The sequence below is a fragment of the Camellia sinensis genome, chromosome 13, assembly GCF_055761805.1.
Source record: "Camellia sinensis isolate YWXY chromosome 13, ASM5576180v1, whole genome shotgun sequence".
Classification (NCBI taxonomy): domain Eukaryota; kingdom Viridiplantae; phylum Streptophyta; class Magnoliopsida; order Ericales; family Theaceae; genus Camellia; species Camellia sinensis.
The window spans coordinates 60,676,001-60,748,089 of NC_138973.1; the positions used below are offsets into that span (position 1 = coordinate 60,676,001).

Sequence of the window (72,089 nt, forward strand, 5' to 3'; positions counted from 1 at the left end):
TCTCTCTCTCTCTCTCTCCTCCACTGTGTTCGCGTTGCTCACTCTTTTGCTTCCGTCTTCTCTATTTACTGAGCTCCCTCTCGATTTATCTATTCACTACAAGAAAATACACTTTTAGCGACCACTTTGTCTCTGTCTCGCTCATCACTCTGTCTCTGTCTCTCTCTCTCTGTCTCTCTTCTCTATCTATCTCTCACTCATCTCTCTCTCTCTCTCTCTCTCACCATCCATCTCCTTTACTACATTCACCACCACTGCAAACGCCATTCCACTACCACCATTACTACCACTGTCGCCACTTCACCTCTACGACTACCATTACTACTACCATTGCCACCACTCCACTACCACCACTACCACTACTGCCACTATTACTACCATTACCTCTCATTCACCCTTGCCACTCCATCTACTCTACCACTATCACAACTTCACCACTAATCTCCATCGCCATCACCACCACCACCACCATCATCTCTTATCCACCACCTTCACCACTACTGTCGCTCCCTCTCCTCTACCACAAAAAATTAGTTCGTGATTTTTAATAACCAAAAAAAATGGACAGTAAAAAAATATTTTTCATTGACCAGAGAAAATTAATTTTTATTTTAGTGGAAAATATTTTTCATTAAAATATTACCCCTACTTCTACCAAATAAAAAATAATAATATTTTTTTCATTAAAATAAAAATGAAAAAAATAAATTCTCAATCTTAGTAACTAAAAAAAAGAAGAATTTTTTTTAAAAAAATTCATTAACTACAAAAAAATATATATTTTAACAAAAAATAAATTTTTTTGACGATGGCAACCCCGTCGCAAAAAAAAAAAAAAAAATTAAACGGCGTTATTTTGTTATTTAAATTTCATTTCTGACCAAAAAAAAAAAATTATTGTTATTTTTTATTGCTGCCCCATTTTTTTCCAATCCCCTCCCTCCCCAAAACAAAAAATCCCCAATCTCAAACATAAAAATCCCTAATCTCTTCTTACCCCCGTCTCTCTCTTTCTCGATCGACGACGAGCGACGGAGGAGCAGCGTCGTCGTTGTCGTCGTCGGAGCAGCGTCGTTGTCTACACAACAGTCTCACACTAATCATGTCACCTCAAGCACAATAATTTATGTTCTCTCTCTCTCTCACTTCTTGTCGCTTTCTCTTTCCATGCCCATTCTCTTCGACCAACCTCTGTAAATTTCGCTCAGAGAATCGAAACCAGAGCTTCTCTGAATAACCAAATCTCTTTCCTTCATATATATATACTTTATCATCAGCTCTCTCTCTGTAGAAATTGCATTTGGGTCTCACACAAAACCTCCATTGATGGAATCCTCATCACCAATCTCAATCCAACAGACTCTCCACCAAGACCCAAATCCCGAATCCTCCCCAAAACCACTTCCCTACAAGAAAAGCTTCGTAACTTCTCTAATGGAGGCCGCTACACTCCGAACCCACTCGTTCCGTAAAGACTCTTATTTTGTTTCCCACCTCAAATCCTCCGAACGCAAAGCTTTCCAAGAGCTTAAAGACAAGGTCATGGCTTCTCATGGTCCAGACTCTGTTTCTGGGTTTTTTGTTGTGGGTGTGGATTACCATTAAATGTTCGCTCGTAAGGTAAAAATCTCAATTTGAAAACTATTTTCTGTGTTTTTGAAACTGGGTTTTGGATTTTGATGTTTTTGATTTCTGGGTTTGTACAGATATTCATCAATGTACCATGGTACTTCAGTGTGTTGTATTCAATGTTCAGTCCGTTCCAGACTCAACGAACTAAGAGCAAGTTCGTGATCTCTAAGGAAGGGAATGTTGCAGAGACATTATACAAGTTAGTATAGCTCTGTTCTCCTTAAATTGATTCTGATTTGGGTTTTTAATTTGATCTGTTAAATCATAAATGCTCGTATTTTGTTTCATTGTTTGCCTGTTATCTTCTATTTATAGTATCAAGTTATGAATGCTTCAATTGCTTCATTACAGAGTTGTTTGTTTGTTACTACTCTTTAGAGATCTGGTCTGTTGACTATTTCTCTTTATGGTCTCTTTGGTTGTGTTTTTGTTTTCTGTTTTGATTTTTGAAAACACGTTTTTCCGTTTTTATTTATTTATTTATTTATTTTTGTGGGAGCCGAATAATCGCAAAATCAGAAGGTGCGTACCTTAGAAGACTGATATTAATCGGCTGTATCCTGCGAGAATGAGAAGCCGAATATAATACATGTGCCGAATAAGTGTAGATCCTAAGAGTCGAATAAGAGAAAGGACAATGATTAAAAAGTAGGCCCTGGCCTCGAGGATCAAAAGGAACAGGTATAAATACAGGAATAGTGGATTAAGAAAGGTATGTAAAAATCACTTCACTTAACTTAGAAAAGAAGCTATCCTGAGTGTCTGAACTGACTTGTCCGTCGGAGTGCTAATTCTGGCACCCCCGATCGGAGTGTTTGTCTCTTTTCAGGTGACTAGCTGAGGATCACTAGCGTCTCCCAGGATCTGAAGAGTATTTCCAAACCACTTCTCCACAATTGGCGCCGTCTGTGGGAATACTCAAATACATCCATGGCAGGCGTGACTGAAGATCCTCCAATAGCCACTGACGAGACCATATAGAGAGATGACCTCACTCCAGCAAATATGCTCGAAGAGGAAACCATCGCTGCAAGACGCGCCTTGAACTTTGACTCACCAACGACTTCAATGCAAGAGACAATGCAAGCAATCATGGAACGAGCAAAGCAGAATGAACAAAGGCTGGAGAATATGATCGCTAAAAATGAACGTCTCCGTCAAGATTTGGCCCTGGAAGTAGCAAAATCCAGAGAAGCCGTACGCCAAGATCCCGAACGACCTCCGAGGGCAGGTGGACAACGACCTCGAGCCCGACCAAAGGATACCGATAGCGACTTCAACTCATTACCCACGGAGCTCAACAAGAAGGGACGATCCGACACTTCCAGCTCCTCCGAAAAGAGTCTATATACAAGAAACAAGCGCAGAAGAAGTAGTTCAGACGAAGAGGACCGGCACGATCCTTTTGTCCGACAGATTGCAAGGGCGGCCCTGCCCAAGAAGTTCAAAGCTTCATCATTCACTCTTTACGACGGAAAATCAGACCCCACTGATCATATCTGTCGCTACAAGCAGGCCATGACATTGCATGCGGACAATGAAGCCCTCATGTGCCGAATATTCCCCAGCAGCCTGGGGCCATTAGCTGTCAGGTGGTATTACAAGCTGGAGTCGGCCTCGATCAAAAGCTTCCATCAACTATAGAAATCCTTCAGGGCCAGGTTCATCACCAACGAGGTGCAGCCGAAACAGGCTGACTCTCTCTGGGCTATGCAGATCCAGTCAGGAGAAACGCTCAGAGCGTACTCGGCGCGCTATTGGGAGTGCTTCAATCTCATTGATGACGCTTGCAACGACTCCACGACCATCACTGCCTTCAAGATGGGACTACACCCTGACAGCGCTTTTCGCAGTTCCCTGACCGGAAAACCCCCCAAAATAGTCTGGGTGTTGATGAAGAAAGTTGAGGAATATTGCAAAGTCGAAGACGATGCCTTGAGAATTAAAGCCGAACAAACATCCAACAAAACAGCAGTCCCTGAAATTGCTCAGCCAATAAGTTCTGTGCCACCTCTGAGCCCCGAACCACGGCAACGTGCTAAAAGAGACAAAAGGCGGGACTCTCACCGATCAAGCGATCAATGCTCCCACCGGACGAATGAACAACTGCAAGTCGACAGCAAGCGCTCGAGGCGTGCCGACAAAAAGTACACAGAATTGTCCGAACCAAGCACTGCGATAATGACCAAGGTCTAACACTTTCCATTCTTCAAATGGCTGTCGAAGATGGTAGGACCTCCTAACACGCGAAGAAGGGATAGGTGGTGCGAGTATCACAAAGATCACGGCCACGAGATTGAGAATTGTTATGCATTAAAGGATCACCTGGAAGAACTGGTGCAAGACGGCCGACTACAGCAGTACGTGCGAAACGGCAAGCCAATCAACGCTCTAGCCTTGAGGCAGGACTCACCCCCACTTGGCGTGATCCATATAATCTACAGCCTGCAGCGCCCCCAACCGTGCACGTAATCCAATCGTATCCAATCCCCCAAAAGCAACATATTCCGACCGAATGGCCTAGAGAAGCTCCGACAATCATTTTCAATGACTCCGATCTTAGCGGCGCAATAGCCTCCCACGTTGATCCGTTGGTCATCAGATTACGCGTAAATCGGTTCACCGTTGAACGCATTCTTATAGACCCAGGGAGTACTTCAGAGGTTATGTATCACAAGACTTTCATCAAACTTGGCTTTAACACGTCAGATCTGTCTCTGGCTCCTCACCCATTGTTCGATTTTAACACGAACCCTGAATACCCGTTAGGAAAGATCACACTACCTGTTCGAGCAGGCTCCAGAACGGTCGAAGTAGAATTCCTGGTCGTAAAGCTCCCTTCTCCGTATAACGTCATCACTGGTCGAACCTGGTTACATATCATGAAGGCCGTTCCAAGCACTTATCATCATCTTGTACGCTTTCCGATAGCCCACGGCATTGAAGAAATTCGTGGCTTCCCGCAATCGGCATAAGTAGAGATTTTATGAAAACCATATCACTGACCCGACCTATGGGCTTTGATACTTGTATACATTTACCTTCTGCAATGCAAACCACTTTTTCCTCGCTCAAATTCATTCCCCAACTCCCATTGTAGCGCTCGTCATATCGCCCATTTAAAGCCCCCTTTTGGTGTATGACACCTTAGGGCCGATTAAAGTCTTCGGATTCGGAGCCCCCTTTTGGTGCATGACACCTTAGGGCTGATTAAAGTCTCCGGATTTGGAGCCCCCTTCGGTGCATGACACCTTAGGGCCGACTAAGACTCCGAATTCGGAGCGCCCTTCGTGGATATCATGATTGGCCAAACAAAGTCTCCGGATTCGGAGCCCCCTTCGGTGCATGACACCTTAGGGCCGACTAAGACTCCGGATTCGGAGCGCCCTTCGTGGATATCACGATTGGCCAAACTAAGTCTTCGGATTCGGAGCCTCCTTCGGTGCATGACACCTTAGGGCCGACTAAGACTTCGGACTCGGAGCGCCCTTCGTGGATATCACGATTGGCCAAACTAAGTCTCCGGATTCGGAGCCCCTTTCGGTGTATGACACATTAGGGCCAACTAAGACTTCGGATTCGGAGCGCCCTTCGTGGATATCACGATTGGCCAAACTAAGTCTCCGGATTCGGAGCCCCCTTTGGTGCATGACACCTTAGGGCTGACTAAGACTCCAGATTCGGAGCGCCCTTTGTGGATATCACGATTGGCCAAACTAAGTCTCCGGATTCGGAGCCCCCTTTGGTGCATGACACCTTAGGGCCGACTAAGACTCCGGATTCGGAGCGCCCTTTGTGGATATCACGATTGGCCAAACTAAGTCTACGGATTTGGAGCCCTCTTTGGTGCATGACACCTCAGGGCTGACTAAGACTCCAAATTCGGAGCCCCCTTTGGTGCATGACACCTTAGGGCCGACTAAGACTCCGGATTCGGAGCATCCTTTGTGGATATCACGATTTGCCAAACTAAGTTTCCGGATTCGGAGCCCCCCTTTGGTGTATGACACCTTAGGGCCGACTAAGACTCCGGATTCGGAGCGCCCTTTGTGGATATCACGATTGGCCAAATTAAGTCTCTGGATTCGGAGCCCCCTTTGGTGCATGACACCTAAGGGCTGACTAAGACTCCGGATTCGGAGCGCCCTTCGTGGATATCACGATTGGCCAAACTAAGTCTCCAGATTCGGAGCCCCCTTCGGTGCATGACACCTTAGGGCCGACTAAGACTCCGGATCTGGAGTGCCCTTCGTGGATATCACGATTGGCCAAACAAAGTCTCCGGATTCGGAGCCCCCTTCGGTGCATGACACCTTAGGGCCGACTAAGACTTCGGATTCGGAGTGCCCTTCGTGGATATCACGATTGGCCAAACTAAGTCTCAGGATTTAGAGCCCCCTTTGGTGCATGACACCTTAGGGCCGACTAAGACTCCGAATTCGGAGCGCCCTTCGTGGATATCACGATTGGACAAACTAAGTCTCCGAATTTGGAGCCCCCTTTGGTGCATGACACCTTAGGGCTGACTAAGACTCCGGATTCGGAGTGCCCTTCGTGGATATCACGATTGGCCAAACTAAGTCTCTGGATTCGGAGCCCCTTTTGGTGCATGACACCTTAGAGCCGACTAAGACTCCGGATCCGAAGCGCCCTTCGTGGATATCACGATTGGCCAAACTAAGTCTCCGGATTCGGAGCCCCCTTTGGTGCATGACACCTTAGGGCCGACTAAGACTCTGGATTCGGAGCCCCCTTCGGTGCATGACACCTTAGGGCCGACTAAGACTCCGGATTTGGAGCACCCTTCGTGGATATCACGGTTGGGCAAATTAAGTCTCCGAATTCGGAGCCCCCTTTGGTGCATAACACCTTAGGGCCGACTAAGACTCTGGATTCGGAGCCCCCTTCGGTGCATGACACCTTAGGGCCGACTAAGACTTCGGATTCGGAGCACCCTTTGTGGATATCACGATTGGCCAAACTAAGTCTCCGGATTCGGAGCCCCTTTGGTGCATGATACTTTAGGGCCGATTAAAGTCTCCGCATCGAAACCCCGGTTATGGAGCCCCATCGGCGCAAGATGTCTTTGGGCCGATTAAGACTCCGAATTCGCAGCGTCTCTGGCGCGTAACACCCAAGAGCAGATCATACCTCCAAATTCGGAGCACCCTTCAGTACGAACAAAACGAAGCAAAACATGCCAACATTCGAAATAAGGCGCTTAGCTAAGCATATAAAAATCCAGAGTAAGACGCAAATGTTTGAAATAAAAATTTTTATTTGATCAAACAGTTGTTACATAGATGCAATCCGCGTTCGAACATTACAATATCTATCTTTAACTTCTAAGGCGAAAAGGGGAATTAATCACGTTGATACAGCGGAGGCCCCGAATCAATGCACGTCGTTTGGGAAGCCTCCGCGACTTAAAATGCCTTGATCCAACCGTGCCCAAATTAGCGTATCTCTGGACCTCCCTCCGACACCATCGACAATGTCAAGGCCAAGATCCAAGACAAGGAAGGTTAAGGGCAACGGTCATTGTGTCTCCTTTCGGGGCAATCTGCTTCGACGACTTGGAGGCTGACGTGCCTCCCTTTCCTTTTTTAACGACCTACCTCCCACACCGGAGAATTCTCCGCTGCGATCCATTGCGGCATCAAGCTCGGCCAAAGTTCGAGTTTGGCTGATTAAAGAAACTCTGTTTTACATCCACAATATTATATAACCCCACGCAACAAATGGCGTTATATTAATGAGGTCACTGGCACGAAGAGTCCATTTAATTTATTTTTAAATGCTGGCAATGACCCCGAGGCATTTTCATTAACGCCAAAACCCCAAGAGACGAACGTCGATTGACATTCACCACGACCTAGGTACCCAAACGGCTTTTTGGTACACGCACTGAATGGGACAGGGGCAGCGTTATCAATCCAACCGGCCAAGCATTTAGACCCCGCGCCGACTGGAATTTGCCATAGCCTTGCCACAACCACTCCATGTACTGGCTTTTGGCCTCTTGAAATTATAGTGGCCACAATTCAAGAATAAACGGCCATCACGATTGAGCCGACCCCGCTTATAAGCCGGCGTATCACTATACGATCAATGTCTGTACATTCATTCAAACATCCATGTAATAAAACGAAACACGTATATGCTGAATACGAACTACGATGAAATATCTATAATAGAATGTTTTTATTCAATTCGACAATAAATTACATAGTTTTTATTGCGTTTCAACCTTACAATGCATATTCTTATACGGCATCACCCTCATCCTCACTTTTCGTGACCTCAAAAGCAGAAAACGGAAAATGTTTGCTGTGGTAGAGTGGCGATGCCGAATCAATGCCCGACGCTCGAAGAGCTTCCGCGGCTTGAGATGCCTTGATCCAACCGTGCCTAAATCCACGATTCTCACATCGGCAAACCTCTTCGGCAGGCTTCTCCTTGGTCTTTTCGATTCCAACTTTTCGGCCTTCATGAAAACCTTTTTCATAGGCCCTCCCCTTCGCAGACTCCATTGCAAACATACTCGCCGTCTCACAATCAGCGAGCGCGGTATTGATGAGCCGACTAGTAACCCTTTCTTTCATAATTGGGTTTCCCTGCCCAACAGGTTGTGCCTGAGCCGCCCTAGTCTTCCTTAACTCACGCTTAGCCGCCTTCGCACGAGTTTCCAAACTTCAAATGCGTTCCTTCTTCTTCTCCAATTCTTGACGGGCAGTGCGTAGCCACATGCCAACTTCATAGGCAGTGTAAAGCCCCTTCACCGCCCCATGAACGCCTTCGCGAAATCGTCATAGTCCTGTCGACCTACCATTGACTGTTGAACCTCAGGAGGAAAAATTTGTCGAGCAAACTCGACCGCTACATTTGGGTCTCGAACGATCAAGTCCGCCCCTGTCATGGGTCTATTCCCCACAAACACCGCAAAGATTAATGGGCACGGTTTCGCGTCCGATCCCCTCTCGACTCGGGGTTGCGAAGATCTGCCCTGCGACTGCTTGTCTCGCCTGGGTGACCTGCTTCGACGTCGAGGAGACTGACGCCTCTCTCGATCCCTAGAACTCCTACTTCCTGTGTGCAAAGGTTCACCACCTCGATTTATGTCTCCGCCCAGCTCAGCTAGCGTCCTCGCTTCTCCTCTGCTGTTAAAAAAGAGTCTGTTCGACATTCACACGATAAATCTTCTCCCAAGAGCTCGAGTCAGCTGTTTACTAAGCTCATAAAGGCTGTACCTTTGTTCATTTATCCTTTACAGAGGCAGCGCCCTCGAGGCAATCTCATTAATTGAGAAAACCTCAATCACCCGGCGCCCGAATGATGATGAACCGCTTGGGGCAAGGGCAGATTCATCGATCTATTTGGCTCAAGTGCCCCAGATGGCTCACGAATCAATCCATCAAACTTCTCAAGGTCGTCTTATCCGGCATCCGAATGATCATGAACCAACTGGGGCAAGGGCAGATTCATCGATCTATTCGGCTCAAGTGCCCCAGACGGCTCGCGAATCGGTCCTTCAAACTTCTTAAGGTCGTCTCATCCGGCGCCCGAATGATCATGAACCAAGTGGGGCATGGGCAGATTCATCAATCTATTCGGCTCAAGTGCCCCAGATGGCTCCTGAATCGATTCTTCAAAACTTCTCAAGGTCGTCTCTGTAGACGCGCCCTCATGGGCCTCACGCTACAGTTCGGACTCGAATTGTCACGGTTCTAAATCTGAACCAAAGAGTCCAAATCCGGCAAATCGTTTTGAGAAAATCGATTTTTTTTAAAGAAGTACCAAACATGGATTGCTTTGCCAGATACAGAGTCGCTACCTAAATATTTTATTTTGGGAGAATTTAGGAAACCCTGACTTGTTGCCTAAGGCCACGTGTCCGTCATCACCAAAGTTGCCTCAGCTCAGGAACTTGGGTACGATTGGGGAAGGTCAGCTATGAGCAACCCCTGCTCGCCCGATCCGAAGATTGGCCTCTATTAACCATGATATCTAGTTTTGAAAACGTTATGTGTTCTTATTTCGGTTATTAGCCTAATCTTACTATGTGATGCGCACAACACAGAAGTCTAGACTAGGTCGCCTAATTAGGAATAAAGCATCGCATATCCGTTTGTTTGGAAATCGGTTTGAAATTTGCTACTCGCAAATAGGCTAAAACATGGATTTCGACGAGTTGTTCCAACTTAAACAATCCAACCTTCACCCACAGGCAGTCAGACAGTTATAACACATAAGCACATAGCCGCATGGTAAGCATGTTGTCATGTTAACATTCACACTCATGCGAGATGCTAAAGCATAAAACACTTACAGTGTACTCCAAGCCAAAACAATGAACGTGTTAGCAATCGAATGTATGATCCAAGTCCATGTTATATGGCTAATGCATCACATACGAAATGCAATTTAGGATAGGCTCGGCTAATCTAAGAGTGGCATGTGGAATGCAACAAGTAACACGTATTCAAGTTAGATTTGAAATACTATGCAGTTAGCATGATGCGCCGAGCCTGGTGCATGTAATACTAATGAATGATGCACGCATGCATAGCATAAGGTATGCTAAATTGAATATGCCCTAATCCTAACCATCAAAAGCATGTAAGTAAAAGGGAGAAAGAAATGGGGGTTGGAAGACATGCACACACGCACCCACATTTATTACACATTCGCCCTCGCTCGGAGGGACCAAAAGAATAATACAATTTAATTAACTAATCAAGCTAATTAAATAATTACAAACCAATTAACTAGTTAAGCAAATTAACTAAGCTAATAAAGTGATAAACAGCCTCGGGAAGAGGGCCCAATGCACGCATGCTCGACTTCGCTCGGGAATCCAATGCCATGCACAAGTTGCCTCTGTTTGTACTGTTTTTCTCCTCTGAAGATGGCACAATTCCCAAGGAACACTATCTGAACACTGTGGAACACCACCGACCAAAGGGAAACATCACCGGCCATGGTGGGATGGTCATCGACCAAATATTAAGCTCTCGGCCATCCATAATTGGTCGATCGGCACTTGATGCAGTCGACCGGCCATCTTTGTTTGCAGAATCTTGTTTTGACAGCAGCAGAGGGCAAACATGGCATGGCAATGCATTTCAAGCAAATGTGTGCACCACTAACCTCCTTATCATGTTTATGACTCAAATGAGGATGGTCCTTGATTCTCGGACCACCAATCGCGCATTTCAATGCGTGATGGCCCAAGAAGCCAAGTTGTGCATTTTAATGTCAAATGTAATGCACACAAACAAACAAACAAATGGCCCAACCTCTATCATTTGATCAAGAGACAAGGCATGCATGCTCAATGTAATGCAACCTAGGCATTTGAGCTAAGTATGCATCATGAAATTTAAGTAACAAAACCATGTGCAATAGGCACATGAGCTAAACAAGTAAGCATGCAAGGCATATAACAACAATGCTAATGGCAAGCATGCAACAACATGTGAGGGAATTAGCATGGAGACATGCAAAGCATCTTAGCAAAGGAAATGCATGCTAAATGCAAAGTGACTCAAGCATGCAACACATGCGATAGACCAAGTACGTGACAACACACAAGGCGAGCATGCAACAACATGCAAACAATGGACTTATACCAATTTGGGCAGCTCTCAAATAAGCCCAAAACAGTGGCCAAATGCCAAGGAAATGAGAGCCGAAACACATACAAACATGCATGCATACATGATCCAATTCCTAAGCATCAAAAGGCAACTCTTAAGCACACTTAAAGGGAGATAATCACGAACTAATGGCATGCATACTAAGCTCTGAAATCATGTTATAAAAGGTGCTAAACCAAGTAAACAAGACAAACTAAGCATGCAACGATGTCCGAAACTCAAGGTAAGCCAAGGGGCTTAAACCATGGCCATGCCAACCAAACCTCACAAGGCTAAGAGGACTTAAAATAGTCCCAAGGCAGACACAAACAAAGCTAAGGACACGCCTAGATAGCATCTAAGTGGCCTACGCATGGAAGCATACAAAAGAGGCCAAACATGGAGCACAAAACTACAACCTTTTAAAGCATTAAGGGAGCATCAAATGCAAGCATACAAGCATACCATGGGGACTGAAATGATGCTATAAGTGGTGCCAAACCACTGAAACAAGCTAAGCAATGCATGCTAGACACTCACACACCCGAGGCTAGCAAGCCACAATGCAAGGTGGCTATACAAAGCATGTCAAGCATGGCCAAAGCAATTAAAAACAGAGCTAAAGTGTACTAAATCATGCATAAAAGCTTCACAAAGCTTGGCCAAAATCATGCTATAACAAGGCTCAAAGCACAAAGCATGTTAAGGCAAATTCATGGCATTATAAGACAAGTATGCTAAGCATGCATGGTGTGTCTAAACCAACTAAAAATAGTGCTATATCATAACAAAATAAGCACAAATAACACTTAAGACATGGCCAACATGAACTTAAAAATGATGCTCACACATGAGGCTAAAATGGCACTTTTTGAAGGCAACAAGGAGAGAGGATGGCCCTCTCTTTCTTAGGACCTTAAAGCACCATCCCCACCACTGAAATCCCTCAAGATTTCAGTGATGAGGAGGCCCAAACAAGGTGGTCCTGGAGCTCACCAAAATAGCACAAAATGGGGGCCAAACAAGGCCTAAGAGGGGTCAAACAACCCCAAAGCTCAAAGCAACCTTCAAAAACTATTTTAAGCATGTAAAAACAAGACTTTTATATGTTATACACTAAGCTCAAAAATAGATGCAAGGTAGGCAAAAAGACTATGCAAAAATGGGGTATTTAAAGGTAAAGTTCTTACCCTTGTAGACCCCTTCAAGAACAGCACTCCGGCTGCTTTCCTTAGCTCAAAACTAGCTCAAAACTTCAAGAACAACCTAATGGCTCCTCAGCAACCAAGATAAGGTGTAAAACTAGGTGTTTGTGCACAAAAGTAAGGACAAACACACACTTATACACAAAGAGAGGGAGATATAGAGATAGAATAGATACACTATGGCTAACCCTAATCCAGACCTCTGGAATGCAACCCTCTAACCCTTGAGGAGGGAGGAGAAGCCCTCCTCATATAGAGGATCACTCTTGCAAAGCTTACAAAACAAGCTAAGCAAGAGTGAAATCCCTCCATACGTGTATGGAGGGGGGGCAAGGTGTATGCCAGCTAGCACAGCTGGCATAAAAATATCTGCAAAAGCAGATGCACAGTGGTCGGCCAGCCAAAAATGACAAAATGGAAAAATACATGGTCGACCGACCACAAAGAGTGCCGACCGACCAAACATTTGGCCGATGGCAACAAAACAATGGCCCGTGGCCTCAAGCCATGGCCGGTGAGGTGTGGGGGTGGCCCACAAGCCACTCCCTGCCCCTCAAAAGCAAAACACAAGTGTTTGGTGCAAAACCAAACACAAAATAGCCGAGTCGAGAGATCCTGAGGCAAGGCGCGTGGCCGAGACCTCCGGGAACTCAAGACGAACACAAACATGGATGATCACCGAGTGTTCAAATGGTGACGTCCAAGTCTTGAGGACGGTCAAAAATGGAGTGTCTACAGTCTCATTCGGCATCCGAATGATCATGAACCAACTGGGGCAAGGGCAGATTCATCCATTTATTCGGCTCAAGTGCCCCAGATGGCTCGCGAATCAATCCTTCAAACTTCTTAAAGTCGTCTCATCGGGTGCCCGAATGATCATGAACCAACTGGGGCATGAGCAAATTCATCAATATATTCGGCTCAAGTACCCCAGATGGCTCGCGAATCGATCCTTCAAACTTTTTAAGGTAGTCTCATCCAGCACCCGAATGATCATGAACCAACTGGGGCATGGGCAGATTCATCAATATATTTGACTTAAGTGCCCCAAACGGCTCCCGAATCGATTCTTCAAACTTCTTAAGGTCGTCTCATCCGGCGCCCGAATGATCATGAACCGCCTAAGGCAAGGGCAGATTCATCGATCTATTGGGCTCAAGTGCCCCAGACGGCTCCCGAATCGATTCTTTAAACTTCTCAAGGTTGTCTCATCCGACATCCGAATGATCATGAACCAACTGGGGCAAGGACAGATTCATCAATCTATTCGGCTCATGTGCCCCAGACGACTCATGAATCGATTCAAAATTTTTAAGATTTATCAATATATTCGGTTCAAGTGCCCCAGACAGCTCATGAATTGATTCAAAATTCTTAAGGTCGTCTCACCCGACATCCAAACGATCATGAACCACCTGGGTCCAGGGCAATTTCACCAACATATTCGGCTTGGATGCCCACAATACTCGGCTTATGAATGATAAATCAATATTAACATAAGATATTCAATCTCTGAAAGCCCAAAAACTGTAATGATTTTATCCAAAGTAGTGAAAGGCAAAACATTCTTCATTAACATAACTTCACAAACTGTGTACAAGTGCTGGTGAAATAACAAGGAAATTTTCATTAATAAATTGAGCGCAAATAGTAACCAATTTATACATGAAAACTACCCTGAACCAACAAAAGTCTACCGAACAAAAACTTACATCGGAATTAAAAATACTTAATAAAATTGAAATGACTTCCAGATCAATCCTCAGGGTCAGATTCAAGTGGCTCAACGTCCACCTGCTCATAGGGAATTGGCATGGCCAATGTAACTCCAGCGGCAGCAATGGCTTTGAGCCACCCATGTTTGAACCCCCGATTCTCGAATTTGGGGACTTCATCTACATATTCCGTGTGGGCGGTGCTTTTCCTGCCTCAAATGCTGCAGAAGCCTCAGAGTCGACTTTTTCCTTGGCTGCCTTGAGCTCCCCTAACTGAACCTCTACCTCGGCAAGCACCTCCTTAGCTAACTTGAGCGATTCTTCGCTCGTATTTGCTCTACTCTCAGCGTTAGAGCGGAGCTGTTCAGTTGTGCGGGCCCTCTCCTTCTTTGCTTCAACTCGCGCACTCTCCATTGCGGCTCTCATCACTTCAAACTCGGCCCTACTCTTTTGACCTTCCGCCTTCGTTTGCAAACGATCAATCCTGCCAAGGGCATCATGCAGGCGGCGGCCTAGGTCCGTGATCCTGCCAACCATCTGCAAAACAAGTTGGGATCATCAGATACCTTAATGAAAACAAATTCAAGAGAATTTGAGATGGTCACTTACTAGGAGCGCCGATTGCGCAGATAGGGCTACGGCCATAACATCCGGCACGGCGCGAAAGGCTGCGTTGTCAGTCGGCAAGGAAATTGAAGCCACTAGGCTCAACGCCATGGCTGGATCCTCAATGGCTAAAGCGTCAGAAAAGATCGGTGTGTCTCTGACCTTTGGCCGAACAATAAAAGGAGCAACCACGTCTGACTCTTCTAAACGAGGCCGTTTGGAAACAGGGCTAATCTCCGACCCAGCCTCTCCCTCGGCATTACGCTTTTTGCCTTGCTCCTCCGGAATTAGTCGTTCGTCAATGACCTATTGTCCAACTTCTTTCCCCACTTCGGTCGCAGCAACCTGAGCCGTCTCTTCAATAACGGGTACGGAAGTTTTAATCAAGGTGGGCTCAGGATAGGCGGCCTCAGCCTTCTTTCGAGCAGCCATTCGCTTGGCATTTTTCTTTCACGCCATCTGCGTAAGGCTTTCCCCGGCCATACCTTCGAGAAAATCGCCGGGTAAGTCTCCCAAATTCACAAAAATATCTTCAGAAGAAAACTCTGCCCGACCCAAAGTGGACGATGAAGGTTGGTTAAGTCCGGCAGCCTCGAACGCCGAGCATATCGCCTCGTCGACCTCTTCGGCCTCCTCAGCGACCTCTCTGGTTGGTTCGGCAACCACCTCTACCCCCGAATCCGAATCTTTGAGGCGAATTTGCCTAAGGCTGTTGAAGTTGGAAAAGAGAAGAGCTGAAAGGTGTTAATCGCTGGATGGAATTGGAATGCCGTCGGCGGCTGAGAATGTAGTGTAAGTAGGTTCGTATCGAAGGAGTATATGAGCAGCTCTCCCTTACTTTTGTACGTTTGGACGACCGAAGTATCTGAGTGCAGACTTAATTTCCTCAAGGACTGCGTCGTCGGTTGAGGGAAGAATATTCTTCAATCTGTTACCTGCAAAGAACAAGGGGTGATTAAAGGAAAAAAGCCAAATAAAAGGAAAATCAACAAACACGAGGTGTTACATGGCAACCTGGAACACTCTTCCATCTGGAAATAGGGTCTAGGCGGTCTTCACCTTCACCGAACTCTGAATTACCTCGGACATTGACCATTACGTTGTCAACTCTCTTACCAGAACTGGCAAGCATGGTTATCAAGTGATGGTTGGTGTCCTTGGCCCTGAGAAAGTATCGCCCTAGCCGACCGGAAGATTTGGCCAAAGCGTAGCAGTGCCGAATCATGGGAATGCCAAGGTTAATCCTAAGGCATCGGTTCAACTCTATCACTCCCATGATAATTCGAAAGAAATTTACGTTGGGTTGAGAAGGGATCAGACTCCAGTAGCGAAGGACGGCCCTAAGCAATGGATGTAGGGGAAAACGGACTCCGCCTTCCACTATGGATAAGAGAGGGAAGACGATCATATTTTGATCCTCTCTCTCCATATCAAGAATACTGTCCGTCACAAGGGATAAGTGGACATCGTCGGGAATGGAAAAGTGTCGCCGGAATCCGGAAATATGACCCTCAGAAAGGAGATCTTTCAAGTGTCTAGCCATTTTCACGGGGATTCAAGGTTCCACCAAAATCAAAATGACAAACAGAAAATAGGATTGCAAAGAAGAGAGAAGAAGGCTTACGAGGAGTAAACGGGGTGAGGATGGACGAAGAAGAATTGCAGAAAATGCGAGACAGAGAAGGGATACCCGCTGGCAGTCCAAGAGTCTCAAATATTCGACGAAATGTGCACTCGAAAGGACTGAAATTTTAAATCGCAATAAATGCGAGACGCATGAATGAGGCGGGAAAGTGTAATGATGACTGAAAAGGTGTGTGCATTCTGACATCTGTATTGGGGTATGCGAAGCTGCCTGACCTATTTTGACTTTTCCAATTCAAGACCAAACACGCCAATTAACTATCGTCAATGGGGAGTTCGGGGGGCAATTGTGGGAGCCGAATAATCGCAAAATCAGAAGGTGCGTACCTTAGAAGACTGATATTAATCGGCTGTATCCTGCGAGAATGGGAAGCCGAATATAATACATGTGCCGAATAAGTGTAGATCCTAAGAGTCGAATAAGAGAAAGGACAATGATTAAAAAGTATGCCCTGGCCCCGAGGATCAAAAGCAACAGGTATAAATACCGGAACAATGGATTGAGAAAGGTATGTAAAAATCACTTCGCTTAACTTAGAAAAGAAGCTATCCTGAGTGTCTGAACTGACTTGTCCATCGGAGTGCTAATTCCGGCACCCCCGACCGGAGTGTTTGTCTCTTTTCAGGTGACTAGCTGAGGATCACTAGCGTCTCCCAGGATCTGAAGAGTATTTCCAAACCACTTCTCCACAATTTTTTTTTTGAGGGAGGGGTCTCTACAATTTGTGTATGCTGTTTTTCCCTTTCTTTCTTATATCTGTGTTTGGTATTTTGTTTCATTTTGTTTTGTTTTTCATCAAATTTCATGAAAAACAGAGTAAGGATGGACAGATGTGCTTCTGAGTTAAAACTTTAAGCTTTAGAGTGGTACTTCTCTTCTTGCTAGTTGCCACCTCTGCCTAAGATGACTGCTTCAGTGGTTCTTCCATTTATAGTTTTTACCAACGTAGTTGGCTGACCTCTTTCATTCGTTTTTGTTTTTGCATCAAATTTATTTATTTTTATTATTTCAGTATTCTTATGTTTGGTATATGGCCCGTTTTTGCAGGTCTAAGAATGGTAGATGCTCAGCATGACTTAACTGAGCAACCAAGTGAAGGTGGGCTGTTCTTTTGGTTCTTCAACTCCATTTTTCTAGGTAATGGTAAAACTATTGACTGCTAACCCAACTATGCAGTTTCAATATATGTTATAAGGACATAGTCACCAGTCAGACAAATAAGGTTGTTGACATCTAGCATGCTATAGGTTGTCTAATTTGATGACATCCCAAAAATTGAAATTTCAGAAAAGTGTTGATCTCTATGGCATATGATACAACTTAAATGGTAAAACTGGAGTGCTACAGTTGCAAAGGTTTGATATCCATTTTATTTTGAATCTTCCTTATCATGTGCAGGCAATTTTGCAACTGGTTTTGAATGTTATATTTTGCTGAAGAAAGATGGTAAAACCATTTGTCGGACATGATGCCTTAATCCACTTATTCAAATGTACGAGTATTGTCCTTTACATTTTGTATGCTAATTTGTTGGTTGTTTTTTGGACTTTCTTACATCCAATACTGAATTTACTATTTTTAGGTTGGTTCTTTGCGTGTTAGGTTGATCTTTGACATGTATTTTGGTGCGTTTTTAGAGATTACAAGCCTGTCTCTCATTTTGTGCAATACAGTAGCACTTTCCATGCAGGTTACTAGTCCCATTTTCTTTTAGAATTATGTATGCTAATTCTTACGCAGTTACATCTTCTAGTTGGCCAGAGCCCCGAAAGTTGTGATGAAATTTGAAGTTACACATGTCCATGGCTATTTAAGTTTTTGAGTGATAGTTACAACTTTTGTGTGATTAGGTTTGGTATTAGATTGAATTATTTTTTCTCTTTGTTGGCCATGGAGCACTCCCCGTGATTAGTGCAATTACTGTGCATGAGTCCTATGTTCTTATGCATCTCTTCATAGTACCAGCTTACCTCCCACACGTAGTTATCTTGTTTTTGTAGGAATATTTATATTTTTTTTACAAAGTGATATGGCCTAGAGCTTTACATGTTACTTTTTTGACAATTTTGAGGCCAACACATTGTGTCTTTAGAAGATTGGTATAATTTAGCTTAACCTATAATGAGGTTCAGCCATGTATATATGTTGACAGATTACGAGTAGGGAAATAAATCTAATTACATTGAACAAGGCATAGAATCCGTGATTGCCTAATCATGGGATATCATTCTAGATATTCTTAAAGTAGGTATTCCAACATCTTTTACCTCTTTCCTTATGTGGATTCTTGTTTTCACACTTTTGGAAATAGGTTGTCCCTTGCAGTTTTTTGGTTGGTCCATTTAAGATCTTTTACATTCTTGATCATGAAATTCTACTCACAGTAACTATGAAACATTTTGCAGGCCTCTTATTTGGACCATATCTAATATAGTTCGACAAAAGCCAGATGCTATTGTTTCTGGATTACCTCAATGTATCCTACTTCCTGCTTTTCAAAATTCTCAACAGCAAAATGAGTGGGGACTGTTTTTGGGTTTTCTCCAGAAGTATAAAAGGGTAAAGTTCTGTACATGTTACCTGATATTCATTTTGTTTATGTTTAGATGTATACTAAGGCCCTTCCAAATAGCCTAAGTTGACATTTCCAGTGCTTGCTGCTAATTTGAATTGAACTGCCTTAAAGAAATTTTTGTTGCTCACCTGACCACCGTGACATGCACTGAAAGAAACATGTGAATGTTGGAAATTTTTATAAATTTCATTATTTGGCAAGGACAATTGGTTATTGACACTGTATGTAGCTAGCTTCTTGGATTATGTAATTTTACAAGGAATTGCAGCTTGAATAGCATTTTTTAAAGCCTAAAATTAAAGATGCTTTTACCAAATTTGTCTCAAATAATTGGTTTGGTGCTATTATTTTCAGTAGGGTCTTGTTTGGTGTCATAACTTATTTCCATTGCTTAATTTTCTCAGAAATGCATTTGTTCTCATTGTTGATTGAGATGTTTAATTATCCATATGGGATTTGATGACTAACAAAAAAAATGTTGTATTTGATGTTGTTGGGAGTTAGAGCCAGAATTCAGATATAATTTTTGTGTTTTTTGTATTTGATGCTGTAGTAGTTAAATTTTTATTTTTGTATTTGATTGAGATGTTTAATTATCCATGTGGGATTTGATGACTAACAAAAAAAATGTTGTATTTGATGCTATAGTAGTTAAATTTTTATGTTTTTTTGTAATTAACATTAACACATAATTATATTGTCATTAATTATTTTTATTTTTATTTTTCAGATATTTCCCATATAAGAGTGTGCTTCTTGTGGAATGCATGCCTGTGGAGAATGTGACTAATTTTTGTTTTTGTTATTTACGAAGAATGATGAGAAAAACATTTAATTTTGGTTTATGTTATTTTGAATTATGAACAAAATCATGTATTTAAACATTATATATGTATTATGGAACATTATGTAGTGAGATAATTTTGTTGATGTGTAATTATGAATGGAAGAATATTTTATTATGGAGAAATTATTATTTTTACACAGGAATTTTTATATTATTATGCAATTATTATAGAGAAATTTTAACATTTTTAATGATTTTATCGCAGGATTTTTTTTCTTTTGTGACGGTACTACACCGTCGCAAAAAACAAAAAATTTTAATATTTTTATTGATTTTGTTACAGGTTTGACTTTTTGCGATGGCACTAAACTGTCACAAAAAATAGAAATTTTATTCTTTAAAATAGAAATTTTATTATTTTTTAATACTTTTTGCGACGGCAGTACACTGTCGCAAAAATCGAATTTTTCATATTTTTAATACTTTATGCGACGGCAACACACCGTCGCAAAAACAGTGTCCTTGCCGTTGCAAAAAAGAAGACTTTTAGTGACGGCTTTTTTATGCCGTCTCAAATAACATTTTTAGCGACGGTAAAGTAGCGCCGCCGCAAAAAAGTCAAGAAATTTCAAACATTATTAGCGACTATAAAGTGCCGTCGCAAAAGGCAAAAATGCTGTCGCAAAAACTCTTTTGCAACGCCCCCAGTTGCGACCCCCCTCTTGCCGTCGCAAAAAGTTTTTTGTGACAGCATTAGAAGTATTAGCGACGGCATTTTACCGTCGAAAAAGCTAAAATTTTAGTAGTGAGTACATAGACCCGAATTAATATAAAAGTATATGTATAAAAATAATTATTTTTATTGACATAATTTATGTAAAAGTAAATTATTTAGTAGCAAAATAAAAATAAAAATTTAACTTTTAACGACCAAAATAATTTTGGTTGCCGAAGAGACTTTCGCACTAAAAAAGACCACTTTTCGCTACTAAACATATTTTTAGTCGCCAATTGTAGACTTTTTGGCTACCAAATTTTTTTTAGTCGCCAAAAAACTTGCTTTTGGCTACTAAAAAATGTTTTAGTCGGTAAAACCCACACAATTGGCGACTAAACTTATAATTAGTCGCCAATTGTAGACTTTTTGGCTACTAAATTTTTTTTAGTTGGCAAAAATTGTACTTTTGGCTACTAAAAATGTTTTAGTCGATAAAACCCACATAATTGGTGACCAAAATTATAATTAGTCGCCAATTGTTGACTTTTTGGTTACTAAATTTTTTTTAGTCGGCAAAAACTATACTTTTGTCTACTAAAAATGTTTTAGTCGGTAAAACCCATATAATTGGCGACCAAACTTATTTTTAGTCGCCAATTGTAGACTTTTGGCTACTAAATTTTTTTTAGTCGCCAAAAGGCTTCACAATTGGCTATTAATGCTTTTTTAGTCGCTGAAAGCTATACTTTCAGCAACCAAATTCTTTTTAGTTGGAAAATTTGGTCGCTGAATGTGTTTTTTCTTGCAGTGATAAGAAATCAAACCAAATTCCGTATGATACCACAGTGTCCTTAAAATAGATTAGCCGGCTCACCGTGGGTGCTGGAGGAACGTTGACTTCTATCTCCCAGGATAAGATGGTTTAAACCGGCTAACTCAGAAGCACCTTCTGTTAGCTTTGGCAAACCGGCAATGGCAGCATTCTCTCACAGTAAGAAATTTCTAGCAAACTGACTAAAGAATGAAAGAAACAATTTTTGTGTTTGAGACTTAACAGGAGGGTCTCAATTCATACATGTATAGGGAAGAGAGGAGAAGCCTCTAGCCATTATGGCTGGTCACTAATGCACCATTAACCTCTGCAATAAAGGCAGGAGTTACAAACCTCATTAATGCACTATTAAACTCTGCAATAAAGGTAGAAGTTACAAACCCCATTAATTCTTTCATGAAGCTAACTTTATGGGACAATTTTTCATTCAATTCTCAATGGTTTTTGGCCATTTTATTTGTGGTGCAAAGATCTCATTGCAAAGTATCTAGACCCACTTAGACCGAACACAATAGATGGTTGGGACCTACTTTAATATTTAGTTAAAGTCATCAAAAATTCATTTTTTCCAACAGCTATCTCTATATTTTCTTCATCACCAAACAAAAAAACAAAAAACAAAAGAGTCTATTTTCTATCTATAAAAGCCTAACCCACTCCACCATTTCCCCCAACAACATTCTCTCTCTCCCCCCCCCCCTAAAAAAAAAGAAAAATTACAAGAGTTTTTTAGGTGTCATTTGAGATGGCTTCAAAGGCTCTCCTCCTCCTTTCCCTCAACCTCCTCTTCTTCACTCTGGTGAGTTCTAATTATGTCCCATGCCCACCACCACCACCAAAAACTCCCAAGCACCACCACAAGCCTCAATCTCCGCCCGCTAAGGCCACTTGTCCTAGAGACACCCTAAAGTTGGGTGTTTGTGGTAACTTGCTTGATGATTTGGCGCACCTTGTCATCGGAACCCCATCCAAGACTCCATGCTGCACCCCCATTCAGGATCTTGCTGATCTTGAGGCTGCTGTTTGCCTTTGCACCGCCATTAAAGGTAATGTGTTGGGAATTAACCTCAATGTTCCTACTTCATTGAGCGAGCTGCTGAATTGCTGTGGAAAGAATGTCCCAAGTGACTTCCAATGTGCTTAATTAAAGTTTTTGTATTGATCTCATAATTATACCTCTTCATCGTAAACTCTTCCAGTGTGCTGCTGTATGAGGAACGATCATATGGGTAATCATTTGAGATGTTACGACTTGATTTATATATCCACCGTATTGTTATCCTTGTTCATGAAGGAGAAAATAATTAAGGATTGCAGGCTTTCAACATCAATAAAATGCGATTATTTATTCTTGTTATTTTGAAAGTTGTTTTGCTTTCTATGATTCCTACTCCATGATTACTTTGGTGTTTCTTTGCAAGTTATGGAGAATATGAGTAAAATTTTTTCTTCTTTAATTCTCTTTTAAAATTACGTGAGTGATTGTTGTTTTTCAATTTTAATTTTTGACACCCTTCGCCCTCCCCTTTAGATTAGGACATTTCTATGATGTTGTTTGATGTTCTAAAAAACTAAAAAGAAAAAAAAAGATTGCTATATATAATGAAGAGTAATATTAAAATGATTAAATTTTGGCCCAGCTTCCCGCTCCGTTTAGTAATTGAATTGAAGGGTCTTGTTAAGGTAGTGTGGGTTTATTTTGGAATCATTTTGATAATCTAAATTGTTTATTTTCTTTGTAAAAAAATTAAGTTAATTTGAGTCTATAATAATTCATATACTCCAATGGGATCTCTGAGTCTTTTGAAATATTGATAATTTGAATAAATGAAAATATAGACAGGAAAAAGAAAAAAAAATGGGAGAAGTAACCAGTACAAAGTAACCATTTGGTTCACTAGCTTTGTTCTAATCATACTCTGTATGATAATTTTTCTATTCCTTCAAGCAGGCATTTGCTTCTCTAAACATAGGGTTAAAAAAAAAACCCTAATTATAGCATAAACTACAAAGGAAAAAAAATGTAGTCATCAATGAAAAATCTCATCTACCAATGTGAAAGGCTCCATCAGAATTTTAAATATCAGCTAATACTTATTGAGATTTTAACTTTCGATATTGATATTTGTTGATATATTTACTTATACTATTTATGTATGACTGCATTGTTAATATTAACACGTATTTTGATATTGCTATTTAAAATCATGAGCTCCAAACGCACATTCTGCTTATTCATAGAATAAGGCCTGCGCCCTAGGTCGATGGCTGCTGAAGTTGCTGTACTGCTCATGATGTTGGATTGGGCTATTCGGCATTTCAAGTCCGTCCCCATGCCCATTTCCAAGATACTGCTGCACCACTAACACTGACATGGTGGCCGCAAAATCCAATGATGCCAACAAAACACCAATTGCACCAAGTTCCAGGCACTCGCTCCAATCTGTCAACCCTGCCGTGAGCGGCAACACCATGCCTTGTCCTCTGCCAACTATGAAAAGGTCATATAATGTAACGCCCTCAAAATAATAACATTAAACCCATCAGATAAGACAAGCATTTACATATAAACTAACCACATTCCTTTATTTCATTGAGTTTCATTACATAAGTATTACATGTTAACATCAAAACAAAATGCCCTACGGGCTTATAGCTTTCCAAGTTAACACTTGGTTTCAACAAAAGAGTACTAACTCGTTTACACATTAAGCCCTTGGCTTGAAGTTACATGTAATACATCAAAAGTAAAACAACTACACTATGTCCGCCTCTAGCCTTCCAAGCTATGTCCTTGGAGGTAGCATGCTTCCTGTACCTGAAAATGATATTCCCATATAGGGTGAGCCACAGCCCAGTAGAAATACACTAAACCAACCATGGACAATGACTAAAACATTAGCAATTGATAGTTGGTCAACACTGATACAATCACATAAATTACATATTTATGTCAACGACTTACAAGTCCCAATTACTTTTCATTTTCCCTTTTTCAACAGATAAGCATGCTAGCTCTATCATCATTTCCACAGATATGTATAAAAACTATATCTCACATTCAGATAAGCATAAAAGCTATATCCACATTCTCAACAGATATGTATATCAACAATATCCACAGATAAGCATACAAGCTGTATCCACACTCTACAACAGATATGTATATCAACAATATCCACAGATAAGCATACAAGCTGTATCCACACTTCACAACAGATATGTATATCAACAATATCCACAGATAAGCATACAAGCTGTATCCACACTTCACAAAGATAAGCATATGAGCTCTATCTTCACTTCTCTAGACAAGCATATGAGCTCTGTCTACGGAGTTCATCCCCTATCTCCTCCCAATACCTATCCGGTTTAGAGGTACATCCCCTATCTTCCCCTAAACCGCGGAGTACATCCCCTATCTCCTCCTCTACACATAACGTATACAAACACAATGGTTCTATATACAATCACCCAATACATACAAATAATGTATTCTATCAACCGTCAAGTTCCATGACACATTCCATTGATTAGTTTCCGTTTACCTAATCATCATGCATTGTCTACAACAATCTCGACTATCCTCCACCGATAGCCCAAAGCAGTTATTTCTAAAACAGAAAATAAATGCACAAATGGATATTCAATCAACATTTCATTTCCTCATTTCTCACCAATTAATTATCCCAATTAATTAAACAATGTAATTAGGCCATTTTCCATAATTACCATTTCAACCCTTAGGTCCCATTTTCATCAATGATTCAACAATCATTCTATTTTTCTATGCCAAACATGCATCTAGGTTTATTATGAATAAAACCCCAACTTTTGTAAAAATACACAAAAGCCCCAAACTTTCACAAATTTACCAAACCAAGCCCAACATCTCAAAATACCAAAATTTAAAGACAAAACCCATAGAGAGGAGTAGGTTATCCCTACCTCAAATTCGGAGTCCCAAAGGAGAAGACGACAAAACCCAACGTGCTCCAAAACCCGAGATTTTCAGATTAAAATGAAGCCCTCGACGATCAACAACTTTTTTGTAAAGGCCAAAGGTGAGTAAATCACTCCTACTAGATCAAAATCTAGAGAGAAGGTAGAGTCTAGAGTGAGAGGCTCAACAATGGTGATTTTGGAAAAGTAAGAGAGAGAAGAGAAAGTGAAAAAGTGATTTGAAAAGTCACAATTTCGGGATTTAAACCCAGTCTTCCGCTCGAGCGTAAAACACCCCGCTCGAGCGGCCACTCACAGACTTCCGCTCGAGCGGCCAACCTCCCGCTCGAGCGCAGAATGCACTCGCCCAGCACTTTTGCAGAACCAGGCCTCCGCTCGAGCTCCCAATCCCTACGCTCGAGCTCACAACACTGCACAACAAGATACTGGATGGATGTATTCCCCGCTCGAGCGCCAACACCTCCGCTCGAGCGGACAGGCCAAAAATCTGGGCAACTAGTTTTGGTTTCTAAACTCAACCAACCTGAAACAAACCTGCCCAACACATCCCATAACTCAAATACTAAGTAAAAAGGATGCAAACAAGATGATAGACAACTACCAACATCCACGGACACATGTCCGGATCACGGTATAACAAGGGTAAACCCGGGATCGCTATAACCTCCCCCCCTTAAAGAATTTCGTCCCCGAAATTAAACACAAGTTTTCAAAAACAAGTTTTCCTCCATTTTAAACAATGTTACATTTTAACATTCAACAATTCGACCCATTACCGGTCATCCCATCCCTTAACAAGAGACATATCACAATATGTAAACAACATATGTATTTTCAACATGCATTAACATTATGCACTATCTTTCCAATTTCAACAATATATTCAACACATATAGTGTCACATTCAACTTCCATATGAGGCAAGTTCCAAACATACTTCCAATAATCAAAACATTTTCAATGTTTCACAACTTAAGACATATATAAAAGCTCTTAAGTTCAACAAAAAGTAAAATTTAAATACAAGATTACATATCAACAAATAAGTCCGGATATTTCTCACGGACTCCCGACTCACGTTCCCAAGTGGCTTCCTCCACTCCGTGATGTTTCCACAAGACTTTCACCAAAGGAATGGTCTTGCCACGCAGGACCTGATCCCGCCTATCCAAGACCCGTACCGGTCTCTCCTCATACGAGGCATCCTCATCTACCTCTAAATCAGTCCAATCCAACACATGTGATGGATCTGGCTCATACTTCCGAAGCATACTCACATGAAACACGTCATGCACTCCGGACAACTGCGGTGGTAAGGCTAATCGATAAGCAACCTCACCAATCCTCTCAAGGATCTCAAAAGGACCAATAAACCGAGGGGATAACTTCCCACTCTTCCCAAACCTCATCAGGCCTCGTCTAGGTGATATCTTCAGAAAGACATGATCACCTACCTCAAACGCCAAAGGCCTCCTCCTACGGTCGGCATAACTCTTTTGTCGACTCTGGGTTGTAACAAGCCTCCTACGGATAAGCTCAACTTTCTCCGTCGTCTCCTTAACCAACTCCGGACCCAACAAAGGTGCATCACCCACCTCGGCCCAACAAACTGGAGACCTACACGGTCGGCCATACAAGGCCTCAAACGGTGCCATACCGATGCTAGACTGAAAACTGTTGTTGTAGGCAAACTCTACCAATGGCAAGTGCCTCTCCCACGTCCCACTGAAATCCAGGACACAACCCCGAAGCATATCCTCGAGGATCTGAATAGTACGCTCGGACTGCCCGTCAGTCTGAGGATGATAAGCCGTACTAAAGGTCAACTTAGTGCCCAAGGCACTCTGCAAACTCTGCCACAACCTAGCAGTAAAACGAGGATCTCTATCTGAGACGATCGTCACTGGGACCCCGTGCAATCTCACTACGTCCCGAATATACAAATCGGCAAGATGATCTACCGAATCTCTCACGCGCATAGAAATAAAGTGCGCCGACTTAGTCAACCGGTCTACAACCACCCAAATAGCATCACTACCCCGCTGAGTCCTCGGAAGACCTACAACGAAGTCCATAGTGACATGCTCCCACTTCCACTCGGCAATAGGCAAGGGTTGCAACAAACCCGCTGGCCTCTGATGCTCGGCCTTCACTTGCTGGCAAGTAAGGCACTTCGATACGAAAACAACCACATCTCTTTTCATACCCCGCCACCAAAACTGGCGACCCAAATCCTGATACATCTTAGTACCTCCCGGATGCACCGCAAGGCGCGAATGGTGAAACTCTCGGAGTACTTCCTCTCGGTAGGCCTCCGGTACAAACAAACGGTCTCGGTATCTCACACTCAGGTCGGGATACACCGTCAAACCCTTCTCAACTTTCCCACTGGAGACCTTCTCTCGGAGTGATTCTACCTCAAGGTCACCTCTCTGTGCCTCTAACACTCTAATCACAAGTGTAGGCTGCGCAACAACAGAAAACAAGGCCGCAGCCTCGACAGATTCGCCCAGTAGCAAATCAAACTCGCCAAGTGCTCCCAACATCTCCCATTCCCGGATGGCTATACAAGCTACATCACTAATGGTTTTCCTACTAAGGGCATCGGCCACAACATTGGCCTTTCCCGGATGATAATGCAACTCAAAATCATAATCCTCGATGAACTCCATCCATCTCCTCTGCCTCAAATTCAAGTCTCTCTGTGTAAACAGATACTTCAAACTCTTATGATCCGAGAATACCTCGAACCTCTCACCATAAAGGTAGTGCCTCCAGATTTTCAAGGCAAAGATCACAGCTGCTAACTCTAGATCGTGTGTGGGGTAATTCTTCTCGTGTATTTTCAACTGACGTGAGCCATAAGCTACCACTTTCCCCTCTTGCATCAACACACAACCCAAACCCTCTCGTGAAGCATCACAATAAACCGCATAACCCAACCCTCTCTCCGGAATAATCAACACCGGAGCGGTGGTCAATCTAATTTTCAACTCTTGGAACGACTTTTCACAAGTCTCACTCCACACAAACTTGACTCCCTTCCGAGTCAGTCTAGTCAACGGTGACGCTAACCTGGAGAAATCTTTCACAAACCGACGGTAATACCCAGCTAATCCCAGAAAACTGCGGATCTCAAACACACTCTTAGGCTGTGCCCAATCTTGCACTGCCTCAACCTTGGATGTATCAACAGACACCCCTTCCCCGGATACCACGTGGCCTAAGAATTTGACTTCCCCCAGCCAGAACTCACACTTCCCAAACTTGGCATACAGCCTATGGGCTCTAAGTAACTCAAGCACCACTCTCAAGTGTGCCTCGTGCTCCTCCTCAGAAGACGAATAGATAAGGATATCGTCCACGAAAACAACCACAAATCGGTCTAAGAACTCCCGGAAAATCCGGTTCATCAAGTCCATAAAGACTGCCGGTGCATTGGTAAGTCCGAATGGCATCACCAAAAACTCATAATGGCCATACCGCGTACGGAATGCCGTCTTAGGAATATCTTCCTCCCTGACCCTCAACTGATGGTAACCCGATCTCAAGTCTATCTTAGAGAAACAACGGGAACCCTTCAACTGGTCAAACAAATCATCTATACGGGGCATAGGGTACTATTCTTAACCGTAGCCCGATTCAACTTCCGGTAGTCAATACACAATCTCAAGGCACCATCTTTCTTTTTAACAAAGAGTGCCGGTGCTCCCCACGGTGAAACACTAGGGCGAACAAAGCCCTTATCGAGCAATTCCTGGAGTTGAACTTTCAACTCAACCAACTCTGCTGGAGCAAAACGGTAAGGTGCCATAGAAATCGGCGCCGTACCAGGCATTAAATCAATAGAGAACTCTATCTCTCGGTGAGGTGGCAAACTAACAAGATCTTCGGGAAAGACATCCGAATACTCACAAACCACCCTTGGCAATACAACCTGGGTCTCACCACTCTCACCACTCTCAAAGCTGGCAAGTAGACTACTAAGCTCACTTCGCCCTCGCGAATCATACCCCGGTGGCAAAACACTACCAACCCGGTCTCCCAAGAAATGGAACCACTCCCCGCTCAAGGTACACAATGTAACCCTCTGGCGGTAGCAATCAATAACAGCCCGGTATGATGATAACCAGTCCATACCCAAAATAACATCAAAACCCTTCATGGGCATGACACCAAACGGAAAAGGAAGCCTATAATCGGCGACCTCTATATCACATCCTCTAACACCATGTTTCAGGATCAACTCACCACCCAAAGGCGATACTACACAAATAGGAGATGCTAATTGTGCTAACTCCAATTCCAAAACAGATGCAAATGCAGCAGATACAAAAGAATGAGATGCACCCGTGTCTATCAACACATTAGCAACTGAGTTGCAAAACAGAAAAGTACCTCTCACTACTGATGGAGCCGGTACTAAGTCCTGCGCGGTAACAGCATACACGCGCCCCGTAGGCCCCTGGTCTACCTGCTCACCTCTCGGAGCAAAAGACTGCTGCACAGACTGGGATGACGAAACTCCCGGATTGGCCCTCGAGGCCTGCACAGACTGAGCTGGCTGAAAACCCTGCGTCTGCCTAGAACCAGACGCTCCCGAAGTGGCACTCAACTGTGGGCAAAACCTCTTCATGTGCCCAGGTTGTCCACATTGATAACAAGTCAAGAGCTGCCCCCTGCCCAAACTCTGACTCTGCGGTCTAGCTGAAGAAGAAGCAGCTTTCTGACCCCCACCCTTCTGCGGGCACACAGATACCTTGTGACCCAGCTGGCCACACTTGTAACAGGTGAAATCCCCCTGACCACCTCTCCCGGAGCCTGCACTCGGCACTGGGAAGGTCGATCTAGCAACACCACCCTGCGACTGCTGAGGGTTATAACCCTTCTGCCTCCTGCCATCACTCTGACTATCCTGGCTCCTCTTGGAGCCTCTCTGACCCTCATCCTCCTCCTGCATCATAAGCTCCATATGAGCTGCAGCGTCCACTAGGTGTCTATACTCTCGAATATAAGACCCACCAATTCTCAACTTGAGGCCCCGCCTCAACTTCCGCTCAAACTCATAGCAACGGCGTTCCTCAGACGCCACTAGTTCAGGTGCAAACCTAGACAGACTGGTAAAAGTAGCCTCAAACTCGGCCACTGACAAGCCCTGCTGATTAAGCCGGCTAAACTGATCCCTCAGCTTCTCCCTAGCTGCTGCTGACAAAAACCTCTCCTGAAAAGCATTCACAAACGCCTCCCAAGTACCACCAACACGAGCTTTCTCGTACTTCCACCATTGACCCGCATCTCCCTTCAGTTGAAAGGATGCCAAGGTCACTTTCAGTGCTCCGTCCTCGATGCCAAGCATCTCAAACGTCTTCGTTGTCTGTTCGAGCCATTCATCTGCCTTAAGCGGCTCTTTAGGATCTCCGATAAACTCGCCCGGATTACACCGGAAGAACTCCCTCTTCAAGAAGGAAGGTCCTGTCTCAGCTGCCTGATTCCCAGCTCTAAGAATACCCAAAGCTCCTGCTATCTCTCTGGCCAAGGCACCCATAGCCTGCTGACCTACTGGCTCGGCCACATTGGCCTGCCCAACTCCCTCCTGCACTGCCGGAATCTCACCCTGTAACGGTACTTCCTGCCTCGCAGGTCTACCACGCCTAGCACCTCTTCCTCGTCCTGACATCCTAATAAAGGCAACACAGAACGTTAGCACATTCATAAATGTGCCGAAACTAAACACTCACGTCCTAGTGCATGGACAACTGTAATTCACTCCACATAAGCACATAAACACATAAGCACTTACGAACTTCATTTCCGGATAATGATAGTCCCGAGGCGTTACTAGAGTTCCGGTTAGAAACAGCGTTGATCAAGTGCTTTTCCAACAAGACTCCCAGAAACTCAAGGATCCGATCAACATCCAAGAAATTAAATCCCATACCCACATAGTCACATAAGCATGTTATCAAATAAACACATAGCATATGGTACTACATCTACGTCTCTATCAAGCGAGACAAACCCATTGTGATCCTAATCACTTCCCACGTACCCAAAGTATTCGAACCCGGTACGCTCTGATACCAAGTTGTAACGCCCTCAAAATAATAACATTAAACCCATCAGATAAGACAAGCATTTACATATAAACTAACCACATTCCTTTATTTCATTGAGTTTCATTACATAAGTATTACATGTTAACATCAAAACAAAATGCCCTACGGGCTTACAGCTTTCCAAGTTAACACTTGGTTTCAACAAAAGAGTACTAACTCGTTTACACATTAAGCCCTTGGCTTGAAGTTACATGTAATACATCAAAAGTAAAACAACTACACTATGTCCGCCTCTAGCCTTCCAAGCTATGTCCTTGGAGGTAGCATGCTTCCTGTACCTGAAAATGATATTCCCATATAGGGTGAGCCACAGCCCAGTAGAAATACACTAAACCAACCATGGACAATGACTAAAACATTAGCAATTGATAGTTGGTCAACACTGATACAATCACATAAATTACATATTTATGTCAACGACTTACAAGTCCCAATTACTTTTCATTTTCCCTTTTTCAACAGATAAGCATGCTAGCTCTATCATCATTTCCACAGATATGTATAAAAACTATATCTCACATTCAGATAAGCATAAAAGCTATATCCACATTCTCAACAGATATGTATATCAACAATATCCACAGATAAGCATACAAGCTGTATCCACACTCTACAACAGATATGTATATCAACAATATCCACAGATAAGCATACAAGCTGTATCCACACTTCACAACAGATATGTATATCAACAATATCCACAGATAAGCATACAAGCTGTATCCACACTTCACAAAGATAAGCATATGAGCTCTATCTTCACTTCTCTAGACAAGCATATGAGCTCTGTCTACGGAGTTCATCCCCTATCTCCTCCCAATACCTATCCGGTTTAGAGGTACATCCCCTATCTTCCCCTAAACCGCGGAGTACATCCCCTATCTCCTCCTCTACACATAACGTATACAAACACAATGGTTCTATATACAATCACCCAATACATACAAATAATGTATTCTATCAACCGTCAAGTTCCATGACACATTCCATTGATTAGTTTCCGTTTACCTAATCATCATGCATTGTCTACAACAATCTCGACTATCCTCCACCGATAGCCCAAAGCAGTTATTTCTAAAACAGAAAATAAATGCACAAATGGATATTCAATCAACATTTCATTTCCTCATTTCTCACCAATTAATTATCCCAATTAATTAAACAATGTAATTAGGCCATTTTCCATAATTACCATTTCAACCCTTAGGTCCCATTTTCATCAATGATTCAACAATCATTCTATTTTTCTATGCCAAACATGCATCTAGGTTTATTATGAATAAAACCCCAACTTTTGTAAAAATACACAAAAGCCCCAAACTTTCACAAATTTACCAAACCAAGCCCAACATCTCAAAATACCAAAATTTAAAGACAAAACCCATAGAGAGGAGTAGGTTATCCCTACCTCAAATTCGGAGTCCCAAAGGAGAAGACGACAAAACCCAACGTGCTCCAAAACCCGAGATTTTCAGATTAAAATGAAGCCCTCGACGATCAACAACTTTTTTGTAAAGGCCAAAGGTGAGTAAATCACTCCTACTAGATCAAAACCTAGAGAGAAGGTAGAGTCTAGAGTGAGAGGCTCAACAATGGTGATTTTGGAAAAGTAAGAGAGAGAAGAGAAAGTGAAAAAGTGATTTGAAAAGTCACAATTTCGGGATTTAAACCCAGTCTTCCGCTCGAGCGTAAAACACCCCGCTCGAGCGGCCACTCACAGACTTCCGCTCGAGCGGCCAACCTCCCGCTCGAGCGCAGAATGCACTCGCCCAGCACTTTTGCAGAACCAGGCCTCCGCTCGAGCTCCCAATCCCTACGCTCGAGCTCACAACACTGCACAACAAGATACTGGATGGATGTATTCCCCGCTCGAGCGCCAACACCTCCGCTCGAGCGGACAGGCCAAAAATCTGGGCAACTAGTTTTGGTTTCTAAACTCAACCAACCTGAAACAAACCTGCCCAACACATCCCATAACTCAAATACTAAGTAAAAAGGATGCAAACAAGATGATAGACAACTACCAACATCCACGGACACATGTCCGGATCACGGTATAACAAGGGTAAACCCGGGATCGCTATAACCTCCCCCCCTTAAAGAATTTCGTCCCCGAAATTAAACACAAGTTTTCAAAAACAAGTTTTCCTCCATTTTAAACAATGTTACATTTTAACATTCAACAATTCGACCCATTACCGGTCATCCCATCCCTTAACAAGAGACATATCACAATATGTAAACAACATATGTATTTTCAACATGCATTAACATTATGCACTATCTTTCCAATTTCAACAATATATTCAACACATATAGTGTCACATTCAACTTCCATATGAGGCAAGTTCCAAACATACTTCTAATAATCAAAACATTTTCAATGTTTCACAACTTAAGACATATATAAAAGCTCTTAAGTTCAACAAAAAGTAAAATTTAAATACAAGATTACATATCAACAAATAAGTCCGGATATTTCTCACGGACTCCCGACTCACGTTCCCAAGTGGCTTCCTCCACTCCGTGATGTTTCCACAAGACTTTCACCAAAGGAATGGTCTTGCCACGCAGGACCTGATCCCGCCTATCCAAGACCCGTACCGGTCTCTCCTCATACGAGGCATCCTCATCTACCTCTAAATCAGTCCAATCCAACACATGTGATGGATCTGGCTCATACTTCCGAAGCATACTCACATGAAACACGTCATGCACTCCGGACAACTGCGGTGGTAAGGCTAATCGATAAGCAACCTCACCAATCCTCTCAAGGATCTCAAAAGGACCAATAAACCGAGGGGATAACTTCCCACTCTTCCCAAACCTCATCAGGCCTCGTCTAGGTGATATCTTCAGAAAGACATGATCACCTACCTCAAACGCCAAAGGCCTCCTCCTACGGTCGGCATAACTCTTTTGTCGACTCTGGGTTGTAACAAGCCTCCTACGGATAAGCTCAACTTTCTCCGTCGTCTCCTTAACCAACTCCGGACCCAACAAAGGTGCATCACCCACCTCGGCCCAACAAACTGGAGACCTACACGGTCGGCCATACAAGGCCTCAAACGGTGCCATACCGATGCTAGACTGAAAACTGTTGTTGTAGGCAAACTCTACCAATGGCAAGTGCCTCTCCCACGTCCCACTGAAATCCAGGACACAACCCCGAAGCATATCCTCGAGGATCTGAATAGTACGCTCGGACTGCCCGTCAGTCTGAGGATGATAAGCCGTACTAAAGGTCAACTTAATGCCCAAGGCACTCTGCAAACTCTGCCACAACCTAGCAGTAAAACGAGGATCTCTATCTGAGACGATCGTCACTGGGACCCCGTGCAATCTCACTACGTCCCGAATATACAAATCGGCAAGATGATCTACCGAATCTCTCACGCGCATAGAAATAAAGTGCGCCGACTTAGTCAACCGGTCTACAACCACCCAAATAGCATCACTACCCCGCTGAGTCCTCGGAAGACCTACAACGAAGTCCATAGTGACATGCTCCCACTTCCACTCGGCAATAGGCAAGGGTTGCAACAAACCCGCTGGCCTCTGATGCTCGGCCTTCACTTGCTGGCAAGTAAGGCACTTCGATACGAAAACAACCACATCTCTTTTCATACCCCGCCACCAAAACTGGCGACCCAAATCCTGATACATCTTAGTACCTCCCGGATGCACCGCAAGGCGCGAATGGTGAAACTCTCGGAGTACTTCCTCTCGGTAGGCCTCCGGTACAAACAAACGGTCTCGGTATCTCACACTCAGGTCGGGATACACCGTCAAACCCTTCTCAACTTTCCCACTGGAGACCTTCTCTCGGAGTGATTCTACCTCAAGGTCACCTCTCTGTGCCTCTAACACTCTAATCACAAGTGTAGGCTGCGCAACAACAGAAAACAAGGCCGCAGCCTCGACAGATTCGCCCAGTAGCAAATCAAACTCGCCAAGTGCTCCCAACATCTCCCATTCCCGGATGGCTATACAAGCTACATCACTAATGGTTTTCCTACTAAGGGCATCGGCCACAACATTGGCCTTTCCCGGATGATAATGCAACTCAAAATCATAATCCTCGATGAACTCCATCCATCTCCTCTGCCTCAAATTCAAGTCTCTCTGTGTAAACAGATACTTCAAACTCTTATGATCCGAGAATACCTCGAACCTCTCACCATAAAGGTAGTGCCTCCAGATTTTCAAGGCAAAGATCACAGCTGCTAACTCTAGATCGTGTGTGGGGTAATTCTTCTCGTGTATTTTCAACTGACGTGAGCCATAAGCTACCACTTTCCCCTCTTGCATCAACACACAACCCAAACCCTCTCGTGAAGCATCACAATAAACCGCATAACCCAACCCTCTCTCCGGAATAATCAACACCGGAGCGGTGGTCAATCTAATTTTCAACTCTTGGAACGACTTTTCACAAGTCTCACTCCACACAAACTTGACTCCCTTCCGAGTCAGTCTAGTCAACGGTGACGCTAACCTGGAGAAATCTTTCACAAACCGACGGTAATACCCAGCTAATCCCAGAAAACTGCGGATCTCAAACACACTCTTAGGCTGTGCCCAATCTTGCACTGCCTCAACCTTGGATGTATCAACAGACACCCCTTCCCCGGATACCACGTGGCCTAAGAATTTGACTTCCCCCAGCCAGAACTCACACTTCCCAAACTTGGCATACAGCCTATGGGCTCTAAGTAACTCAAGCACCACTCTCAAGTGTGCCTCGTGCTCCTCCTCAGAAGACGAATAGATAAGGATATCGTCCACGAAAACAACCACAAATCGGTCTAAGAACTCCCGGAAAATCCGGTTCATCAAGTCCATAAAGACTGCCGGTGCATTGGTAAGTCCGAATGGCATCACCAAAAACTCATAATGGCCATACCGCGTACGGAATGCCGTCTTAGGAATATCTTCCTCCCTGACCCTCAACTGATGGTAACCCGATCTCAAGTCTATCTTAGAGAAACAACGGGAACCCTTCAACTGGTCAAACAAATCATCTATACGGGGCATAGGGTACTATTCTTAACCGTAGCCCGATTCAACTTCCGGTAGTCAATACACAATCTCAAGGCACCATCTTTCTTTTTAACAAAGAGTGCCGGTGCTCCCCACGGTGAAACACTAGGGCGAACAAAGCCCTTATCGAGCAATTCCTGGAGTTGAACTTTCAACTCAACCAACTCTGCTGGAGCAAAACGGTAAGGTGCCATAGAAATCGGCGCCGTACCAGGCATTAAATCAATAGAGAACTCTATCTCTCGGTGAGGTGGCAAACTAACAAGATCTTCGGGAAAGACATCCGAATACTCACAAACCACCCTTGGCAATACAACCTGGGTCTCACCACTCTCACCACTCTCAAAGCTGGCAAGTAGACTACTAAGCTCACTTCGCCCTCGCGAATCATACCCCGGTGGCAAAACACTACCAACCCGGTCTCCCAAGAAATGGAACCACTCCCCGCTCAAGGTACACAATGTAACCCTCTGGCGGTAGCAATCAATAACAGCCCGGTATGATGATAACCAGTCCATACCCAAAATAACATCAAAACCCTTCATGGGCATGACAACAAACGGAAAAGGAAGCCTATAATCGGCGACCTCTATATCACATCCTCTAACACCATGTTTCAGGATCAACTCACCACCCAAAGGCGATACTACACAAATAGGAGATGCTAATTGTGCTAACTCCAATTCCAAAACAGATGCAAATGCAGCAGATACAAAAGAATGAGATGCACCCGTGTCTATCAACACATTAGCAACTGAGTTGCAAAACAGAAAAGTACCTCTCACTACTGATGGAGCCGGTACTAAGTCCTGCGCGGTAACAGCATACACGCGCCCCGTAGGCCCCTGGTCTACCTGCTCACCTCTCGGAGCAAAAGACTGCTGCACAGACTGGGATGACGAAACTCCCGGATTGGCCCTCGAGGCCTGCACAGACTGAGCTGGCTGAAAACCCTGCGTCTGCCTAGAACCAGACGCTCCCGAAGTGGCACTCAACTGTGGGCAAAACCTCTTCATGTGCCCAGGTTGTCCACATTGATAACAAGTCAAGAGCTGCCCCCTGCCCAAACTCTGACTCTGCGGTCTAGCTGAAGAAGAAGCAGCTTTCTGACCCCCACCCTTCTGCGGGCACACAGATACCTTGTGACCCAGCTGGCCACACTTGTAACAGGTGAAATCCCCCTGACCACCTCTCCCGGAGCCTGCACTCGGCACTGGGAAGGTCGATCTAGCAACACCACCCTGCGACTGCTGAGGGTTATAACCCTTCTGCCTCCTGCCATCACTCTGACTATCCTGGCTCCTCTTGGAGCCTCTCTGACCCTCATCCTCCTCCTGCATCATAAGCTCCATATGAGCTGCAGCGTCCACTAGGTGTCTATACTCTCGAATATAAGACCCACCAATTCTCAACTTGAGGCCCCGCCTCAACTTCCGCTCAAACTCATAGCAACGGCGTTCCTCAGACGCCACTAGTTCAGGTGCAAACCTAGACAGACTGGTAAAAGTAGCCTCAAACTCGGCCACTGACAAGCCCTGCTGATTAAGCCGGCTAAACTGATCCCTCAGCTTCTCCCTAGCTGCTGCTGACAAAAACCTCTCCTGAAAAGCATTCACAAACGCCTCCCAAGTACCACCAACACGAGCTTTCTCGTACTTCCACCATTGACCCGCATCTCCCTTCAGTTGAAAGGATGCCAAGGTCACTTTCAGTGCTCCGTCCTCGATGCCAAGCATCTCAAACGTCTTCGTTGTCTGTTCGAGCCATTCATCTGCCTTAAGCGGCTCTTTAGGATCTCCGATAAACTCGTCCGGATTACACCGGAAGAACTCCCTCTTCAAGAAGGAAGGTCCTGTCTCAGCTGCCTGATTCCCAGCTCTAAGAATACCCAAAGCTCCTGCTATCTCTCTGGCCAAGGCACCCATAGCCTGCTGACCTACTGGCTCGGCCACATTGGCCTGCCCAACTCCCTCCTGCACTGCCGGAATCTCACCCTGTAACGGTACTTCCTGCCTCGCAGGTCTACCACGCCTAGCACCTCTTCCTCGTCCTGACATCCTAATAAAGGCAACACAGAACGTTAGCACATTCATAAATGTGCCGAAACTAAACACTCACGTCCTAGTGCATGGACAACTGTAATTCACTCCACATAAGCACATAAACACATAAGCACTTACGAACTTCATTTCCGGATAATGATAGTCCCGAGGCGTTACTAGAGTTCCGGTTAGAAACAGCGTTGATCAAGTGCTTTTCCAACAAGACTCCCAGAAACTCAAGGATCCGATCAACATCCAAGAAATTAAATCCCATACCCACATAGTCACATAAGCATGTTATCAAATAAACACATAGCATATGGTACTACATCTACGTCTCTATCAAGCGAGACAAACCCATTGTGATCCTAATCACTTCCCACGTACCCAAAGTATTCGAACCCGGTACGCTCTGATACCAAGTTGTAACGCCCTCAAAATAATAACATTAAACCCATCAGATAAGACAAGCATTTACATATAAACTAACCACATTCCTTTATTTCATTGAGTTTCATTACATAAGTATTACATGTTAACATCAAAACAAAATGCCCTACGGGCTTACAGCTTTCCAAGTTAACACTTGGTTTCAACAAAAGAGTACTAACTCGTTTACACATTAAGCCCTTGGCTTGAAGTTACATGTAATACATCAAAAGTAAAACAACTACACTATGTCCGCCTCTAGCCTTCCAAGCTATGTCCTTGGAGGTAGCATGCTTCCTGTACCTGAAAATGATATTCCCATATAGGGTGAGCCACAGCCCAGTAGAAATACACTAAACCAACCATGGACAATGACTAAAACATTAGCAATTGATAGTTGGTCAACACTGATACAATCACATAAATTACATATTTATGTCAACGACTTACAAGTCCCAATTACTTTTCATTTTCCCTTTTTCAACAGATAAGCATGCTAGCTCTATCATCATTTCCACAGATATGTATAAAAACTATATCTCACATTCAGATAAGCATAAAAGCTATATCCACATTCTCAACAGATATGTATATCAACAATATCCACAGATAAGCATACAAGCTGTATCCACACTCTACAACAGATATGTATATCAACAATATCCACAGATAAGCATACAAGCTGTATCCACACTTCACAACAGATATGTATATCAACAATATCCACAGATAAGCATACAAGCTGTATCCACACTTCACAAAGATAAGCATATGAGCTCTATCTTCACTTCTCTAGACAAGCATATGAGCTCTGTCTACGGAGTTCATCCCCTATCTCCTCCCAATACCTATCCGGTTTAGAGGTACATCCCCTATCTTCCCCTAAACCGCGGAGTACATCCCCTATCTCCTCCTCTACACATAACGTATACAAACACAATGGTTCTATATACAATCACCCAATACATACAAATAATGTATTCTATCAACCGTCAAGTTCCATGACACATTCCATTGATTAGTTTCCGTTTACCTAATCATCATGCATTGTCTACAACAATCTCGACTATCCTCCACCGATAGCCCAAAGCAGTTATTTCTAAAACAGAAAATAAATGCACAAATGGATATTCAATCAACATTTCATTTCCTCATTTCTCACCAATTAATTATCCCAATTAATTAAACAATGTAATTAGGCCATTTTCCATAATTACCATTTCAACCCTTAGGTCCCATTTTCATCAATGATTCAACAATCATTCTATTTTTCTATGCCAAACATGCATCTAGGTTTATTATGAATAAAACCCCAACTTTTGTAAAAATACACAAAAGCCCCAAACTTTCACAAATTTACCAAACCAAGCCCAACATCTCAAAATACCAAAATTTAAAGACAAAACCCATAGAGAGGAGTAGGTTATCCCTACCTCAAATTCGGAGTCCCAAAGGAGAAGACGACAAAACCCAACGTGCTCCAAAACCCGAGATTTTCAGATTAAAATGAAGCCCTCGACGATCAACAACTTTTTTGTAAAGGCCAAAGGTGAGTAAATCACTCCTACTAGATCAAAACCTAGAGAGAAGGTAGAGTCTAGAGTGAGAGGCTCAACAATGGTGATTTTGGAAAAGTAAGAGAGAGAAGAGAAAGTGAAAAAGTGATTTGAAAAGTCACAATTTCGGGATTTAAACCCAGTCTTCCGCTCGAGCGTAAAACACCCCGCTCGAGCGGCCACTCACAGACTTCCGCTCGAGCGGCCAACCTCCCGCTCGAGCGCAGAATGCACTCGCCCAGCACCTTTGCAGAACCAGGCCTCCGCTCGAGCTCCCAATCCCTACGCTCGAGCTCACAACACTGCACAACAAGATACTGGATGGATGTATTCCCCGCTCGAGCGCCAACACCTCCGCTCGAGCGGACAGGCCAAAAATCTGGGCAACTAGTTTTGGTTTCTAAACTCAACCAACCTGAAACAAACCTGCCCAACACATCCCATAACTCAAATACTAAGTAAAAAGGATGCAAACAAGATGATAGACAACTACCAACATCCACGGACACATGTCCGGATCACGGTATAACAAGGGTAAACCCGGGATCGCTATATATAATGTATTGTCAATCGATCTTATCGCCGCCATGGTATTTTCCCCGTTATTTACCACCTTTTCTTTGTAAATTATTGAATCGTTCATAGTTCTTGCCCTAAACTCTTTTATATAGTCCTCGTCTAGTTGTATATCTCTATCACTGTCTATCACCACTGTCAGTGTGGTAGGGCTGTTAGGTTCAGCGCTAGTCTCCACCCTCGTTGGATCAATTGCATTGTCACCGGCGATGAATCGCATGACGGTCAGACTGATTCCGGGATGCTCAGACATCCTCCAAGCATATGATAGCGCCTCTCTATCATCTGCTCCACCGAAGAACATGACAGCAACTTGGTGTGAAACCTGTTAGGATGTTTTAAAAAAATCAAAATTATTATTTAATTTTTTTTTTATTTTGTCTAAAGATTAGTACTGTTGAAATTAAGTTCAAAAATAGATGTACAAAATCCAATACAGAATTTATGTTAAATCATTACAGATTTAAACCCATCGATTTTTCAGTTTTGTTACAAAATAATACTCATTTATTGTGTTAGATTTATAGGGATCATGAAAAAAATGCCATGAAGATGATCATAAAAGATTCTCCACCTTTGGATTACACATACTATAAAACATCACACACTAATCAAAGGATGAAAAACCTTCATGATACATTTCATGATATTTTTTTCATGATACCTAACATTACTCTTTTTTTATTTTTAAGGTTGTGTTTAGATTATAAATATAAGAAATGATTTAAAAAGGAAAAGGAAAAATTGAGGAAAATGAAGAAAAAATTAACTTATATTTCAGTCATTACTACTGTCATTTAATTTAAATTCTAATTATTTCGTATTTTCAGTCATTTTTATTTATAATATTTGCACTTACTATTGTGATTGTTATTTTTCTAGGCTAAGAATAACAATCTCAAACTACTTTTCTTTCTAAATTATAGTAGATCTAGCAAAGAGAAGTTAGTGTTACTTGGTTTTGTCAAACAAATTGTTAATATGTTGTTCTCAACTTTTATTTTCCCTCAGTTTATATTATATTTTCTTGTCATTGTTATTATAAGATTTTATATAAATATTATTTTGATAGATTAACAAAAACCTGGTTAGAAGCACCTAAACAGACCGATCCAGTTAGCCTTCGGTCGACAAGAATCCCCACTGAGCATGGTGCATTAGCCAACACGTTCTGGTTGATGAATCGGAATGCAGCATTGGCAACCTGCATTCCTCCATCCACCGTTTGCTGTTTGTGAAAAGGAATTATGATGAAGGCAACATGCTTGTCCTCTGCCAAGTTGCAAATGTCCTCGTGCATCGTGGTGTAGGGAGAGATGGCTGTGAGAGGGTTGACAGAGACACAAGTGACGCGTTGTTTGAAGTTTTCAAAGGCATTGATAATTTGGTTGGATTGGGCTTGGGTCCGGTTGAGGGCGGGGCTACCAGAGCCTTGGGTGGAGTGGACAATAAGCATGGCAGAGACTCGATCGGTGAGCTCGACAAGGTGGAGGACGTAGATGCAAAATGGGGAATTTTTTGTGGGGTGGGAGGCTTCGAGGAGTTTGATGATTGTTGGAACATTTCGAGGGGTGTGGATGCAAACTAGTACTCGAAGTTCGGCTTCAGGTTTAAGTATCTGGATTGATCTTCGTTTGTAGGGGGCAAACCTTTTTGATGGTTTGTAGATTGTGGTTACAATTGGAGTGATGATCGTAGTCATGGCTACAGCTACAATGGTCATGATTGCAAATGCTCTGTCATCTAACACCTGCACAACAAAATGGAAAATGAGACTCTCAATTGTGAATTTTTTGTGTAGTGCCATAAAAACAGGATTTTTTCATAAATTTTCTTTGGGGATAAGATTGTGAGATTGGATTGTCAATTTGAATTTTGTGTTTGGATATAATAGTAGATTAAATTATAATTGTAGTTATTATTACAAAGATTGAATTGTTATCTATAGTCCGGGTTGGGCTCCCTATCCAGCCCGCAACTAATATGCCCAATTCCTCATATATGGATTGAGTTTTATGAACTTTGACCAGTTAACGAGTTAGACCGGGCTGGACTTGCTTAGCAAATTGAAACCATATTCCACTCATATGCCCTACGTTTATTAGTTAAAATCAAAATGAATCGGGCTTGACCGAGACCATTAGACTTATAGTATTACCATTTGTACTTTTTCCATTTTCAACATTTAATATTTCCATTAGTTTGTTTGTTTGTTTGTTTGTTTTTTTTTTTTTAAACTTGTTTCATGTATTTTCATTTATTTTTTTCTTTTCCTTGTTACATTTCTCATATAATCGAACGATGATCCCGTAACATAATAAATATTACTGTTGGAATGGAATTGAGCCATTTGACTGTGTGGATTAATAAGTTATGGAAATGCATTCTTGTGAGTTTTAGTGTCATTTGGGCTTTCTTTAATTTCATGATAATAGGCCCAATTGAATATGGGTTCAAAATTAGGCAATAAGTAAATCGGTGGACAGTGTTGAGTTTGTGCACGAGAATTATTTTCAGTGGACAATTTGGGTTATGGGCTAATGGGATGGTCGGGTTGAGTTTTCCTGTGCTAGATTTTACGGACTTAACTTATGGGCGGGCTCAGATTACAAATTCTTGATCAAAGTCTTAAATTATCTTTTATGAGTTGGGTTGGAATGGGCTGGGCATTGAAGTGGGTCGAGCCGGGTCAGGCCAGGCCATATGATAGGTGGGCTAGACTTGGAAATGTTGGGTTTTCTACTTGCGGGCCCACTTGATGACCCTTATGAGAGGCCAACTATAAGGACTATGAGTTTTATTTGTCCCTGTATTTATGCACCTATTTCTATAGATTTTATCATGGTTATAAAAAAAAAAATGAATTTCTAACCTCATTTTCTTACTACAAAACAAAAAGAAAAAGAAGAAGAAAGAAGTAGTAGTAGTGAAAATTTATTCATGTAGGATCCATAACTTTGTTGTCTAGTGTTTTAAAGATGGAACTAAAAAATTGGTTTAGGTATGACATTTTTTCTTTCAAAACTGTTAGACATACTAAAAGAACTATCAAAATTTCTACACAATTATTATGTAAAATTTTTAATAATTTTTTTGGGTCTTAGTTTTGTGAATAATTGAAAAGGTTTCAAGAAGCAAGTACCTGTTGTTCCCTACCAACATTAAGCACAATCATTTCAACAAGGCCTTTGGTATTCATCAGTAAACCTAGTGTAAACGCTTCATAAAATGGCATTTGGTAATACATTGTAACAACTAGAGTCCCTGCAATTTTCCCAAGAAAAGCAAGAACAATAACCAGAATCAAGTACCCCCATGTTATAGCCCTTGTGATCGCCAAAAAATTGGTTTTCAACCCACTCATGGAGAAAAACAGAGGAAGCAAAAGCCCCGAAACAAAGTCCTCAAGCTTTTCAACGAGCATGACACTAAGTTGTCCATTCGGGATAACTAGACCAAACATGAAAGCTCCAAACACAGAATGTGTCACAATAGCATCGGTTATAAACCCTGCTACCATAACCCTGGTGAGAATCAAACATACATAGAATTCGCTTATCGCTTCCCCTTTTGGGGTTCGCTTCATCATCCATGTGACCAGCGGTCTCACAAGGAATATGCAACAAACCACGAAAGCCACGCTTGATACGATCACCCAGAGTGCGGCCATTGAAGTTGTGTCATTTTCGGCTAAGGCAATAGCGATAGCTAATAGAATCCAAGCACACACGTCGTTGATAAGAGTGGATGCCATGGCGATCCTGGCTATATTGGAGCTGAGGAGTTTGAGCTCAGCTAGGATGCAAGCGAAGACAAGGAAGGCGGTGACTGAGAGAGCCACACCAAGGAAGAGGATGACGATGGCTTGGTTTTTTGTGGAGGTGTGTGATTTTTGTTGCAAGATGAAGGAGAAGGAGATGCCGATGATGAAAGGTAGTATCATGCCTCCAATGGCTATGGCTAGGGCTTTTCTTCCAGTGCGGTGAATTACAGCTGGGTCCATTTCTACTTCGATGAGGAAGAGGAAGTAGAGGAGACCAACGTTTGCCATTGTTTCTAGGACCATTACACTTCTTAGAGGGAACATTGCTTTTGCAAATTCTTCACTCTGTCCTAATATTGAAGGACCTAGTACCACTCCACCCTGTGAGCATTGAGCAAGTCATAGGTGATTCTAATTAGTCATAAGTTTATCACTGCTGGAAAATAGACTTTTAGTGGCGTTTAAAAAACGCCGCTATAAGTGCCAAAAACGCCTCAAAATCCTTTTGCGATGCTTAGCACCAAACGTCGAGGACGTGGCCGTCGCTATAGCTTTGTGGCGTTTTAAAAACGTCGTGATATTAGTATAGGCGGCATTTTAAAAATGCCACGAAATGTCCTAAATAACAGTACCATGACATCACTGTGATATTTAGCGATGTTTTTAAAACGCCATGATATCTTTTTAAAAACATATGACCGTTAGATTTAGGGTTTAAGTGACATTTTGAAAAACGCCGTGATATCCTTTTTCATTTTTTTTTTGAAATTGTGCTAATTTTAAACCCGTTAAGAAGTATTCAGAGATTCTGAGACAATTTTCAAACTGCTCTGCAAAAGAAAAACATTATTATAAATGCTTATAGTATGGTAATTTTAAAGAACTCAGTTGAACAGAAGCTAGTGTAAAAAGAAATTGTTGGAGTTCCTAATAATACATCCAAATGCACAATTCATGTAGTCAAGTAGTCTAAGAGAATACAACAATGAAAGCTTTCCATAAAAAGCAATCTGCCTTCTGAAGCGATGCTCATCACGTGCAACCATTCCACGCATGTCAGCCTGAATAGAAATAGCACAGGAGCATAATTCTTTATAAGCTTTCCTAGCAAGATGCATACGAAAATCTCTCTGAATTATCAGACAAGAAGCTTCTCTCCTAATGTTCTCGTAAACTTCCCGAGCAAGTTGTCCTGTAATCAGCACAAGGAAAAAATCATTGAGTTATATACTTTCAAGACCTCAACAATGAGCTAATTAAAGAAGTTCAGTTGAAAAGACACATCTAACACAATTAACTACCTCTACACACATATTGAATCCGACCAATAAAGAATCTTTGCATCTTATAATTTGTAAGTTACAAAGGGTACCAGGCCAATAACAAGTGCTGTGATATAATCATTTAACATACACAAAATAGGTTCAGAACAACAGCCGAGCAAATCTGAATGCCATTCTCATGGGTAAACTCTTCTCAGATACAGAATTTACGGCAACAGCCTCTGTGACATCAAGCAGATGTTGAATTACTTCACACTCACCCACATCGGAGTAAAATCAATATTATAGCATAATCACAAGTAGGATAGGTAGGAATATTCCCATGTAGGATCTCAATATGAACAATCATGGTATAAACTATAAAGTTCTCTCATAAAGAAAAATATATGGAAAAACCATAGAAGGCGAGATACCATAATCTCATAGACTCAACTGAAATTTAGGTACACTAAGGGTTTCCATTACCTCCCTTGCTCATTTTAAAAAACCAGCTAGAAAGTGGAAAGCATAATAAAGTTCACACAAACCTTGTTGGCTAATCCTTGGGAAACAGCAAGACCTTCAGCCATTTGGGCTTGGATGGGGCTCAGGGTGATGCCTTGGCATTGGGCTTCATATTTCCTAGCTAGATATCTAGAACTGCCTCCAATTCCACATCCAACATCAACAATACGCTTAGGTCTCTTCATTGGCTCCTCTGCAAACCAATTCATCAAAACATTAAAATATAAAAAAAAGAAACATGTAGAAGGTGACCTCCATTCACAAATATGCATATGAGAGAATAGTGAATCATGAATCATCAGATTCACTTTATTTAGCATATTATATAACTTTATATATACATCTATAAACTATAAACACATAAAAATACATACAGGATTTAGAATGAAATAAATATCAACATTACTAAATTATATATGTGTATATAGTATATACATATAAAACCACCTGTATCAATATAATTGATTGATCATTAACAAAACCTCAAGCTCAGAAGCAACAACAAAGCCCAGATGGAGAGCAATGACTAGCAGAAAACACTACCTTAAAGGTTTCTGTAGCATCGGCAGCAACATCGAAATTTGCAAGTTGTATATAGTCAAAAGCAATCAAACGTGAATAAACCTATTGCCTCTGCAGATTTGCAGCCAGTAGGGTGGCATCCTCACGGGCCTATTAAAAATAATCTTTTCATGATAAGCAACAGCAATTAAGAAAATTAAACAAAACACAAAAGTATGAGTGAGAAAAAAATATTCATTAACTCAACCATGAAGAAAATAGACAAATAAATTAATGAAGCTAATTCTATTCTGCATCTTGACATAGTTACCAACCAATTAGATGATATTCCATACTCAATGGAGATCAATGGTTCTTGCTTTTAAAGCGCACACATAAATTTAATTGGATTTATTAAGCAATTTTCACTCTGCTAAGATGTAATGAAAGGCTGGAGTTACTAAATTTACACTAAATTACACTGACAGCAACTGAAAGAGTCAATAATTACCTGTCTCAGTGAAGAGATTGCTTTTCTCCTTCAAGAAAGTAGCACGATTAGAGCCTTCCAACAATGTCTACTCTATTAGGACTTCCAAAATCATATATGGTCATAGTTGAGTTGGAGAGTTGACAAGAAATTAAAAACTTTACAATGATTAAAACAAATTCCACCATCTAAAATAGGTAAATAATTGCAAGCTCCAGCACCATAACACAGTTACTTGAATTGAACAACATACCTGACTGGGTTCACCTCATAACCTTCACAAATAAAAATTGGACTGAGAGACTAACACTCTTCAGTAGATCTTTTAGCATTTTGTAATGCTCAATTATTTCTTCATTGGTAGGATATATGATGAATCTGCTATACAATTAAAGGAAGCATGAAAACTATAAATTTGTCTTAAGTTAAGAAATTTCTCCACACAAGAAATTCAACTATATTGAAATTGAAAGCTCTTTGCACCTCCTCTCCAGCTGAAGCTTGGAAAATAGCATCAGGCACTGTTGTTGGAAAAAAATGATGCCCCAACTACCTAAATCCTCTTCCAGAGGAGCTCCTACTTGAAAAAGAGTGGCGAAGAATTTCCAAACAAATGATTAGAACCAAGAACATTAATACTATAAGCGTAAATTTAACACCAGAAATTTTTGATAACCTGTTTCTTTGAGCTTCATAACTTATGCAAGCACCCAGAAATTTTTGATAACCTGTTTCTCTGAGCGTCATAACTTATACCAGGTCCCGTCTTCTTTTTCACCCAACTCACAATAGCATCCCTACAAAAGATGAGTAATAAGACAATAAGACAATAGTATTGTTCCATATTGTTCCAATCACCTACATGAAGACAAATTGATCCAAATGAATTCCAAGGAACAAAAGTAAAAACCAGAAATTTTCCACTACAGAGAAAATATATGAGCTACCACCGCAAATTACCACAAGTATAGCATACCAATATGTAACAGAATTCGAAACCAACTAAATAAAATTTATAGGCCAACAATCTCTAGATCAAGGAGAGATGGGCAGGCTGACAAAGCTACACAAAGTGATGCGTTATTCATTCTTTCAATATTGTAAAGGTGCAACCTCCTCAAAAGAACCCTTCAAGTTCCAAGACAAAGAAACAAAGTCAATATAATATATATATATATATTATATGGCGAGAATTTCCCTGGGCATGGGCACATGCACCAATAAGGAATTTTAGATAAGCCCAAAAAATCCCCATCGTGCTTAAGACAAATTTATAGTATATATATATATTATCCAACCCCTTCTATTGACCCACCAAAAATATACCAATGATAATATACAAGAAAATTTCCTTAGAACCATACCCAGGAGGATCGATGTCCGCACTCAAAGAGCCCAAACAGGACCTAGTGAGAATACATGACGTTGTTTGAATTGCTGAATTCTAGGGTCTACAGTTTAATGTTTCAATTAATTACTTCAATCAATCATCTAAGAATAAAAAAATCAACTAAATTAGGAAATATATTGTTATTGGTCCCAGCAAAATATAACTATTGATATTGGAGAAGCACTAAAATCAAACTTGTCTTATTTAATTCTAAAATAAGACTAAAATATCAAATATTACCATGAACATTCATTTTTATTTCTTATCTCTTATATATATATATATGTCTATATATCTGTATAAACCCTATCACTTATAAATCATTATCCATAATATACTATATCATCTTTCATTTTTATTAATATTGTCATTTTTAAAGTTGTAAAATTAATACAGAAGGTGTTTACTATAAAATTTAGAGAGACACACCCATTTTCCCTAACAGAACGCCTAAAAACAGCCCTTGCTTCTCCAGGTTTTCCCTCATTCCTTTTGTCCATGTTTCGGGCCTGACAACACACAACACGATGAATGGAAGAAGCAGAAACACTTTGAAAAAATCTAGAAATCCCCTAGATGTTGATTTGTGATTATGTATCAATTTTAAGCAGAATATAACAATCTCAATCAAACAATCAAGACAAAAAGACACAACTATTTAACGTGGAAAAAACCACAATTGGACACCTCCAACTGTGATAAAAAAACCATGGGCAACAACCACAAGAACAATCCACTAAGAAGATTTAAAGGAATTACAAAGGTATACTCTCAATTACCTAGCGAATCCACAACGCCTAATTGAACCAACCTCTATGTGCCTCTTCCAACCCCATCTTCACCTCGGAATTGTCTTTCCAAAGAGCCACTCCAGGATCCACCGAAGCTTCAGGCTCGAATTCTTCAGACTCCACCGAAGAACAACTCTCTCTTTTGTGTATAACAAACCAAACCTTTGATGTACTCTCTTTAAATCATGAGTTGAATACTCAATAAAAACATCAAAGAAAACTAACAAAATATCCCCAGATATAATCCTTAAGAACCAAAAAGAAGATCTGGAGGAGTTCAATCAATCACTTAGTTTTGGGAGAAAACCAAGTATTTATAGAGAACCAAAAGTAATCCTAGATTGGGAAGAAAACAAACTCCTTGAGAAATCTGGATTCTGAGGCTCGCTCGAGCGAAGCTTTTTTGGCTCGAGTGAGTAGTGTATTTTTCGTGATTTCTACTATTGCCTTGGCTCGAGCGACGAATCCTTGGCTCGAGCGAGGAATACACTCTTTCAGGTTTTTGTATGGACGCAATCCTTGGCTCGAGCGCGCATTCCTTGGCTCGAGCGAGCAAGCCCTAGCTCGAGCGATAATTCCTTGGCTCGAGCGAGCTCAACCCCCGTAATAATCAGCGAACTGGCAATCTTGAAAGCATTAACATCACAAACTTCTCTGCATGGTTCGATTCGGGTTTGGATTCGCATCTAATAAACCCATAGCCTCACTAAAATAAAAGTGTGAAAATAAATACATCTCAAAGGAGTTTTGTCAAATGGGGTTGCCAAGAATAAAAACCGTTGCCAAGAATAAAAACCTAACACACTTAAAACACAACAATTAGTGCAAATATGTACCAACCTTCCATTTAAATCTACATCTAATACGCTTCTTTGATCTTTTTTCAGCTTTCCAACATATCTCCATATGTCATCACCTAAGAAAAAATTGAATCAGACAGCCTAAGCAGCTGACACTAAAGAATACAATAAACATTGTAAGAAAACTACTAAATAAATAATTTTCCGTAAGCATTGGCATTTCTTCCCAAAGTTAAAATTAATGGAAAAAAGATTAAAACAAACACAAGACCTAGAAGCAATCAATTAAAAATTAAGCAGGATTTAAAACTTCAAGCCCTTGTGTATTCTAAGAAACCAAACACCAAATAAAGTCTATAGCTTGATAAGAGCAAAACTCACCGAATATCTTATAACCTGTAGCTAGAGTATTTAAAGCAGCCTTCCGAATTTCACCATCTCGTTCTGCTGTTAGGCTTGCAACAAGCTGCAAGGATTTTAACTGTCCCACAATCTGTAGGCAAATTATAGAAGACTCAGTACCTTTCAAAGAAGAAAAAAGATCAAATAGCATTCCATATGTTACCTCTGCTCCATGGTTATCAATTACGAATCCAACAAGATCCACACACTCAATCCGGGTTCGATTGTTTCTGGAACGCAGATCCTCTTTGAAATACTTCATAAGATCATTCTGTGGCATAGAAACAATCAAGGAACCTACCAAATTCAGAGAGATCTGACAGCAAAGCTAGAAACCATCCGTTGAATGCTCAAAAGCACATACCTCAAGATCTTGTATTTGAGTGAGAGAAAGAGAGAGCAACTAACCTCTGATCGAAGAAGACGAAGAGTTCCAAATCCACAGAGATAAATCACGGAGCTATGCTCAAAATCAAACTTCGAAATCGCAATCCGAGATGAATCACCGAACTGAAGAAAAATCGAAGAAGAATCACTGAACTTAAGAAGAATCGAGAGAGATTTGAGTAAGAGAAAGAGAGAGGAACTAACCTCTGATTGAAGAAGATGAAGAGTTCCAAATCCACGGAGATGAATCACGGATCTACGCTCAAAATCAAACTTCGAAATTGCAATCCCGAGATGAATCACCGAACTGAAGAAGAATCGAAGAAGAATCACTGAACCGAAGAAGAATCGAGACAGAGAGAGAGAGATTTGAGTGAGTGACAAGGAGACGGCGGTGCTCAAAATAGGGTTTTCAAAATATAAGTTTAAAGAGATAGAAGAGGGTGTGAAGAGGGATAGGGTTTGGAGGCGCTTTTTAAATGTCTTCTATTTACAAAACGGTACCGTTTTACTTAACAACAAAGGCGACGTTTAAAAAACGCCGCTAATTATCAAAACAAGTGACGTTTAATAAAACGTCGTTAATTAAACGCCGTTAAATCCTCATTTTCCTATAGGGGGAGAGGAGAAGCAATTTCTGTGTTTGAGACTTGACAGGAGGGTCTCAATTTATACATATATAGGGGAGAGAGGAGAAGCCTCCAACCTTTATGGTTGGTCACTAATACACCATTAACCTCTGCAATAAAGGCAGGAGTTACAAACCCCATTAATGTACTATTAAACTCTGCAATAAAGGCAGAAGTTACAAACCCCATTAACTCTTTCATGAAGCTAACTTTATAGGGCAATTTCTCATTCAATTCTCAATGGTTTTTGGCCATTCTATTTGTGGTGTAAAGATCTTATTGCAAAGTATATAGATCCACCTGAACCCAACACAATAGATGGTTGGGACCTAACTTAATATTTAGTTAAAGTCACCAAAAATTCATTTTTTTCCAACAATCTCCCACATGAATAAAAATTGACCAAATGACTTAACAAAGGGACATTGTTCAACAAAGACTCAGAGAGAGAGCACACAGACTAACCCTGCGTCAGAAAAGGTAGCTGTTGGCCTTGAACCTTTCGTAGTGACAACCTATCGGATTTACTGGCTGACCACTGAACGCGATGTCTTGAACTGTTCTGCCGTTTGTGTAAACCGAGACAATAGACCTCACACAGGAGTTAGTCCAACCATTGTTCTTGTTCTCACTTGTGTGTCCGGTACACTAGCTTGGTTTAGTGAGTGGTTTTAAAGAATTCAGCCTTACCAATTCTTAAAGAAGCGGCCCCATTTCGCACTCACATAGGTGACCTATATAAGGTATCTCATTATACCCCAGTTGACTATCATATGAGAGGTCATTAAAAGCATTAGCTTAACCTTCTACCTTCATCGGGTATCACTACACAAAGGAATGGACAAGAGGATTTACCTCTTTAGTGACTCATCCATTACACAAAATTTGGTTGTCCCTTTGAACCTAGATCTTGGGATCTCCAGTCAACTAGGTTGGGTTTTCTATTCCGGTAACATTACAAAAGGCCTTAACCTCATTCCTCTTGACGATGTTTCTACTAACTCTCGAGTTAACCCTTTGGTTAGCGGATCCGCAATGTTGTCCTTAGACTTTACATAGTATAGAGAGACAGTTCCATTAGAGAGTAGTTGTCGTATGGAATTATGTCTACGACGGATATGTCTAGACTTTCCATTATACATATGACTCTGTGCCTATCTAATCGCCGATTGGCTATCGCAATGAATACAGATAGCAGGCACAAGTTTCGGCCCACATGGAATATTCTCAACGAACTGGCGAAGCCATTTAGCCTCTTCAGTTACTTTATCCAACGCAATAAACTCAGATTCCATCGGTAATCTCGATATACACGTTTGCTTGGAAGATTTCCAAGACACGACTGCCCCTCCGAGGGTAAACACATAACCACTAATGGATTTGGAGTCTTTTATATCAGATATCCAGTTAGTGTCACTATACCCTTCTAGTACCGCTGGGTATCTGGTATAATGTAGCCCAAAATCCCGGGTGTAGCGTTGATAACTTAACACCCGTATAATGCCTCTCCAATGAGTGGCATTAGTATTACTCGTGTATCTACTAAGCCTGCTAATAGAGTAGGCTATATTCGGCCTTGTACAACTCATCAGATACATCAAACTTCCAATGACCCGAGAATATTTTAGCTGAGAGATACTCTCACCATTATTCTTGGTCAAATGTAGACCCACGTCTATTGGTGTCTAAGACGCACTCGTATCTGATTTACTAAATTTCTCAAGTATCTTCTCAACATAGTGAGACTGAGAAAGTACAATACCACTAGATGTTTTGATAATCTTAATACCTAGAATGACATCTGTAAGGCCCATATCTTTCATGTCAAACTTTGAGTTTAATAATCTCTTGGTAGTTTTAACCATTTCATCATTACTACCAACAATGAGTATGTCGTCTACGTATAGACACAAAATGACATAACCTCTGTTAGTGTCTTTAACATATATGTACTTGTCACACTCATTGATTCTAAATCTATTTGACAACATAACATTGTCAAACTTCTCATGCCATTGCTTAGGCGGTTGTTTCAAACCATATAATGACTTGACAAGCTTACAGACTTTCTTATTTTCCCTGGAGCTGAAAACCCCTCGGGTTGTTCCATGTAGATTTCTTCATCTAAATCTCCATTTAAGAAAGTTGTCTTTATATCCATTTGATATATCTCTAGACCACGTAAAGCGGCTATCGCAATCACCATGCGAATGGATATAATTCTTGTCACAAGTGAATGCATATCAAAATAATCCAGGCCTTCTCGCTGCCTATATCCTTTGATAACTAGTCTAGCTTTATATTTATCAATTGACCCATCAGCCTTCATCTTTCTTCTAAAGATCCACTTACTGCCCAAGGCCTTATTGCCTGGGGTTAGATCAACCAATTTCCAAGTATGGTTCTGTAAGATGCAGTCAATTTCACTTTTAATAGCTTCTTTCCATAAGGGATTTTTTGGTGAAGTCACTGCTTCGTGAAAAGTTCGAGGTTCTCCCTCTAACATATAAGTCAAGAAGTCTGGGCCAAAGGACTTGGTAGTCCTAGCCCTCTTACTCCTTCTCGGCTCATCGACTTTCTCATCTTGATCATTATCTTCAAGTTCCTTCTCAGAACTTTGATCCTCTCCTCGGGTTCGGCAAGGAAATGTGTTTTCAAAGAAAGACGCATTCCTTGACTCCATTATGGTATTCTTATGGATATCTGAAATATCAGACTTGTGCACAAGGAGTCTATATGCACTACTGTTCTGTGCATAAGCAATGAATATACAATCCACGGTTTTTGGACCTATCCTAACCTGCTTGGGTGTAGGTATCGCCACTTTTGCAAGACACCCCATATTCGTAGGAAATTATAAGAAGGTTTCCGGCCTTTCCAGAACTCATATGGAGTCTTGTCTACTTTTTTCCAAGGGATTCTATTTAGAATGTAATTCGCGAAGAGAATTGCTTCCCCCCACAAGTTCTGTGGCAATCCAGAACTTAGCAACATTGCATTCATCATCTTCTTTAGTGTCCTATTTTTTCGTTCAACAATCCTATTTGACTGAGGAGAATAAGGCGCCGTGGTTTGGTAGATAATCCCAAATTGAGTACAAATCTCAATAAACGATAATTCATACTCACCACCACGATCATTTCTTGAAGCCTTAATCTTGCGGCCTAATTGATTCTCAACTTCATTCTTATAAAGAACAAATTTGTCAATAGCCTCATCTTTGCTTTTGAGCAAATAGACATAACAATATTTAGTGCAATCATCAACAAAAGTGATGAAATATTTATTGCCACCACGTGATTGTATAAACTTTAAGTCACACACATCACTATGCACTAAGTCCAACGGCTTTGAACTTCTTTCAACAGAATGAAAGGAAGATCTTGTCAACTTCAATTCAATACAAGTCTCACACTTGTGTTTTGGATTAATCTTAAAAGATGGTATATGATCTAACTTAATTAATTTACGTAAAGATTCAAAGTTCACAGGTCCTAGTCTACCATGCCACAAATTGGAAGACTCAAGCATGTAAGCAGAAGAAGATACATCTTTATTTATCTTTGGGATAAAAGTCATTACATTGAGTTTAAACATACCCCCAACATATTACCCTTACCTACATACACTCTGCTCTTGGTCAAAACGACCCTGTTGGACTCAAAAACCAAGTGAAAACTATGTTTGCTGAGAAGAGACCCCGAGACAAGATTCTTACGAATGTTCGGAACATATAGGACTTCGTTCAAGGTCAGCTCCTTTCTTGAAGTCAACTTCAGGACCACCTTTCCTTTCCCCTCAACAATCGAGGTAGCAGAGTTTCCCATAAACAACTTCTCACCGTTTGTAACCGGCTTGAAAGTTGTAAACAGCTTCTTCTCGGAGCAAATGTGGCGTGCAGCCCCAGTATCAATCCATCATTCTCTTGGATTTGAACCCACTAGATTCACCTTAGAGACAACGGCAGACAAGTGCATATCATCCTCCTCGTGGGAGTGCTCTTGTATATCTGCCATATGAGCACGAGATTTGGTCTTGTGTTGCTTCTTCTGCTTGCAGCAGTCACTAGCTCGATGCCCCTCGCTACCATAGTTGTAGCACTTCCTTAAGAACCGATAACCAGGTTCTTGCGGCTTGTATGTCGGCTTCTTTGCAACACCACCCCTTGGCCCCAGCTTTGAGCCCTTGTTCACAGGAGGCTTCTTCCTCACCCCAGAAGATTTACCATGCCCGATGATATTAGCCTTCACAGAGGAGGTACTCCCTCCTTTCTTTCTATTATCCTCCTTAATTCAGAGTCAGACAATTAGTTCTTCAACAGACATTTCCTTGTGCTTATGCTTGAAGCAGTTCTTGAAGTCCTTCCAACCATTGGGAAGTTTCTTAATGATCACAGCAACTTGGAATGACTCGTTCAACGGCATCCCCTTAGCATGAATCTCATGCAAGATCACTTGGAACTCTTGGACTTGGCTTATCACAGTTTTTGAATCGATCATTTTAAAGTCCAAGAACCGGCCAACTACAAATTTCTTTGCCTTGGCATCCTTAGTCCTGTATTTCTTGTCCAGAGATTCCCATAACTCCTTTGCTGAACTCTTGGCACAAAATACACTGTATGGTGAGTCTGCCAAGCTGTTGAACACATAGTTCCGGCAGAGATAGTCTGTTTGCTTCCATGTGTCAAGCGCCATGTCTTTCTGCCTGTATGGCTCATTCTCTGCCAGAACTGGAGGATCCTCGCTCAAAACCTTTGCAAGGTTCAACGTGATCAAGTAGAATAACATCTTTTGCTGCCATCTCTTGAAGTTCACCCTAGCAAATTTCTCTGGGCGCTCATGATGACTGAGCGGTCCTCCTGGAGCAGCTGGAGTAACACCAGGATTGACTACAGAGGTCACAGCAGTAGGGGTTGGCAACCCAGTTGCCTGGAGTTCAGATCCCCACCAACATTAGCAGTAGCAGTAACATTAGTGATAGTGGCCATTTTTGAAAATTACACCAGAATATCACGTTCTGTGTTTTTCAGAATTGAAACTTAATACTAGAAAATCCCATAGTTGAAAAGTATAGCGATCCCGGGTTTACCCTTGTTGTACAGTGATCCGGACATGTGTCCGTGGATGTTGGTAGTTGATTATTATCGTGTTTACATTCATTTTTCTTCATATTTGAGTTATAGGATGTGTTAGGCAGGTTTGTTACAGGTTGGTTGTGTTCGGGAGCCTAGTGTTGCTGCCCAGAATTTTGGACCTTCGCTCGAGCGAGGAGTTTGTCGCTCGAGCGAGAGTGGGGTTCGTGTTTGGTGGGTTGAGCCAGAGTGGCTCGCTCGAGCAAGCGGTTGCACCTGGTTCTGGACCTGAGAGCTGTCTTTCTTGGCTCGAGCGAGCTTCCTTCGCTCGAGCGGTCTGGATTTTTCTTCGCTCGATCGAGAACTTCTTGGCTCGAGCGAGAGTTTTCTGTGTCTGGTCGCTCGAGCGACCAAGTCTTCGCTCGAGCAAGCGTGTTTTATATCAGCGGACAGCAGCGTCTAAAACATCACTTTTTCACTTTCTTTTTGATCCAAAACCCTTAATCCGACTCTCTCTCTCTCTAAACTTGCACTCTCTCTAAGGTTTGATCTCCCTAGGGTGTGAATCTAGCCTAGGGCCTTTGTTAAAAAGATAGAGGGTGTTGAGAGCTTCGATTTAATCTGAAAAAGTTTGGATTTGGAGCACGTTGATCTACGAGTCTTCATCTCCTTTTTGGCTAAAACTTCAAGGTAGGGATATCCTACTCCTCTCTATGGGTTTTGTCTTTAAATTTTGGTATTTTGAGATGTTGGGCTTGGTTTGGTAATTTTGTGAAAGTTTGGGGCTTTTGTGTAATTTTACAAAAGTTGGGGTTTTATTCATAATAAACCTAGATGCATGTTTGGCATAGAAAAATGGAATGATTGTTGAATCATTGATGAAAATGGGACCTAAGGGTTGAAATGTTAATTATGGGAATTGACCTAATTACATTGTTTAATTAATTGGGATAATTAATTGAGAAGAATGAAGAAATGAAATGTTGATTAAATATCCATTGTGCATTTATTTTCTGTTTAGAAATAACTGCTTTGGGCTATCGGTGGAGGATAGTCGTGATTGTTGTAGACAATGCATGATGATTAGGCAAACTGAAACTAATCAATGAAATGTGTCATGGAACTTGACGGTTGATAGAATACATTAACTGTATGTATTGGGTGATTGTATATAGAACCAATGTGTTTATATACGTTATGTGTAGAGGAGGAGATAGGGGATGTACTCCGCGGTTTAGGGGAAGATAGGGGATGTACCTCTAAACCGGATAGTGATGGGAGAAGATAGGGGATGAACTCCGTAGATACAGCTCATATGCTTGTCTAAAGAAGTGAAGATAGAGCTTATATGCTTATCTTTGTGATGTGTGGATATAGCCTTTATGCTTATCTGTGGATATTGTTGTTATACATATCTGTTATAGAATGTGGATATAGCTTATTTGCTTATCTGAGAATGTGGATATTGTTGTTATACATATCTGTTGAGCATGTGGGTAGTGCTTATATGCCTATTTGTTGAAAGAGGGGAAATGAAAAGTAATTGGGACTTGTAAGTCGTTTGACATAAATATATGATTTATGTGATTGTATCAGTGTTGGCCATCTATCAATTGCTAATATTTTAGGCATTGTTCATGGTTGGTTTAGTGTATTTCTACTGGGCTGTGGCTCACCCTATATGGGAATATCATTTTCAGGTGCAGGTAGCATGCCACCTCCAAGGACATAGCTGGGAGGCTAGAGGCAGGCATACTTTTGTTGCTTAACTTTTGATGTATTACATGTAACTTCAAGCCAAGGGCTTAATGTGTAAACGAGTTAGTACTCTTTTGTTGTAACCAAGTGTTAACTTGGAAATCTGTAAGCCCGTAGGGCATTTTGTTATGATGTTAACATGTAATACTTATGTAATGGAACTCTAAGGAATAAAGGAATGTGGTTAGTTTATATGTCAATGCATGTCTTATTTGATGGGTTTAATGTTGTTATTTTGAGGGCGTTACAACTTGGTATCAGAGCGTACCGGGTTCGAATACTTTGGGTACGTGGGAAGTGATTAGTATCACAATGGGTTTGTCTCGCTTGATAGAGACTTAGATGTAGTACCATATGCTATGTGCTTATTTGATAACATGCTCATGTGACTATGTGGGTATGGGATTTAATTTCTGGGATGTTGATTGGATCCTTGGATTTCTGGGAGTCTTGTTGGAAAAGCACTTGATCAATGCTGTTTCTAACCGGAACTCTAGTAACGCCTCGGGACTATTATTATCCGGAAATGAAATTCGTAAGTGCTTATGTGTTTATGTGCTTATGTGGAGTGAATTACAGTTGTCCATGCATTAGGACGTGAGTGTTTAGTTTCGGCACATTTATGAATGTGCTAACGTTCTGTGTTGCCTTTATTAGGATGTCAGGACGAGGAAGAGGAGCTAGGCGTGGTAGACCTGCGAGGCAGGAAGTACCGTTACCGGGTGAGATTCCGGCAGTGCAGGAGGGAGTTGGGCAGGCCAATGTGGCCGAGCCAGTAGGTCAGCAGGCTATGGGTGCCTTGGCCAGAGAGATAGCAGGAGCTTTGGGTATTCTTAGAGCTGGGAATCAGGCAGCTGAGACAGGGCCTTCTTTCTTGAAGAGGGAGTTCTTCCGGTCTAATCCGGACGAGTTTATCGGGGATCCGAAGGAGCCACTGAAGGCTGATGAGTGGTTTGAACAGATGAGTAAGACGTTCGAGATGCTTGGCATTGAGGACGGAGCACTGAAAGTGACCTTGGCATCCTTCCAGCTGAAGGGAGATGCGGGTCAATGGTGGAAGTACGAGAAGGCTCGTGTGGGCGGTACTTGGGAGGCGTTTATAAATGCTTTTCAGGAAAGGTTTTTGTCTGCAGCAGCTAGGGAGAAGCTGAGGGATCAGTTTAGCCGGCTTAAACAGCAGGGCTTGTCAGTGGCCGAGTTTGAGGCTACTTTTACCAGTCTGTCCAGGTTTGCACCGGAACTGGTGGCGTCTGAGGAACGCCGTTGCTATGATTTTGAGCGGAAGTTGAGGCGGGGCCTCAAGTTGAGAGTTGGTGGGTCTTACATCCGAGAGTATAGACACCTAGTTGATGCTACTGCTCATATGGAGATTATGATGCAGGAGGAAGAGGAAGAACAGAGGGGCTCCAAGAGGAGCCAGGATAGTCAGAGTGATGGCAGGAGACAGAAGGGTTATAACCCTCAGCAGTCTCAGGGTGCAGTCTCTGGATCGACCTTTCCAGTGCCGAGTGTAGGCTCGGGGAGAGGCAGTCAGGGGGAATTCACTTGTTACAAGTGTGGCCAGCTGGGTCACAAGGTTTCAGTTTGCCCGCAGAAGGGTGGGGGTCAGAAAGCTGCTTCTTCTTCAGCTAGACTGCAGAGTCAGAGTTTGGGCAGGGGGCAGCCCTTGACTTGTTATCAGTGTGGACAGCCTGGGCACCTGAAGAGGTTTTGCCCACAGTTGAGTGCCACTTCGGGAGCGTCTGGTTCTAGGCAGATGCAGGGTTTTCAGCCAGCTCAGTCTGTGCAGGCCTCGAGGGCCAATCCGGGAGTTTCGTCATCCCAGTCTGTGCAGCAGTCTTTTGCTCCGAGAGGTGAGCAGGTAGACCAGGGGCCTACGGGGCGCGTGTATGCTGTTACCGCGTAGGATTTAGTACCGGCTCCATCAGTAGTGAGAGGTACTTTTCTGTTTTGCAACTCGGTTGCTAATGTGTTGATAGACACGGGTGCATCTCATTCTTTTGTATCTGCTGCATTTGCATCTATTTTGGAATTGGAGTTAGCACAGTTAGCATCTCCTATTTGTGTGGTATCGCCTTTGGGTGGTGAGTTGATCCTGAAACAGGGTGTTAGAGGATGTGATATAGAGGTCGCCGACTATAGGCTTCCTTTTCCGTTTGTTGTCATGCCCATGAAAGGCTTTGATGTTATTTTGGGTATGGACTGGCTATCGTCATACCGGGCTATTAGTGATTGCTACAGCCAGAGGGTCACGTTATGTACCTTGAGCGGGGAGTGGTTCCATTTCTTGGGAGACCGGGTTGGTAGTGTTTTGCCACCGGGGTATGATTCGCGAGGGCGAAGTGAGCTTAGTAGTCTACTTGCCAACTTTGAGAGTGGTGAGAGTGGTGAGACCCAGCACTTGTTGCCGAGGGTGGTTTGTGAGTATTCGGATGTTTTTCCCGAAGATCTTGTTAGTTTGCCACCTCACCGAGAGATAGAGTTCTCTATTGATTTAGTGCCCGGCACGGCGTCGATTTCTATGGCACCTTACCGTTTTGCTCCAGCAGAGTTGGTTGAGTTGAAAGTTCAGCTCCAGGAATTGCTAGATAAGGGCTTTGTTCGCCCTAGTGTTTCACCGTGGGGAGCACCGGCACTCTTTGTTAAAAAGAAAGATGGTGCCTTGAGATTGTGTATAGACTACCGGAAGCTGAATCGGGCTACGGTTAAGAATAAGTACCTATGCCCCGTATAGATGATTTGTTTGACCAGTTGAAGGGTTCCCGTTGTTTCTCTAAGATAGACTTGAGATCGGGTTACCATCAGTTGAGGGTCAGGGAGGAAGATATTCCTAAGACGGCATTCCGTACGCGGTATGGCCATTACGAGTTTCTGGTGATGCCATTTGGGCTTACCACTGCACCGGCAGTCTTTATGGACTTGATGAACCGGATTTTCCGGGAGTTCTTAGACCGATTTGTGGTTGTTTTCGTGGACGATATCCTTATCTATTCGTCTTCTGAGGAGGAGCACGAGGAACACTTGAGAGTGGTGCTTGAGTTACTTAGAGCCCATAGGCTGTATGCCAAGTTTGGGAAGTGTGAGTTCTGGCTGGGGGAAATCAAATTCTTAGGCCATGTGGTATCCGGAGAAGGGGTGTCTGTTGATACATCCAAGGTAGAGACAGTGCAAGATTGGGCACAGCCTAAGAGTGTGTTTGAGATCCGCAGTTTTCTGGGATTAGCTGGGTATTACCGTCGGTTTGTGAAAGATTTCTCCAGGTTAGCGTCACCGTTGACTAGACTGACTCGGAAGGGAGTCAAGTTTGTGTGGAGTGAGACTTGTGAAAAGTCGTTCCAAGATCTGAAAGTTAGATTGACCACCGCTCCGGTGTTGATTATTCCGGAGAGAGGGTTGGGTTATGCGGTTTATTGTGATGCCTCACGAGAGGGTTTGGGTTGTGTGTTGATGCAAGAGGGGAAAGTGGTAGCTTATGGCTCACGTCAGTTGAAAATACACGAGAAGAATTACCCCACACACGACCTAGAGTTAGCAGCTGTGATCTTTGCCTTGAAAATCTGGAGGCACTACCTTTATGGTGAGAGGTTCGAGGTATTCTCGGATCATAAGAGTTTGAAGTATCTGTTTACCCAGAGAGACTTGAATTTGAGACAGAGGAGATGGATGGAGTTCATCGAGGATTATGATTTTGAGTTGCATTATCATCCGGGAAAGGCCAATGTTGTGGCCGATGCCCTTAGTAGGAAATCCATTAGTGACGTAGCTTGTATAGCCATCCGGGAATGGGAGATGTTGGGAGCACTCGACGAGTTTGATATGCTACTGGACGAATCTGTTGAGGCTGCGGCCTTGATTTCTGTTGTTGCACAGCCTACACTTGTGATTAGAGTGTTAGAGGCACAGAGAGGTGACCTTGAGGTAGAATCCCTCCGAGAGAAGATCTCCAGTGGGAAAGTTGAGAAGGGCTTGACGGTGTATCCCGACCTGAGTGTGAGATACCGAGACCGTTTGTTTGTACCGGAGTCTTGCCGAGAGGAAGTACTCCGAGAGTTTCATCATTCGCGCCTTGCGGTGCATCCGGGAGGTACTAAGATGTATCAGGATTTGGGTCGCCAATTTTGGTGGCGGGGTATGAAGAGAGATGTGGCTGTTTTCGTATCGAAGTGCCTTACTTGCCAGCAAGTGAAGGCCGAGCATCAGAGGCCAGCGAGTTTGTTGCAACCCTTGCCTATTGCCGAGTGGAAGTGGGAGCATGTCACTATGGACTTCGTTGTAGGTCTTCCGAGGACTCAGCGGGGTAGTGATGCTATTTGGGTGGTTGTAGACCGGTTGACTAAGTCGGCGCACTTTATTCCTATGCGCGTGAGAGATTCGGTAGATCATCTTGCCGACTTGTATGTTCGGGACATAGTGAGATTGCACGGGGTCCCAGTGACGATCGTCTCAGATAGAGATCCTCGTTTTACTGCTAGGTTGTGGCAGAGTTTGCAGAGTGCCTTGGGCACTAAGTTGACCTTTAGTACGGCTTATCATCCTCAGACTGACGGACAGTCCGAGCGTACTATTCAGATCCTCGAGGATATGCTTCGGGGTTGTGTCCTGGACTTCAGTGGGACGTGGGAGAGGCACTTGCCATTGGTAGAGTTTGCCTACAACAACAGTTTTTAGTCTAGCATCGGTATGGCACCGTTTGAGGCCTTGTATGGCCGACCGTGTAGGTCTCCAGTGTGTTGGGCCGAGGTGGGTGATGCACCTTTGTTGGGTCCGGAGTTGGTTAGGGAGACGACGGAGAAAGTTGAGCTTATCCGTAGGAGGCTTGTTACAGCCCAGAGTCGACAAAAGAGTTATGCCGACCGTAGGAGGAGACCTTTGGCGTTTGAGGTAGGTGATCATGTCTTTCTGAAGATATCACCTAGGCGGGGTCTGATGAGGTTTGGGAAGAGTGGGAAGTTATCCCCTCGGTTTATTGGTCCTTTTGAGATCCTTGAGAGGATTGGTGAGGTTGCTTATCGATTAGCCTTACCGCCGCAGTTGTCCAGAGTGCATGACGTGTTTCATGTGAGTATGCTTTGGAAGTATGAGCCAGATCCATCACATGTGCTGGATTGGACCGATTTAGAGGTAGATGAGGATGCCTCGTATGAGGAGAGACCGGTTCGGGTCTTGGATAGGCGGGATCAGGTCCTGCGTGGCAAGACCATTCCTTTGGTGAAAGTCTTGTGGAAACATCACGGAGTGGAGGAAGCCACTTGGGAACGTGAGTTGGAAGTTCGAGAGAAATATCCGGACTTGTTTGTTGATGTGTGATCTTGTATTTAAATTTTACAATTTGTTGAACTTAAGAGCTTTTATATATGTCTTAAGTTGTGAAACATTGAAAATGTTTTGGTTATTGGAAGTATGTTTTGGAACTTGCCTCATATGGAAGTTGAATGTAACATTATATGTGTTAAGTATATTGTTGACATTGGAAAGTTAGTGCATAATGTTGATGCATGTTGAAAATACATATGTTGTTTACATATTGTGATATGTCTCTTGTTAAAGGGATGGGATGACCGGTAATGGGTCGAATTGTTGACTGTTAAATTGTAACATTGTCTAAAATGAAGGAAAACTTGTTTTTGAAAACTTGTGCTTAATTTCGGGGGCGAAATTCTTTAAGGGGGGGAGGTTATAGCGATCCCGGGTTTACCCTTGTTGTACAGTGATCCGGACATGTGTCCGTGGATGTTGGTAGTTGATTATTATCGTGTTTACATTCATTTTTCTTCATATTTGAGTTATAGGATGTGTTAGGCAGGTTTGTTACAGGTTGGTTGTGTTCGGGAGCCTAGTGTTGCTGCCCAGAATTTTGGACCTTCGCTCGAGCGAGGAGTTTGTCGCTCGAGCGAGAGTGGGGTTCGTGTTTGGTGGGTTGAGCCAGAGTGGCTCGCTCGAGCGAGCGGTTGCACCTGGTTCTGGACCTGAGAGCTGTCTTTCTTGGCTCGAGCGAGCTTCCTTCGCTCGAGTGGTCTGGATTTTTCTTCGCTCGATCGAGAACTTCTTGGCTCGAGCGAGAGTTTTCTGTGTCTGGTCGCTCGAGCGACCAAGTCTTCGCTCGAGCGAGCGTGTTTTATATCAACGGACAGCAGCGTCTAAAACATCACTTTTTCACTTTCTTTTTGATCCAAAACCCTTAATCCGACACTCTCTCTCTCTAAACTTGCACTCTCTCTAAGGTTTGATCTCCCTAGGGTGTGAATCTAGCCTAGGGCCTTTGTTAAAAAGATAGAGGGTGTTGAGAGCTTTGATTTAATCTGAAAAAGTTTGGATTTGGAGCACGTTGATCTTCGAGTCTTCATCTCCTTTTTGGCTAAAACTTCAAGGTAGGGATATCCTACTCCTCTCTATGGGTTTTGTCTTTAAATTTTGGTATTTTGAGATGTTGGGCTTAGTTTGGTAATTTTGTGAAAGTTTGGGGCTTTTGTGTAATTTTACAAAAGTTGGGGTTTTATTCATAATAAACCTAGATGCATGTTTGGCATAGAAAAATGGAATGATTGTTGAATCATTGATGAAAATGGGACCTAAGGGTTGAAATGTTAATTATGGGAATTGACCTAATTACATTGTTTAATTAATTGGGATAATTAATTGAGAAGAATGAAGAAATGAAATGTTGATTAAATATCCATTGTGCATTTATTTTCTGTTTAGAAATAACTGCTTTGGGCTATCGGTGGAGGATAGTCGTGATTGTTGTAGACAATGCATGATGATTAGGCAAACTGAAACTAATCAATGAAATGTGTCATGGAACTTGACGGTTGATAGAATACATTAACTGTATGTATTGGGTGATTGTATATAGAACCAATGTGTTTATATACGTTATGTGTAGAGGAGGAGATAGGGGATGTACTCCGCGGTTTAGGGGAAGATAGGGGATGTACCTCCAAACCGGATGAGACTTTTGTCTCTTTGACAAAATTTGGACCATTGGATTAATTCAATCTAAGGGCTGAAAACAGCTCACTCTCATCTCTTTCAACACACACCCTCTTTCAACCCACACCATCTCTCTCTCTCAGATCCTTACTCTCCTCTTTCTGTTTTCAAAGTTTGAACTCTCTCTCTCTGTGTCCGTCGGAGCCCAACCCTTTCCGGCAACCAAACCCCAAACCCCCTATTACTCTCTTCATCTTCTCTCTTCCTCCTTCCCTCTCTCCTCCATCTCAATTGTCATCAACAGGGGAGTCCTCACTGTCGGAATAAAAGAGATTAGAGAGATTCAGAGATGGGAGTCGAAAAGGAAGTCCTCACTGCCGGAACCAGACCCAAGCCTGTCCCTGGTCAGAGCATCACTGTCCACTGCACCGACTACGGTTGCCCCCCCTCTCTCTCAAGCCAATATGTATGTATTTGTGTGTATTATATATAATTTTATATATGATTATGGATGTATAAATATGTATATATATGATTTCAATATGTATGCATATATATGATTATGGATGTATATGTATATATGCATTTTGGATGTACAGGGATGATTTTGCATTTTGGATGTTTATGTATATACATGATTCTTGGATGTACAGGGATGATTTTGCATTTTGGATGTTTATGTTTCCAATATGTATATATATATATATGATTATGGATGTACAGGGATATATGGATGTACTGGGATGGATCCATGGATCAGAATCATCTGTTTGAATTTTGGAGACATTGGTTTCTTCTAAAACTCTCATTTTGAATTTTGGAGAAAAAATAAAACAAGAGATTACCAACATTGACAGTATATATACCAACAGATTACCAAAACTGCTCCTTTAGATATAGAAAATAAAAAATAAAAACTGCTCCTTTTGATGATATTGTTTCTTTTCTCTCCTTTTATTTTATTTTATTTTTTGTGGCTTTTTAATTATTTACAAAAAAGACTTATATAAAATAAATAGAGAGAATGGGTTGATATTTTGTGTTAGTTTTTGGCTTTTTAGCTAATTTTCTTATTCGCAAACAAATTAATATTTTTTTTTCTTTTCTCCTTGAATTAATAGGTTGATACAGTAATGTTATAAAAACTAACAACCTTACAATTTTTGACTTATAGCATAGGTTGTAGTATTATAGCATTAGTTGGCTTATAGCATAGGTTGTAGTATTATAGCATAGATTGTAGTACTAATGTAAGGCTGTTATTTTATTTTTTGTGTTAAAAAAATAAAGTTATCTGAAAATGATCTACTTGGATATTTGAGGTTCAACAAATGGATGGCAGCTTCCTTTTAATTAGTTCCAATTCATGTCTTACTCTTTCTTATGCGTGTTGTTGTATGTGTGTTCTTTTTATAGGTGTGTTGTTGTATGCATTGTTCTTTTGTCCCCATTTTTTTGTGTGTTTATTTAACATAATTGTTGTACCAAAGTTTCGAGCACAAAAACACATCATACTTCAAACAGTTTTTCGATGTCGGTTTTAGTAATATGTTGAATTATGTGAAAGTAATTAGAATTATATTTTCGTGATGGATAGTTCAAACTTTGTATGTGTTTTGAGATTATTTTTAGGTACGGGTCATTGGTTAACATCCCTTCTCTCTTTAATAGCAACTGATCATGTCCGCATTTTTATTCCTTATTTTTCACTTTTCTCTATCCTCTCTTAATAACCAACATGTTATCAAACTAACTAATCCCTTTTTCTTTCCTTTTTTTAGTAGGCAGGTCAATTGATTGGTTTGAGGCAAAGGTAGTGTTGCATATGAGGTGAGGAAAAGCCGTGGATTTCATGTAATGATTTTTTGAAATGGTTTAGATTTTAAACCCATCTTCATGTAATGATTTTTTAAAATGGGTTAGATTTAAATGTGTTTCTAGATGGTTTCGATTCCAAAATTATTAAAATGATAAATGAACCAGCATAATTATTAAAATAGATTTCTAAAATCAATTTTCATGTATTTATTTTCGAAAACCTATCTTTATTTTGTTTAATTTAGTTCCCCTATGTAACTATTATGTTTATATCATTTGGAGTATTAATTATGTTTTTCTTATTCTCTTTTTAACTGTTCCGTTTTTCTACTTAATTATGTTTAATTCAGTTTCATTCTCTCTCTTTCGTTTTTCAGTTGTTGTAAGTATCTTTTATAAGTATTTGGTTGTAATCTTTGTTTAAAAAAATAGTCCAGTTAATTTTATTTAATGAACCATGGGTTTAATTTTAGTTAGATTTGCCCATTAACATTGATTTCAAGTTTGATTCTTTTTTGTTGCCTACTAATTGTTATACATAATGCTTCAACTAGAAAATGAGATATGCATTATCATAGGGATGGAAACTCAAAGGAGCATGATCATCCAAAAATGGATACTTCACGCAAGCTAAGCTTTAATTGTTTTAAAATTTAATTTTGGTTGGTTTTACAGCCTTCAAAAATTCTTCTTCCTTATAGCAAGACTCTCTTAGTCTAAATAAAGAAAGTTATTTGCTCCCCTTACAAAATTTGAGTTTAATTCTATTTGGAGGTTTGCATGATTTATCAGCATTCTGAATTGGTCTATCTATAATATTATATGCTTTTCTATTCATTTGTTTACTTTAGCAATGCATACATATGTCTATTCTCACTTCACCATTGAATGACATATGTCCAATTCTTCTTAATTCATAGCTATTGATTTTCCTATTTCTCTATATCTACTTTCTCAATTAGCTTTTATTTTTTGTTGTATTGTGTGTCGATTATTTGCTGCTTTTAGATGCATCACTGTAAATAGCAGTAGCTTGGTCAGTTTCTTTCAATCTGTTATAGATTCATTGTTGCTGGTATAATTCATTTTCTTCTATTTTATTTTGATTACTAATTTTGAGTTTTTTGGTTATTGTTCAGTGAAGGGATTTTAATTTTTTGTTATGAAGTATATTGTTGATGCTATTTGAGTATATTTTTTTTCTTTTTTCTGCATAACAGGGCACAAATATCTAATTTTGGTTGTCATGTTTCTCTTCCTCCAAAATGAGTACTACTGGACTTTTGTAAAAATTAATGTTCCTTTCTTTCTTTTTAGGTTTTGGATGATGTGTAATTATTGTGTGCTTTATAATCAGGTAGGGAGTGCAAAAAATAATTATAATGGCAAATGCTACATGTATGAATCCAAATAAATTTCACTACTCTTTGAAAGAAAAGGCAATCTGTTTTGTCTCCCCCCCCCCTCCCCTCATCCTCTTATATTCTTTCTACTTGGGTTTCATAGGTTCAATTTGATTTTTTTATTCTATATTTTTTGGGTACTTTTGTGTTTGATTCAAAAAGGAAAAGTGCTCCTAGCCTTCAATGAAAGATAGATGCATCAGTTAACAAATGTGTTATTCATAAGGGGTGCTCAATCTGTTATCAATTTAAGATGAGTAGTTCTCCTTTGTCCACATGGTTTAGGAATTTTATGTTTATTACCCAAGTTAATTGTTTAGTTCTCCATTGAAGTCTTTGCTATTAATTTTTTTTATTGGGTTTTGTACTCAAGAACAAGTGTTGATGTCCTTAATTGTTATTTTTCTTAATCGACTTGGGTTGTTTGTTCGAGCACCAATAATCTATCTCTTTATATTTTTTCTACTCTATCTTTAAGCACCATTATGTTTTTCGCTTCATATGGTGCAACGACTTCAACGGCGACAATGGCGCAGATTAAGGTTGTGGGTATTCGTCTTGGTCTTGATGGCGCTGTTTCAGTGTCTTGGTCTTGGTATTTTAATTAGTAAGTTATGCCGGATATGTTGAAACCATGGGAAAAGTTGCTGGAAACTTTAATTAATTAGATTTGTAATTAATTATGCTGGATTTGTATTTTAATTAGTTTGTTTTATTGCTAAAATTTTGATAAATTTGAACTATATCCTTTGGTACCTATTTATAGCTGTAGACACCCCATTTTTGACCGACCTTAAGACTCAGACATCACCGATTGAGCGCTTGGTGATGTTGCATAATGTGCTCGTTCAGAAGTTTTAGAGTCGCGGCCGTGAGCCCTGCCTCCGGACTTCCGAACCCTCTTCTGTGCCTTGTCTCGGTTTGCGAACCAGACTCGGTTTTCTCTGTTTCTTTTCCTGAGGGGAGGGAGAGGTCTCGTAGACCATCTCTCAATGTCCGTAGGCTACATTTGGTGGCCGTAGGCCATTTTGCCCATTTCGGAGTCCGGTTTCTGGTTTTCGGAGCCGTCAGGCCGTGTGCCTCGGTTCGGGACCGCTTAACCATCTCCTATTGCTCTAATTTTTGGCATACTTCCTATTTGCTCCCTTTTGAGGGACACTGGGGGCTGAGAAGCCCACTTCGTGGCCGAATGCCACTTTCGGTGCTTAACAGCCCATTTTCGGGATCCCGAACTGCGCGTTTTGGTCCCCGAGCATTCGTTTTGCAACGGTTTTCGTTCATTTTTGGCAGGTACCTCTGTTTTATCACCGGGGAGGTCACTGAAGGATGGGAGGCCAGCAATTGTTGCAGCAACCAGTTATACATCCTCCGACGCCCGTTTTTCACACTTCCGGGCTAATGTTGAACCCCTTGGACCCTTTTTCTTGAACTTTGAACCACATATTTGTGATGTACACACATGAGAGGACCCTAAAAGTTCATGGCCGGCCATTAATTCAACTTGACCCTTTTGACCCCCTCCTTCCGGGCTAATGTTGAACCCCTTGGACCCACTTTCTTGGTTTTTTAACCACATGGTTGTGTTGTACACACATAGGAGAACACCATCAGTTGGTGGCCGGCCAGAAAATCTCATTGAACCTTTTGACCCCTAGCCGGCCGGCTAGGGGGTGTGGCCGGCCGGCCACCTGCAACAAAAGTACCAGGCCGGCCGTATTCCTTGCACTGTTCCCTTTACAGCTGTGAGGCTTTATCCCCCAGAAAAGATCTTTATCTGGGGGATATTTCGTGGGGGAATATTACTCTCCTTTTCCCCCATCTTTACACCCCCTTGTTGGCCTATATAGCAAGCATGCCTTGTAGTATTTTGGGGTTAGAAAACTTCACCTTCAAGCCTCCATATACAACTCCATCTCCATACCTCTCATTTCTTGAAAAATCTCTAAGTCCCTAACCATCATTCCTTCTACACCACCAAGCTCTACCATCACCACCTCATTTCCAGCAACAAGGAAGGTTTCTCAAAGGCCAAAGAAGCTGCAAATTCATCCAAGAAGCAACAAAAGTTTGAGTCTTCAAGGGTGAGTAACCTTTTCTTCATTTTGACCCTTTTTCTTGATTTATTTGTAAGCCCCACTTTCTTTTTGTTTCAAGCTCCGGACCAAACTGAAAAGGGCCCTCTTTTGAGCTCATATTCACTTTTCATTAAGGGCTCAACCCTGTTTGAGCCCTCCATGACACACTTGCTTCATTGATCCTCTTGTATGTCATAATTTTGCATGCTATTTTTGACCCATGAGCAATCTGTGTTCGAGCATGTTGTAAACTGATATTAGGCTTATTTTGAGCCCCTCTTCAACATTGAAGAAGGGCTCAACACCATTTGGGGTTTCCATGTTGTACCTACCTTTATACTCCTCTTTTCTTCCCCATTCTTGCATGCAATGGCAGCCTACCATGCTTTTGTTTTTGGCCATTTTACAGTTCTGAAAAAGTTCTTATTTTGGTCCATAATTCATGTTTCATCTAGGTCCTTTCATGGTTTGGGGCTTCCATAGGTCACTTCATGTTATATCTCTCTTTTATTCCCCATTCTTGCATGTTTAGTTAGCCTACCATGATTTTGTTTTTGGCCATTTTACAGTTCTGGAAAAGTGCTTATTTTGGTCCATTATACATGTTTTATTAAGGGTCTTTGGCTATTTGGTGATTATTTTGTATACCTCATGTTATAGCCACTTTTGAGCCTTATTTTGCATCACATTTCTATCATGTTTTTATACTGATTTTGAGGCTTCCATATACTGTAAATATTCATATTTTTGGTCCCTCTTCAGTGTTGTAGAAGGAAATTTTTCAGTTTGGGTTTTGCTTATATCACTTGCTTCATTACCCCTCTCTTGGCCTCTATTCTTGCATGCTATTTTTGCCATACCTATGCTTGCTGTTTGGCCATGTTTATAACTGTGAAAGTGCCTTTTTTGGGACTGCCTAGCTTCTGTCTTTGCATTGCATGTCCATATTGTGCATGTTTGGCATAGCTATAGGCCATTTCGGGTGCCTAAATTCGCATTTCGGGACAATTCCTTGC

The 72,089-nt window shown here is 41.8% G+C and overlaps 1 protein-coding gene and 1 pseudogene across 1 annotated transcript; one reads left to right on the forward strand and one right to left on the reverse strand.

The window, feature by feature from the left end:
* Window positions 1–22,098: 22,098 nt before the first annotated feature.
* Window positions 22,099–22,497, forward strand: LOC114293318 (putative lipid-binding protein AIR1 pseudogene; annotated as a pseudogene).
* Window positions 22,498–23,584: 1,087 nt separating this feature from the next.
* Window positions 23,585–54,860, reverse strand: LOC145805430 (cation/H(+) antiporter 15-like). Its single transcript, XM_082900566.1, has 17 exons — window positions 54,371–54,860; window positions 51,594–51,721; window positions 51,411–51,512; window positions 50,982–51,318; window positions 50,637–50,716; window positions 49,439–49,518; window positions 48,348–48,416; window positions 47,928–47,997; window positions 47,641–47,707; window positions 46,652–46,821; window positions 45,986–46,033; window positions 45,823–45,902; window positions 45,668–45,671; window positions 44,221–45,222; window positions 42,163–42,828; window positions 41,056–41,403; window positions 23,585–23,854 (listed from the first exon to the last, which is right to left on the reverse strand). Exons 1-17 carry the CDS (start codon window positions 54,858–54,860, stop codon window positions 23,585–23,587), a joined length of 4,011 nt encoding a protein of 1,336 aa, XP_082756692.1.
* Window positions 54,861–72,089: the final 17,229 nt, after the last annotated feature.

Bases quoted from the DNA above. Each gene is read 5' to 3' on its own strand.
- LOC145805430 (XM_082900566.1), bottom strand. From the start codon at position 54,860: ATGGGGTGTCTTGCAAAAGTGGCGATACCTACACCCAAGCAGGTTAGG. The intron at 51,513-51,593 runs GTTAGTTCCTCT...ATTTTTCTTCAG, and splicing joins TTCATCTTCTTCAATCAGAG to TTCGGTGATTCATCTCGGAT. The intron at 23,855-41,055 runs ATAGCGATCCCG...ACATTATATGAC, and splicing joins CGATTGACAATACATTATAT to CTTTTCATAGTTGGCAGAGG.